Genomic DNA, 72,089 nt, shown 5'->3' with positions numbered 1-72,089 from the left:
TAGACCTATGGTGAAGTAGATAAATCCAGGAATATTGAGAAAAGTCATCCACAAATATGACAAAATATCTAGATCCCCCCTCAGTGGGAACCACTGTTGGACCCCAAATATCAGAATGTATAAGATCAAAAGGTGCAGAAGAAAAAGAGTTACTATTATTAAAAAAAAAAATTGTTTGTTTGCCGAAATGACAAGAAGTACAATCAAATTTTGAAAAATGAATTGAACCTAAATGACCTTGGGAAGCTAAAAATTGAAGGTGAGATAATGATGTATGACTAAGATGAGCATACCATAAATCAGGTGAGAGGGTGGCAGTGGTAATAGCAGTAGAAACAACTTGTGAAGGAATTTTCAAGTCGTGAACCTCAAACATACATCCAACCTTATGGCTTGTCCCAAGCACTTGACCCGTCCAAGGATCCTGCACATCCACACCATGATTAGTGAATAGAATATCTACTTCTAATTCATAAAGTTTACCAAGAGAAAGCAAATTGAGGAACAATTTTAGAATATGAAATGTGTCAGTAAAGGATAAATTGGGGAAGGAGATTATTCCTTTATGATGAACAGGCATAGGAGTTCCTTCAGCAGTGTAAATAGAGATGGGATGTACTAAAGGTGCCTTATCAGATAATTGTGATTCATTAGAGGTCATGTGGTTATAACATGTAGTGTCAAAGAGCCAAGAATGTATACATGAGGTGATAGAAAGGGCAGTGGAAGTTTAGCATAAAACTTGTTGAACTACTACCTCAATATCAGCTATAGTAAGCAAAGAGGTCGAAGATGAACCTGAAGAAACCAAAGGCTCTGAGGGACAAATAGCAGCTGCCCGAGGAAGGGAACCTTATTCTGCTCTTGCATGAAACTCTGTAGTTTGCAGAAAATAGAGATATCATGGCCTTTGGCACAACAACACTCGCAGTGAATACTTTTGGAAGATTAAGAGGTGGGACACCCAGAGTTTAAATGTGGAGTTGTAGTGAATGCAACAATGGGAGACTGTAGAGGAGGAGAGGGTGTAGCCAACACATGGTCAGAGAATGACATGTGATAAGTAGGCCAACGATTCTCCTTGGAGATGAGCTCCTTGACTTCAGCATCAACAGAAGAAGTAGGAGACCGACTAAGCAGAGAAGCCTGAGTAGGCTCAAAATATTCACATAAATCCATCATGAAATGTATAAATCGACAGCGATCCTGATATTCGACAAAGAGCTCAATGTCCTTAGGATGCATTAATGGAGGATCTGTAGTAGAGAGTTGTTCCCGCATAGAAGAAGTTTAAGAATAATAATTAGAAATAAACCGACCTATCTCTTGACGCATCTAATAAAGCTTTAATTCAATGTAGAACTCCAGACTTGAATCATTAATGCAATTGTAGCGATTGGATAGAAATAACCAAGCAACCACAGTAGTACCAAGATGAGGAAGAAGACTATGAATGGAAGGTATAGAGGTATTGATAAACCAAGATAGAATCTTACTCTGAATACTTTCCCATTCCTCTAGGCGTGCTTCATAATCATCCTCTGTTACAATAGTAGTCTTAGAGGCATTAGCGTTAGCTGGGGCTTTGGACTTAGGTAGTGGTACTAGCTTGGGAATCGAACCAACTACATAGCTCCATAGTTTGCAACCCTTGAGAAAGATAGTCATATTTTGGGACCATGCATAGTAGCTAGTAGGACCATCCAAGATAATGGTAGTAGGACGAATAATGTTTCGTTCATTGTTATTGAGCCATTATGAGGAAAATGACCAAAAAGAGGGAGTTAGAGACCTTATATGAAGAAACGGAGCCCAAAATCAAAATCTTTATGAAAAACTGAGCAAGATAGGCCTTATTAAAAAATTTTGACTTTGATCAATGACAACAACAGCAGTCAATGACAATGGTCAAAGTCAACGGATGCTAGCGTCACTAAGGTTGACATTACAATGATAGCATGTGATGATGCCCCTAGGGCTGACATGGCAAGTTTGAAGTGAATGGCACATTGGGACACGTGACGACAGCTCTAATGCGTGATAAAGAGCGGTAGTGAGTGTGAATGTGTGTTTCTGCGAGACTGAATCTTCAGGCGGTGTGTAAGGGCACGTGGAACATTGTATAGAGTTGATTTTGGTTGGGTTTTCCCTGGGATTTTCCAATATATCAATCGATGCCTTTGGTTTGGTAGTTTGATGAATAAAAGGACTGGATTCGAGAGTTGTAGTGACTGTTCTTCTAACAGTGCATACTAGGCAAAGGCAAGGGCAGCGGAAAGACACTAGAGAGACCACTGGTGCCAAAAAGTCAAAGCATTGGCTCTGATATCATGTTATGAATATAAAGTGAGAGAGAGAGAGAGAGAGAGAGAGAGAGAGAGAGAGAGAGAGACCAAATAGTTTGTATATTAATGTATATTCTGTGTGTGTAACATTGTACAATAGAGAGCCTTATATAGGCTAGGTATGTGTAAAGTACAAATAATATGAGTATATTACAAGTACAGTATACTAGGTCAAGTCCAATAAACTAGGCTAGACTAAACTATATACAAACAATGATGAAACAATGTAGGGTAAAATATTCAATGGTATATTTGGAATACTCTACTCTCTTCTCTTTTTATTTTTGGGCTGAATTACTACTCTCTTCTTGTATAAGTGTAGACTTCACCTGTGAACTTTGCATATAGAATCCACTTTTTTTCTAAAAGGAGGCCCAATGCATTGGATGTATGCATTAATTTCTCCAATGTGAGGAATCCTAAGTCTTGGTATTAAAGGAAAACCATGCTCATCTCGTTATTTTGATCTTATTTGATACACACTAGACTAGGGTAGATAATAAGCACATGCCAATTTCTACATTGGAAGAGATAGGACTTATATATGGATATCCATTTAAATGATTTGAATAACTTGTTCATGGGTTAATGTATATCGGTCATTATCAATTGATGCTTATGTACATGTGTACGCTAAAGAGAATAAAATTAGGGTAGATGAATTCGTTCAACCAAACTTGCCATAGGCGACGGTACTGGGATAGTGGATGATCAAAGTGAAAGAAGAAGACGACAGATTGTGTCCAAGTAGGACGAACTCTCCTTGATGGACGGATGAGAAAGTAGACGGATGCAAATTGGACAGGTGGCCAGGGGGCAGGAGCGCAACCTTAATGGAGTATCCACACGGACGGATTGTCCAACAGACAGGCATGCGAAGCTGGTATAATACTTTATTCCTCAGAAGGGGACGAGATCGAATGCATGATTCGACTCGACTTCCCTACGACCAATAACGAGGCGGAGTACGAAGCCTTGATAGCAAGTCTCAATCTAGCCAAAGCAGTAGGAACCGCAAATGTGGTCGTGTATTGCGACTCTCAAGTAGTCACAAGTCATGTAAACGATGACTATGAGTGCAAGGGCAAACGAATAAAGAAGTATCTGGAGCAAGTGAAGAATCAAGTGAACAACTTCCAAGTGAAGTTTGTTCAAATCCCAAGGGAAGAACGAGCAAAGGCTGCGTCAATAGAACACATGCTCATCCCCAATCAGGTACTGTCCTTTGTTCAAAATTTACCATTAATAGACGGCTTCAGTGTGCAGGAGATAGGTTCTGAAACTGGACCACACCAATAACCTCCTACTTAAAGGACAGCATGCTACTAGACGACAAGGAGGCCACTAGGAAGTTAAAGGTTCAGGCAGCACGGTTTGTGTAAATGAAAGGCATCTTGTACAAAAAGGGTTTCTCCCATCCGTACCTGAGGTGTCTTAACTCCAAAGAGGTAGATTATGTCATGAGAAAAATCCACGAAAGAATCTATGGGAACTATTCAGGATCACAGTCTTTAGTGCATAAACTGATTCGGGCAGGATACTATTAGCCCACCATGCAGAAGGATGCCCATGCGTACGTCAAAGCTTGCGACAAGTGTCAGAGGTTTGGCAACCTCATCAGACAACCAACAGAGGAGCTCACGCCAATGGCGGTCCTATGGCCTTTTGCTCAATGGGGGTTGGATATCATAGGCCCGTTCCCAACAGTAGTTAGATAGTTGAAATTCCTAGTTGTCGATATAGACTACTTTACCAAGTGGATAGAAGCCGAAGCCCTCGCCACCATCACAAAGAAGATTGTACAAAGCTTTGTATGGAGGAACATCATCTGCAGGTACGGTATACCTAGAGTATTGGTCTCAGACAATGGGAAGAAGTTCGACAACGATTCATTCAGGGATTTCTGCTCACAATTAGGAATCAAGAATCACTACTCATCACCCATACACCCTTAAGCCAACGGACAAGTCAAAGTCACGAACCGATCCTTGCTCAAAATCACCCAGACTCGGCTCAAGAGGGCAAAGGGAATATGGCCGGAAGAATTACCAAGTGTTTTATGGGCTTACAAGACAACGGCAAGGACGCTTATAGGAGAGACTCCGTTTCAACTAGCATACAGAAGCGAGGCAGTCATCCCAGCTGAGGTCAGACTCACAAGCTACAGATTTGGAAACCATGATGAGAGTAGGAATGATGAAACTATGCGACTTCAGCTTGATTTGGTGGACAAGGTCAGGGTGACAGCTAAGCAAAGGTTAGCATGGTATCAAGACCTCATGGCCAAGCACTACAACTCCAAAGTCAGACACAGGGACTTCCAAGTTGGTGATCTCATCTTAAGGAAGGTGATGGGCGCCACAAGAGATCCCACCCAGGGAAAGCTTGGACCTAATTGGAAAGGACCCTTCAGGATCGTGTCATGAAAAAGGAAAGGTACCTACCACCTAGAGACGCTAGACAGGCAAAAGTTACATCACCCATGGAACACAGAGCACTTGAAGAAATACTACCAGTAAACAAGAGCATGAACAACAACACTCCTCATTTCTAATTTTTTTTTCCTTTCAATTAATTTTTACTATCTGCAATACATTTTAAGCCCGAAGGGCAGTTTTTTCTTTCTTTCTTTCTTTGAGAACAATTTCTACATGCGTATTTATTAATAGAGGAGTTATTCAAATATGTCATGTGTATGTATATAGAAATATTTATTAAGTCCACAAGTGAATAGGTTCATCCTAAGGGATGATTTATATTTATTAAGTCCACAAATGGACGGGTTCATCCTAAGGGATGACTTATGTAAGGGCCAAAAATCACACTAGGAATTAAAGCCCACTTAGAACAGGAAGTGGATCCAATCACTCAAGGCCCAAAACAAAGAATTTTTAGAGAGGGAATAGAACAATAGAGGACAACTTTATCCCGAGGATTCCATTTAGAATAAAAAGAGGAGGAAACACTCTTCTATAGGCTTTCCTGAGGAGGAATCCATTACATTCAAATATTACTGTTCATTCAATTATCAGAGTCGTGTTCATCTCTTTCTCTCCCCCTTCCACTAGCCTCTTTCATCCCTATTTATACTCCTTTCTACTTGCATCTCAACCATCCATCTCTCACCTAACCACTTTCTTTCGTTGACACTTGTACGTATCCATTGCTTGTAGAAGGTGGTGGAAAGAAACTACCTAGCTGTGATTTGCACTGTTCAGGTCACCTCCACATCAATGCAGTTGATAAATCCGTTGCTCATCATTTAATACAACCATGAAACTAGGTATAGAGTATTCAATGCGGAGTCCACAGGCTGTCTACCCCTAAACCGAAGTCTTTCTTTCTTAGCCATACATCACTGGTCTACTTTCGTCCTCGAGTCTTCAGCCCTCAGCCCCATTAATACCCACTTTCAACCCTTGATCGTCATCCTCGGTCCTTGGCCCCCCACAACTTATATTTATTAAGTCCACAAGAGGATGAGTTCATCCTAAGGGATAACTTACATTTATTAAGTCCACAAGTGGACAGGTTCATCCTAAGGGATGACTTAGATTTATTAAGTCCACAAGTGGATGGGTTCATCCTGAGGAATGACTTATATTTATTAAGTCCACAAGTGGACGGGTTCATCCCAATGGATGACTTACATATATTAAGCCCACAAGTGGACGAGCTCATCCCAATGGATGATTTGAATCCATGAAGTCCATAAGTGGATGGGCTCATCCCAATGGATGATTTGAATCCATGAAGTCCAAAGTAGACGGATATATTGCAAACATATATTATCAAATATATGATCAAAATACAAGCAACAAATATCAAAATATTATAAAGCCCATAAAGGAAAAATGTCTACATGCAAAGCCTAGAAAGCAATAGGCAATGGTTAAATTAACATAAATATTGTTCTCCCAAAAGATCTTTACATTTGGAAAAGGAAAAATTAAATCAAAGTAAAAAAGAAAAACTACTCCTGATTACGGGGCTCTCTCCGTCCTTCCTGTCAGCCGTCTGATCCCCCTCAAGTGGACGAGCTTCCTCCCCAACGAATTTGGCTTGATCTTCACGAGGCACAGTCTCCTTGTCACCTTGAGGGTTAATGGTGGTCTCATCTACAAACAACTCGTCGGTGCTTTCGGAGTAGACGAGCTGGGTTGGAATCTGGGCTGGGCATCAATTGAAATATGGGACAAGTCTAGGTCTGGAAAAGAGATCTTGACTTGTTGGAAGCAATCATTAAAGCCGTCAGAAAAAGAGCCTCCGAGCTTCGTCAGGAGGGCGTCGGAGTCACAATACTCCTGTATCGCGTCTTCCTTAGCCTGACGGAGTTGATCCTTGGCATCTTTGATCTCTCCCTCCATGTTTTCAAGGACCTTCCTCTGCACCTTTGTCTACTTCTCCAGCTCTTCCCAGAGTTGCTCAGGCGTGGCAAGCTTCTTCTCCTAGACCATTTTCTAGGCCTTCAGCTCCCCCAGCTCCGCCTCCGTCACCTTCGCCTTCGCCTTCACACGGTCCAGCACCGTCTCTTGGGATAGGCAATGGTCCATCAAGCCATTCATCATAAGCATCCCCTACAAAAATAAAAAACAAGGGTTAGAAAAGTAAAGAGACAACTCGACGGGAGGAAGAAAGGAACGGATGTACCTGTGCAATGTTAAAAAGGTCTGTCTCCCTCATAGCCTCGATTGCGTGATTGCTTAAGTCCTCATAGTCGTCATCTTTGATGATGGATGAAAGCTACTTAAGCGCATATCTAGAATCCTCATAGAGGAGGACAAGGTGTTTTTCAGTGACGAGAACCTGATCCGCCATGAGGCCTTTACCCTTCCCTGGACTGGGTAGAGAAGGCTTCTTCGCGTCAGGAGTCACCCTGGCAATCGACCCTACTGTAACCTTGGGTTTCTTGAGGGAACGATCAGTCTTCTCTGACTTTTTCCTCTTCATTGATGAGTTGATCAGATCCGTTCCCTTGGGATGCAGGTTTCCCTCCTGTTTCTTCCTCGTAGTGGCATGTTGCTTGATGAAAGCCCTTCTCTTTCCTTCTTCCATTTCTGCATCAAATTAGATGGAAAGAAAGAGTTAGGTAAATCACAGTAAATAAAGAAAAAAAAATAAAGAGCGACGGACTTACATCTGCGTGCCTGACTGTCGTAGCGATGGGCAGTTGCAGTAGGTTCAAGACCGTCACTATACCAATGGATCATGTCCAAGGTAACAAGCCTTGCCCACGTCCTCTCTTCCAATTTGATCTTAAATATTTTTTTCTAGAAAGCTCCATTGCTCCAAGGTCACCTCTGGTTGGTCTTCAGCTGCAAAAAAGGGGACGGTTAGGCCAACAACGATAAATAATAAAAAACAAAATTTAGACCAGATGGACACCTATCAAACAGAGGCATTATACCCCATGTTTTTTCTACAGGCATGTACTCCTGATCGTCGAGGTGACACATCCAGTCATCACCCTGAATGAAGAAGTACTGGCTCTTCTAGTTTCTGTTGAAGTCAGGAGTATCACACACTAGCTTAAGTACAAGCTTCCTTGGTAGGAAACTGTACATACCCTTAGACTGTTTGATCTCTGATGGACAGTAGTAGTGGAAGAACTCCTCCACCGTCATCCTACGCTCCCCATCAGACAAGATCCCATACAGAACATCCACGCCAAGAAAGACTCTCCAGGCATTCGGAGAAATCTGGGTGATGGCCAACCCCAGGTATTGAAGTTGACGGAGATGAAGAGCACTTAAAGGGAATCTAAGTCCTGCCTTAAACATTTGCTTGTACACCCCGATGTCCTCGACACCTTGATAATAGCACTTTTTGGATTTAAAAGGCAGACAGATTAGGATGCCGACGGGAATCTGGTATCTTTCCCTAAGGGTCTAGAAGTGTTTCTTCTTGACGGTGGAGTTGAAGTCGTTTACCGTCCATAACAAAAGGATAAACTCCCTAATTTCGTTAGGGCTTGGCAAATAGAACCCTTTCATCATAAGAGGTGCCGGGGTCATCATAACCTGACGGATACACCTCATCGTAGCCTGCTCCTTCTCGGACACACGATTGATCACTCAACGCCTCACTAGACATCTATCACCTACACGTGATTGATAAACCCCTAAGACTCTACAGATCTACATATGTGACGGGCATGCAAAATTTAAAGTAAATAGCAAAAAGTTTAGGAGAAGGATACTTACAGTTGAACGTTGTAAAGGAAGGAAACGAAGAAAGTAGGGTAGACGGCCGCACCAAGCAACGAAGAAGACGCAGCTGAAAAGCAAGTAGACAGTAGCTCTCTGGCACTAGAAATTCGTTGTGGAAAGTAAAAATAAAAGGGAGAAGCAACATATATATAGAGGGAACGGCATGAAAGATAAAGGGACGCTTCGGTTCGAAAATGTGCCACATACCCCTACTGCATAAATGGCTCTAGTCTAGCTTATCAATCGCAATGCATTTTCCAAGGGTTGAGTTAGACTGTTACTACACGAGTCTGTTCGAAAAATAAGGCGACGGACCTATAGAGTAAGGGGGAACTGAAGAGAATAAAATTAGGGTAGACGGACTTGTTCAACCGAACTTGCCATGGGCAACGGTACTGGGATAGTGGATGATCAAAGTGAAAGAAGAAGACGACTGTTCATGTCCAAGTAGGATGGACTCTCCCTGATGGACGAATGAGAAAGTAGATGGATGCAAAGTGGACGGGTGGCAAAGCCAAGTGACATTCACATGGCTTAAGTGGTCTTCAAAAAACTTCACATGGAAATGTTTTGTGCCCCACGATTAACCATAGTCAACAAAATCTCTATATGGAAAAGATCCCGTAAAATACGTGTATTTATGAGGATTTTCCCTACAATAAAACATCTTCTCTGCCAAGGAACCAAAGTTAGTCCTACACTACTATAAAAACCCAAAACTCTCAAAAATCAAGGTACACATAATTTACCCCAACTCTGGTCAGGGTCGGCCCTTCCTTTAGGCAAGATAGGCAATTGCCTAAGGCCCCCAAGTGGAAGGGAGGCCCTAAATTTTAAAAAATAAGGGGTAGTAGTGAAAAAAAAATTTAGTATCAGATAAAAAAAAAATTAGTATCAAATTTAAACCAAAAAAAAAAAAAAATTTAGTATCAGACTTAAACCAAAAAAAAAAAAAAGTATTGGACACACTAAAAATCCGGTATTGTTATCCTCTGGACCTCTGGACAAACAAAAAATTATCCAGATAAACTACAAATCTAGTCTAAGAGATTAACCACAAAACAATCACAATACAAAACAAATAAAAACAATTCAAACAACCAAACCCTAAAAATTTTACTATTCTCTCTTGCTCTCTGCCTCTCTCTGTCTGACTGTCTCTCATTCTCTCTGATTCTCTAATCTCTCATTACCTTTCTCTCTTGGCTTTTGCAACTGAACCGATTCAACTGAAGCAATGAAGCAAGCCGCTTTCTGCAAGCGACGGCTGGACGGACCACTCAGTGTCGCCGCGTCGGCGCCTCCCTCTCTTTGCTCCCTCATCAGTCATGGAGTCCGAATCTGCTCTCCGCCGGACCGCCTCCCTTCCTCATCCCTCACGGACTCCAGCCGTTCACTTCATCTTCATTCTTCAGGTATAGTTTATAAAATTTTGGGGTCCAGTTGTTTGACTGATTCTGATTGAGTTTGAGTCTTTAAGATTGCTTAGTGTATTCTTGTAATTTAGTAATTAATAAGATTGAGTTTGGGCCTGGATCGCCTGATTGAGTTTGGGCTTCAAGTTTTTGTTTTTTGTTTTTTTTTAATGATTCAGCCCCTTTTATTTCAATGATTCAGCTTTTCTTTTCTTTTTTTTTTCTTTTTTTTCTTTTTTTTTTGTTATAGATAGGATTTGTTTTGTTTTGTGTTTTTTTTTTTTGGTGGGTATTATAAATTAATAAGCCTAGTGTTATAGTTTAATAGTTGTGCTTAAATTTTTGTTATGCTTGTACTTTTTTTTTTAAAATTTTAATCTTGTTTTATATATAAATATATATATATATATATATATATATATATATTAGTGGTAATATATTAAATAAGTCTTTATTTATGCAAGTTGAGATTGCTAAAAACTTGTTATTGTTCAGTGAAACTACAACAATAATTTCTATATAAATCGGGTTCTATTTCTCAATTGGTCTACACTTGAAAGTTAGTTTTTATTTTAGTCTTCATAAATATATTTTTTGATTAGAAATATCTACTAGAAAATATGCATCTGGATATGAAAAACTTAAAAAAAGAAAAAAAAAAAGAAGAAAAATTAATTGAGTCTCAAAAAGGATCAATGGATAAATTTGTTATTAGTAATAAACAAAATATAACACAAAATTTAAATAAAAATATCACAAATGAGCAAGAAATTCACCAAAAAGAGTTAGAAGATAATGAACTTCAAAATAATTTAGAAGAAAAAGAAAATAATCATGAAAATGTCACAAATGAACAAGTTCACCATAATGATGTTCAACTAGAAGAAAATGAAAATGTCACAAATGAACAAGTCACAAAGAAATTTTACAAACAAAAGATTATACTCCAATTGACATACTAAATTATATAAAAAGATTAGATTCATTTCCAAATACATGCATTGCTTATAGGATTTTCCTAACAATACATGTTACAGTAGCTATAGCAGAAAGAAGTTTTTCAAAATTAAAATTAATAAAATCTTATTTAAGATCGACAATGTCCCAAGAAAGATTAAGTGGATTAGCTATACTATCGATTGAAAATGAGATGTTAGAAGAACTTGAATACAAAAATTTAATTAGTCAATTTACATCTCAAAAGGCAAGAAAAATATATTTTTAAATGAAATATATTATAATATAAAAATATTAAATTAATATTTATTTAATTAATATATAAGTATAAAAAATGCCTCATTTTTAATTCTCGTCTTAAGCCCCAAAATGTCTAGGGCTGGCTCTAACTCTGGCACTCTAGAGTTATGAAAGTTCTCTAACTTAACATTCGAAGGGTGTTTGGCTGGTACCACACCGGTACTCTCTACAGGGTTTTCTTCTCTTTTGTTGTGCAAGTCTTGTCTAAGAGTGTGTAGGGACCGTGTAGCTTTCTGACGATTTTTGGCATTATCATACACATATAGATGTCTCTTTTGCTAAGGATATATTATTAATTTCATTGTAACAAAACGCCAAATCCGGGAAAAGAACATATATATTATTGGGGAAATTATAACCGGAAGAGAATCCAATTTAAAAAAAAAAAAGTGAATATAACATATAGATAATACCTCTTAATTCAAAATTTTAAGTCAATAAGTTTATCTAATAATATTATATTAATCACTCATTGTTGTTATTAGTATCCAATATGAGACTCACTATTTATCAAAATTATCAAAATATTATATTATCTCTGTATTAATTTGAATATGCCAATAATATTATCAAAATTTGTTTTTATATTATCTCTGTATTAATTTGGGTACATTATATTGATTTATGTAATGGAAGATTAAGTTTGGGTCCCAAAATGATGCACCAAGAATGATTCACATTTTCTGTGTAGTGGGCTACTCCTACCTATGTAGAAATTGGTTCATTATCATATCATGTTAATGAATATCATAGAGAGTAGGGTTTAACAAGGTATATATATGAATGTAAACAATATAGAATAAGGATTTTTTTTTTAAAAGGGGGAGAAGGTTCGATGTCAATTAACTAATATTGGAATGAAGTGAAGCCAATGATTAAACATAGGAACAAATCAATTGCAAGTGATAAAGTCCAGACCTATTAATTAATGACGGAAGTGAACTTCCACTATTTGCAAAGAATTGAACTAGTCCATAGCAATAAAACAATTATATCATGGTATTAAATCATATATTAACAATGCACACATAGAAATATCCTTTTTTTTTTTTTTTTTAATCTTCTCAACAAAAGAAATATCCTGTTTTTTTTTTTGTCTTATTTTTCTTTAGATTGAAAAATAAAATGGCATAAGAACCAATCGCCTTTTCCTAAAGGGGCTGATTTTGGATGACCAGAAATTGACCAAATCACTGAAAAGAGTCAATTGTATCTACCAATCTCGTTTGATGAAGTAGAGCTTCTGGTCAAACGAGATTTGACCAAACCATTATTCTCCAATCAAGACTGAACCGACATCCAAATCAAACCTTCTTTCATTCAATTTCCAAACCATTCATTTATTTAATTAAGTAAAACAAATCTTAAAATCACATATTAAACCCTTCTTTTTTATGATTTAATTTCATTTGAAACGAAAGTACTGGCCACAATTGATACCGAATTTGTAAGGAAGAGAAAAACCAAATTGATCCAATAAGGGGTGGGAGGATGGCTGGAATGTAATATGATATGATGAGATGAATCAAACACTTAATAAATAAAAGTGATAAATAGTTCACCACTCTATAGAATATAGAAACACCACCCAATGAGATATAGAACCAGAACTCGCCATCCAAGGAATCCACTAATGGAATAAAAGTATAAAAGAAGAAACCATCTTCTAAAGTACAAAGCTTTTTAATCTGAAAATGCACCCCGTTTTTATTTAATTCAGCCAAAAGGCTTATTTAGAGCTTAGAATAACCCTCTAAGCATAAGAGAAAGAAAATAGTAATTAAAACATTAACTTAGTAAGACCAAAGTCAGACATAACTCTTAGAAACTAGAAGCACAAAAAAAAAAAATTGTCTACCTAGGAGAAATAAACATAAAGTCTAATGCATCCCATGAGACACTAGTTAAAGACCATTTGACTTCTTTATTATTGATAAAAAATAATCAAAATGATGGGTTGCAGTTTCGATTTTCAAGGAAAACATTTGGGTCAAACTAGCATCAAATTAGGCTTGCTGGAACTTGGAACACTTTGGTGTCAACAATCGAGAAGAATTGAATATTATATAGTCTTCCTCTTCCCTAGTGCTGAGTAGAGAGTGATAGTATATTCAAAAGATGGATGTCGAGAAAGCGAATCATAGTAGAAACAAGACTTGTTGCTGTATAGGCACAACAATTAGTATCATCATCGCCATATTAATCCTTATACTCATATTAGCACTCACTGTCTTCAAGCCCAAGCGTCTTGTGATCTCCTACGACAACATGAGCATCAAAGACCTCGATTTCTCTTTCAACTTAACCAAATTCAAGGTGTACCTCAATGTCACTCTAGATGTCGATCTCTCTGTTAAGGATCCAAACAAGGCCTAGTTTCAAGTACTCCAACTCCATCGCTTTTTCTCAATTACTGAGGCTAGCTCGTCGGCAAAGCCCCCTTTCGTACCAATCAAATTGACCAAATCACTAAATAGAATCAATCGTATCTATCAATCTTGGTGTAGAAGTAGTGTCTATTAGCCTCACAAGATATCTCAGTCTCTAGGGATTCTAGCCTTTTACCCCTATTTTTAAAAATAATTGGCAATATGCCCCTGTTTCCAAACTATTTAGGTCCATGCCCCTGTTTTGAAACTCGATTTCCTCAAAATCGAGTTTCAATGAAGAACTCGATTGGTTTAGAATCGAGTTATGCCCGATCAAACTTTATTAAAAAAAAAAATGCATGGAACTCGAGTTCCATTGAAAACGCCGCTATAGGTATGGAACTCGAGCTCCTTGAACTCGAGTTCCATGCAAATTTTTATTTATTTATTTTTTTTAAGTTTGATCACCCCATACTTGATTTTCTACCAATCGAGTTTTTTTATTGAAACTCGATTTTAATAAAATCGAGTTTTGAAACAGGGGCATAAACCTTTATAGTTTGGAAACAGAGGCATATTGCCAAATATTTTAAAAAATAAGGGTAAAAGGCCAGAATCCCCATCAGTCTCCACCCAAGCTAGGGTTGAGCTACTCACCAAGAGACCATGCAATATACACAAAAGTGGACTCAAGTCATAGTCATACAAACAGAATGCAAGCTTTCCATATATGGTTTTACGTTTTACTTACATTTGCACTTAAGTCATATATTAAAATATTTTATAAAAAAATAAAAAGATACTAGTTTTTTTCACAAATTTTTCAATTTCTAATAACAAATTTCTAAAGATTAATAATTAATGTAGGCCTAAATCCATATTTTCATATATATATATATATGAGTCATGATAACAAGTGGTCTTAGGGCAATGATTAACAATCCATTTTAGAAAATTTTTTACACCACTTTTATGGTAAATGAAAAAATGTGTCAAAACATTAAATGTTTTTTTTTCTATAAAAATTTTCTTTAAATGGATTGTTAACCATTGTTTTAAAAGCATCTATTAACATTTTCTTATATATATATATAGGGATAAAGGGCTCAGAAATGGGTATTAAGCCGTGGGCTTTGTCTGAGAATATTAAATCGTCCGAGGATAGATAGATACTAATTGGGGCATACAAGTTAGTGGTCTGTGGAAGTAGTCTGATCATAAAGGATTGGGAGTGTAGTCTAAGGAGAAACCTATCCTTGGCTAAGCAGAATAGAGGTTAAAGGTTTGATCTTTCGTCAAGAACAAGGCACCAGACGATCATACTGGTAAGGATAAGCATTAGATGGGAATAAGATAAATGAAAGCTGAGAAATATCTAAGAAGAAAATTGCTACCACCACATTAAATGGTCTGCAGCTAACTCTCTAGCCGTATTAATGTGAAGGTGATATCTGAACAGTAACATTCAGCCTTACAACTATCCACAAAGATTTCAGGAATATGCTGATGGGACAAGTATTAAAGGCAGCAATCTGATTTACCCGTGGACAGCTGAGATAGAATAAAGAAGGCGAATATAAAGAAGAACGACCCCATTACAAGGGGATCATGAGATTATTTGCAAAAAAAAAGTATTGTACACTCAAGAACTGTAATTGTAATTAAGTTTGAAAGAAATATACAAGAACAACCTACCTCGAACTTCGCCGAGGAGGATTTTCCTTGCACTAATCTATCTATTTTTACATTCAAGTAACAATTAGCCTATTGTGATTGTTATCCAACTCATTGAAGTTTAGTTTCTAACACACTCTCTATAAATTCATTATTTTAGATTCTTTGCGCCTTTGTCCGCTTGGGAAGCAAAACTTGCCTTTACAATATATATATATATATACAAACACACACATACATACACATATCTTAGCATGGACAGGATGGCACATCTTTGTCCTCATGATGCTTTCATTGTCATGCATGCATGACATACATGCATGCATGCGTCAGCGGTAACAGTAGTAGTACTCTCTCATGGTTGATGAAAGAGAGAGAGAGACACTACTGTTTAAATGGCATTTAAAGGCAAAGTCATCATTGCACAAGTACGTCATCATTGTCATGCAATTGCAATGTTTTTCTTTCCTTGGACTATTTTGACTACGTCTTTGATTTTTGAAATCAGACTGTGATTGACATTTAAGATTTGAGATTTCATGCTATAGCTGATCATTAATTAATATCAACTAGTAAAAAGCACAATGGCATATATGCCTTTTCATTTCACTTCCATCTTTTCTGTGCACACTCCCTCCTCTCTTTTTACATTGGATTTTGAGTTTCTAAGCATTACAGTAAGAGCATTAAATGGCCTTGACATTTCCTCTGCAACGGCCTTTCATACTTTCTGGCAGAGAGAGAGAGAGAAAGAGAGAGCATATTTTTATAGAGAGACGGAAGGAAAAGGTGCCAAGTTAATTGCTCACCCACCTCTCAGTTTCTTTCTCTCTCACCCTATCTCTTTTGTCTTATTTCGTTGTCTTCAGTTTTGTTTTGGAAATGCCTTATGCGTAACAGTCTCCATGACATTCAAACTAATTCAGCTCAAGCATTTAATATCTATCAATGGCGTATATATCCCTTATGAATTATTCCTTTTGCTGCACCTGTCCAATCAAAGAGATAAGAGGGCTTTGATAATTACAACACATATATTCAACTCTTACAAAGCATGAACCGGAATGCATCAAATAATATATTATATTATTTATTAATAAGTATTATATGAAAAATACTAACAAATTAGTTAACAATCTATTTACAGAAAATTTTTATGAGAAAAGAAAAAAAAATAATTAGTATTTTGGTAATTTTTTTCATTTCTTATAAAAGTTGAGTCAAAATTTTTTAAAAATAGATTGTTAACTCTTGCCCTAAGACACTCGTTAGTATGACCTTTATTATATTATATCCATAAATAAATAAAGTACTAGAATTGTTGGATTTACCATGCCCATGTCTCATTTATCTGTTTTTCTTCTACTCTTACACGATTGTCACATTATAGAAATACTAGTTAAGGTAGCACGTGCAAGCATATGCTTGCCGTAGAAAAAGAGTAATGATTATTGTCAATTTTAGATTTTATTTATATAAAAAAACAAATATATAAATTATTTGATTTTTAAAGTACATAGAGATTTACATGAATCAAAAGAGAGATTAATTTTAAAAATTTTGATAATTATGTCATAAAAAGTTAATTTCATTCGTATAAATGATCACACACAAAGTTAGGGTAGCTATTCAACATAAATATCTATTTTACTATAATAGTTTTTTAGTACTTATATGCTAAAGGCAATATATCTACTCACTAAAAACTTCTAACAATAATAACGAATATCATCATCTTCCAACAATAAGCAATGAGCATGTGTCATCGAATTTTCCATTAGATAAATTATAAGTTTCAGAAATTTAAACCTAAAAAACCAATGTTCTTAGATAACAAATAAAACACCTTATATCATCATTCCAAATTTTCAAGAATTACTACAAACTAAAACTCAAAAACTCAAAATACGTGAAGAAAATTTTTGGGATGTTAAAATTTAGTAGGAGTATTTTAGACATTACATAGTAAAATATTTTAAGAATCATTAACTTTTATTAGCGTTTAACTGAGAGAATAACAATATGACATATTTTCTCTTTTCCAAAATATTAAGGAAAAATTGCTTGATTTTAAAGTTTAAGGAGTAATTGTAAACTACTCCAAACATAAAGGATAAAAAGTTTTTTTATCCTAAGTTTTTGTTTTTGTTTTTGTGTTTAAAACTATGTGTTTTTACTCAAAATGGCACGTAAAGAAAAAAAATAAAAAAAGTCAACTTACGAAAACTGTACATGAAATAGTGAATTTTGTCTCAACAAAGTTGACTAAATCAACAAAAAATTTCTAAAAACACAACAGAATAGTACAACATTTTCATAATACCTTTATAATTTTATTATGTTTTTTTTTTTTACTTGTAAAGAATTGATAGCTTAGTAATTTTTAAAATATTGTGACAATAACAAGATGTTTTAACATTTTCACAAAAGAAACGTTATGTCCACGATATTTTCACAACAAATCATATGTAGTAAGTTGTTACAGGTTGTTATTGGTGGGCAAAAAAGTAGTTTAATTGGTAAGTTTAAATTAGAACCAATAATAATTTACTGCCTATGATTTTTTATGGAAATGTTGTGAAAAATATTGTGGATGTAGCACTTCTTTTTTCACAATACCTTTATATTTAGTTGTGGCTAATTATGGTATGATATTTATTATTTTATTTTGACCTATAAAGAATTAACACCTCAAAAATTGTGAAAATATTGTGTCAATTTGTTGTGTTAATATTTTATTATAATTTGAAAAAGTGTGAATTGGACAAACCAAAAATAATGTAGCAAATCTATTATAGCTTTACACATTCACCAAAAAAAAAAAAAAAAATAGCGGCCAATGAAACAGTGCAAATTGAACAAACCAAAACTACTGTCGTGAAGCTATTTTCGTATTCACTATATAGAAATGTGCAATTTTACTTGGTCTCCTAAAAATATTATACTATGATAATAAATAAAATATCAGAATAAGTATAGCTTTTGCAGGATTGGATTTTTTTTTTTTTAATGTTGATTGGTGGCTATTATATAAGATTTTAACAATTATATATAGTTGTGAGTATTATATGATATGCAATACGTATCATATTGTGTGTATAAAATTTTGTATTGTAAGGGTGTATCATAAGTGTTCCAGAATCGTACAATATAGTGTGCGTATTATATGAATTGTATCGTAATGCAAAATCGTATATATTGTACAATACATAAACAAATGCCTTAAAATGAGTTTTTTTTTCTTTGGTTAAAATTTTATTTTTATTTGAGTTTAACAAGTTGTTACACTTGTTTTTAGCATAAAATTATTATGTTACATAGTTTAGCCTAATAAAATAACATGTCCATAAGTTTTTGTTTTTGTTTTTTTTTTTCTCTTTCTCCTACAAAATTTGGACTACAAACTTTCCTTTCACTTTCATGTTTACAAATTTTTTTTCCCTGTACTATGAATAAAGTATTAACTATAAATTAATTTTTTTGTCATTACTGTTATAAGTCTAAGAAACTAGAATGCCAAGAAGAAATATTTTTTAAAAAAATTATTAAAGTAAAAGAATAAGAAGAGATAGTAAATGTTGATGATGATGAAAAAAAAATTAATGAAGAAATAAGTTTGCAAAATGATGAAAATGATGGTAACATTGACTTAGATGGAGTTGATAAGTTAATATGATGAACATGATGATAACATTAACATAGATGGAGTTGATAAGGAAATATGATGAATATGATGAAAATAAATATTATTTGAGTCATTTGTAATTTATTATCATTTTTGAGTTTAATCAATATGAATGTGTAAACATGTGCTAGTTTGATTTCTTTATTTAGCTTGTTAAATATTATTACATAAGTGATGAATAAATTAGTCAATAGTTGAATATATTCAAAATTTATAATAAATATACCCTTTATATATATATATATATATAATTTTTTTTTTAAATTTTATTAAGTTTTTATGTATCTTATGATACATGATACGATACGATACATGATACAGATAAATCAAAAATAAATTTACAATACAATTCACATTTTGATAACTATGTCTACTATTATGATAAGTAGATCTATAGATGTATGTATTAGCTTCATTGATAAAATTTATTGATTGTTGTATTCAATTTTGGAATCAATATTGCTTTAAAGTAAAAGTAAGTGTCTGTGAATTGGAACGAGGGTTTTAAAAACTGGATAGTCTGGCTAGTTCAATGGGTAAATGACTTGACCTATATACAAGTCCAATTATCACTTAAAATTAGAGTAATGATCAAACCCGAGGAAAATAGAAAACTACATTGGTTCTAATGAGGAGAAAAATCACCCTCGTCCAAAAGAAGAGAAAGCCAGCTTCGTCCATCAAGCCAGCTTCATCCATCAAGCCAGCATCGTCCATGTGACGAACGACTATAACATACATTATATGAGTTCCTCATAAATGACATGAGTAATAGTTAACGCGCTAGACAGGAAAAAGCATAACTGATGGATGAATTAAATGATATTTAATGCAAGGCATAACATACGAAAATCAATGATGGATGAAGCCATAAAAGACATTCGACGCCTAAGATATCTAAGGAGTAATGTATGGTCACTAACGGACGAATAGCTGTTGGAAGACAATAAAAGCTAGCCATTGATACCAACAGCTTTGATGAGTTAGATATAACCTAGGGTCGTCATTCCCATTAATGACAACCAAAGCGAGCGTTACACATTTATTTCACTCATTGATAACAAAAAGTAAGGGACAAAGCAACTATAATAAGTGAGTTGTGCACTTCAGAGCTCCTATTGATAACATGCTAGCTGTTGCCCTTAAATGCTGAGATTCATTATCCATTAAGGCAGGAAACAACTATAAAAGAGAAGACCAATGAAATCCAAAGGTATACATAGACACACAACTCTCACCCTAAAAAATATTCACAAGTTGAATTCTTTTGCAATGTACTTCAATTGAAACTCATTCTAACTTAATTATCAGAGGGTGTTTGGCAAAACGCCACACCAGTGTACTTCTTTTTCTCCATCTTATATCTTATTGTAGGTTCATCTCTAGACGAATCTAATAGCTTCGTCCTTCTGCATTGACAGCCAGAGAAGAACAACACTAATAGGTTTGTTTCTAGATGAAGCCAACACCTTCGTCCATCTGTATCGATGAGGTGTTCATACTGATGATTTTTTGCATTATCAGTTTAGCGCTGTTTGTGGGAATATTTGCAAAGCCATTCATTTTCCCTTTTTCTTAACAAAAGAATTCCTCTCGATACTAGTTGGATTCCATGGCACAACAAATTTGGAGGATCTCATAGCTGCTGTGTTGAAATTGTCCATGTACATAGACGAAAAACTCAACTGAGGATTTTCTACAACATTAGTAGGGACCGAGTAATTAGCCATCACTTTATTCCTAAGATAGAAGTTCATATGGTCCAGACTCGATTGATGGCATCAGTTAATCCAGAAATTGGAAATCCCCCCACCGCCGTAAAGAAGCAGCTATAGACGCTTTCGGCTGCCATTGAATGACTTATCCAATAGAATAAAGCCCTAGTGCAACAAAATCAAGTGCTGGAAGTACGAATCGAACAACTGCAAAAGCCGAGGCCTGAAGCCAGCAACCACCAAAAGCACAGCAACCATCACCAGTCAGGGAATGATTGTCGTGAGGAAGATGAGGCTGAGAGCAATGCACCTAGTAGGCGGACTGGAAAAGGAAATGCACCACCTTGCGAACCAGAAGCTAGAACACACAATGAGAGGTTGAGATGAAGGCAATGAAGGACAGGATGGATCTTATGATGAATGCCATGAAAGGACAAACAACAACGCTTGACGACCTGGTACATCACATTGACTCTCCCTTCACAGCACAAGTCACATCTTGCCCTCTACCGCCTAAATTTCGGATGCTGTCCTTGGATACTTATGATGGGACAAAAGACCCTCTTGACCACCTTGAATCTTTCAAGACTCTCATGCACCTCCAAGGCATCCTTGATGAGATAATGTGTTGAGCCTTTCCTACCACCATGAAAGGGCCAGCACAAGTTTGGTTCAACAAGAAGAAGCCAAACTCTATGTCAACTTTCAAGGAGTTGAGCAATAGCTTTGTCACTCCCTTTTTTGGGGGGTAAAGTAATAAACGCTTAACACATGCTCTAATGCAAATCAGGCAATGGGATATATGAGAGCCTAAGATCATACATGGCCTGATTAAACAAGGAAGCCCTACTAATAGGCGAAGCAAATGAGATGGTCCTTGTAATAGCTTTCTCTATTGGGCTCAAAGAAGGAGAATTCCTCTTCTCTGTGCTAAAGAATGAGCCAAAGACCATGGCTAATATGTTTTTAAAGCCACTAAGTACATGAATGTGGAAGACACACTGATTGCTCGTAAGGACGAAAAAGGTAAAAGGAAGAGAGAAAGTGCAATAGACACCCAACTTGACACTAGAGAGAAGACCTCTCGTTACGATGGGAAGAGAGATGACAAAAAGGTGAGGCCTCCATCCAGGCGAATCATCACCTTCACTCCACTAAATACTTCACTGGATCAAGTATTGATGCAAATTAGTGACGACCCCGCACTCAATTGGCTAGAAAAGCTTAGAGGAGACCTAGAAAAGCGATCCAATGCAAAATATTGCCGCTTCCATCATGACCATGGACATAATACTTCCGAATGCTACAAGCTGAAAAGACAAGTCGAAGCCTTTATTAGAAAGGGGAATTTGCAGTGATTTATTAGAGGAGAACCTAGGATACAACCTCTACAAGGACCAAAGCAAGTAGGTAGAGCAAAAGAGCGGTCTAGAACACCCCTTGGAGAGATAAGAATGATCACAGGAAGCATTGCAAGATTGATGGCAAAGCGGAAGAGCGACTTAGAGCGCCCCTTGAAGACCAAAGATTGATGGTAGAACCAAAAGAAGAATTGGAAAGTCTCTTTGGATGACAACCACTCGACAAGAGACACTTGATGAGTAGAAGCTACCTCGTCCTTGGAACACCAAACACTTTACTACCAGTAGTTCACTCCTTCACTCCCTACAACCATGTTTGCATTTACCCTATTTGCATTTCCTTTACATGAATTGCTTATAAGTGTCATGTTATGACGCAACTTATAGTTTGATGTTATTTTATTATTTGAGACTTACCATTTGAATAATAAAAAATTCTCCACTTATGACACAATGGGTAGAAGGAACCAAATGACCAAAGTCGCCTATGGGTGGATGGCCTAAACATAAGTTGCATACGGGTGGACAAACAACCAAAGTCTCCTATAGGTGGACGGTCTAAACAGAGTCTCCTACGGGTGGAGGAACGACCAAAGTCTCCAATGGGTGGACAGTTTAAACAAGAGTTGCCTATGGGTGGACGATCTAAACAAAAGTTGCCTACGGGTGGATAAAGGAACAAAGTCGCCTACGGGTGAACGGTTTAACCAAAGTTGTCTACAGGTGGACGGATGACCAAAGTCGCCTACGGGTGGATGGTCTAAACAAAAGTCACCTACGGGTGGACGGATGACCAAAGTCGCCTATGGGTGGACAGTTTAAACAAAGTTGCCTACGGGGGGACGGTCTAAACAAAACTCACCTATAGGTGGACGGACGACCAAAGTCGCCTACAGGTGGACGATCTAAACACAAAGTCGCCTACGGGTGGACAGACGACCAAAGTCTCCTACAAGTGGACGGTCTAAACACAAAGTCCCCTATGGGTGGTCAGTCTAAACAAAGTCGTCTACGGGTAGATGGATGACCAAAGTTTTCTACGAGTGGATGGTTTAAACAAAAGTCACCTACGGGTGGACGGACGACCAAAGTCGCCTATGGGTGGATGGTCTAAAAAAAGCTGGCTACGGGGTGGATGGTCTAAATACAAAGTCATGTACGAGTGGACATACGACCAAAGTCTCCTACGGGCGGACGGTCTAAACACAAAGTCGCCTAAAGGTGGACAAACAACAAAAGTCATTTACAGGTGGACGGTCTAAACACCATTGTTATTCTCTTGTAGATCTCATACTCAATCACATCGGATTCAGCCTGGACGAACCTATTGACTAACAAAAGTGGCTTTATTACCTTTCATATTCCAATCGTGCCTGTACAAACAACAGTAGGAATAGGGGGCAATTGATGAGGGGAAAAATCACCCTCGTCCAAAAGAAGAGAAAGCTAGCTTCCTCCATCAAGCCAGCATCATCCATGTGATAAACGATTAAATCATATATTAAATGAGTTTTCCATAAATGACATGAGTAACGGTTAACACGCCAGACAGGAAAAAACGTAACTGACGGATGAATTAAATGCTATTCAATGCAAGGTGTAACATACATAAATCAATGATAGAAAAAGCTATAAAAGACATTCGACACCTAAGATAGCTAAGGAGTATCGTACGGGCACCAATGGACGAATAGTCGTTGGCAGACAATAAAAGTCAGCCATTAATACCAACGACTCTGATGAGCTAGAATATAACCTAGGGTTGTCATTCCCATTAATGATGACCAAAGCAAGCGTTACACATTTATTGCACGCATTGATGACGAAATGTAACGGACGGAGTAATGGTAACAAGTGAACTGTGCACTTCAGAGCTCCCATTGATAATGTACTAGCCGTTCCTCATAAATTCTGGGATTCATTTTCGATTAAGGCAGGAAGCAACTATAAAAGAGAAGAACAACAGAATCCAAAGGTACACATAGACACACAACTCTCACCCGAAAAACTATTCACAAGTTGATTTTTTTTGCAATATACTTCAATTGAATCTCATTCTAACTTAATTATCAGAGGGTGTTTGGCAAAACGCCACATCGGTGTACTTCTTTTTCTCCATCTCATATCTTATTGTAGGTTTGTCTCTAGATGAATCTAACAGCTTCGTCCTTCTGCATTGACAGCTAGAGAAGAACAGCACTAACAGGTTCGTCTTTAGATGAAGCCAACGCCTTTGTCCATCTATATTGACAAGGAGTTCATACTAACGATTTTTTGCATCGTCAAGTTTGATAGAGAAAACTGGGAATCAAAACGGTTGTGCCATTATCCAATATTTTTTTGGTTCAAGAGAGGCTTTTGACACCATCAATCACCAAAGCAAGATAAATTATTGTTAATTAACTTTTTGAGTTCATTGACGATGCGACATTGGGAAAACTCTTCCCACAACGAACAAATCAGCAAAGTGAAGCAACAAAAACCTAATTCGAAGGTGCAATGTTAGCGCTAAAAATTGTGAAAACAATGACAGTTGCATAAATATTTGATGCCACAATAGATAGCGTAATAAATATTTGAACAAATGTTATGAGTGTGTGATGCATCATTCAATCAAGAATCACATGTAAACTAAGAAACAATAATATTATTAAAATTGAAAAAAAAAACACTTAAATTTATGTGGAAAATACACATCGTGAAACCCAAAGTTTTTATCTAAAAAAAAAATCAAAGATTATAGTTGATAATTAAGTTTTAATTTAAGTATTATTTTAATATTTTAAAATCTTTACAATGAAGTTTCACTTAAAGGCTTTGTTTGAGAAGAAGTTTCACTTCAAGTTGATTACTTTAAATTTTAAGGGCTTATTTAGTAAGAGTATTTAAATATAGTTTTTTGTTTTACAATCCATAAAATAATATGTTTCACACTTGAATTCTTTGTTTGACTAATATTTTCTAAATACAGTTTTCAAAAAACTTTATCCTATTTTCACGACTATGGGAGTATTTTCATGATACAAAAAATGTTTTTAATGACATAGTTGTAAATAAATTGAAAACAGTAGATCCCACATATTTGTCCAAACTCTTTTATCTTTTAATTTAAAGAGCTTATTTTTATCACAAAAAAAATTTTCACACTTCAAATTTGAAACTTATCATTAAAAAAAAAAAAGGAAAGTGCATGCTAAGCTTTATTCCTTTATCATTATCCATACAAAAAAAGTAATCCACAAATTCTATATGTTACTTTTTGTAAATATATATTTTTTTAAATCTCAAAAATAGAAATGATCTTCCAAACAATTATTTTTTGTTTTTAGTATTTTGAAAATTGTTCTTAAAAGTGGAAGCCAAACATGTATAATATAAAAATTATTATCTGAAAACTAGTTTCAAGTTCAATTTTTTGAAAATTATTTTTATACTATTTAAAAAAAAAAAACAAAAATCCTTCTACCAATCAAACCCTTAGTGTTTTTATAATAAAATAAGTTACATAAAGAAATTATCTTGCATAACTAAAAATACTTTGCGTTGCGCAAACACAATATGGACGACCCACCTCTTATTACTAACAAAAATTATAGAGTATTAACACAAATAAAGTCGGAATTGACATATACTTCTATAAATATCTTTCCACGCATTCATCGTACTCAAAGTTAAAGTCACGGCCCAGGCTTATAGTCTGGTTTCTCAAAAAAAAAAAAAAGAGTTAAAGTCAAAGCTAGGGGACTCAGAAAAATAACGAGAATCAGTGTCTTGATGGTGCTACATGATGGCAACATATTGTTTAGAAGAATAAAACCGTAGGCTTGTTGATTGACCATAGATGGAAACCATTTACTGCTGAAACTTCACTTAAATTTCTAAAAACTCTTGTTAGTAGAATTTTAATATAACCAGTATTTTTAACTGTTTGAAACTTAGGCAATAGAGAGTAATTATATTAATTAGTTTATATACTTATAATGTGTCACATGATAAAAGAAGGAAAAATCGAAATATAAAAAGGAGATGTCATCCACTTAGCACAAGCATAACAAAATTTTATGATAGAGTATATGTTATTATATTATATGATTTGGACATATGTTCATAAAATATATTTTTTATTGTGAATGATTTGGTAACAATAACAAATAACAATTTGTAAAGAGTCTTATTTATTAGTTTGCATTTACTGGTGTTTCCAATGAAGATATTCGGTGTTCAAATTCCCTCACCCAAACTATAAAAAATTAAATGATAAATTGTTATTTTTTCCATAATTCTTATATAGTATACTAGAGATCTTCTAATTTCACATTGAATGGTTTTTTTAATTGTATTTAGATAGATTTTATTCACACCTTTTGTGAATTTTCGTTACTTTTTTAGATCATAGCTAGTCTCGTTAAGACATGAATTGAAATTATTTAAAAAATTCTTAGTTTATTAAAAAATTTAAAACTTAGGTTTTAATTTGAAACTACCCCAAACCATAAGAAAAATGCGTAATTTATCAATATCTTTTATTTATTTATTTGGAATTTATCAATATCTTTAGTAAAAGGTAACTGGTTCGTGTAAGAATATAATGCATTAAATTTTATTATATGGTATAACAGTTAAATTTTATTATGTAATATTAAATGATGATAGGATGTAATTTGATTCTATTGTGATATTGCTACAAGAATTATTATGTAGACAAATTCCACCCTTTAAGTTTGGTCAATTTTTATTTTAATCTTTCAACTATCAAATTTTTTTTTTTTTCCATTTTAGTCATGTAAATTTAGATTTGTTGCCACCGTCAGTTATTTCGTCCATATATCTCTTAAAAAAATTTATCTTAAAACTCCTTAAAATGACATAATTTTTGCATTTATTCCCAATTTTCATACTAAAAATCTACTTTAATCTTTTAATCGACATAATGCAAGATTTTTTATAATGACTCTCTCAAGTCTCATCTCTTATCTTTGTCTCCGGTCATGACTCTGAGCTGTAAAAGATCCGCCACCATAAGACTCATCGATTGTGTTTAGGTTAGGTCTGAAGTAGTAGAACGAATAAGTGGCCCAGATCCTCGTCCAGTACTATCATCGGCATGTCATGATGCTTCCATCATTGAAGCATACTAGCAGAATCCTTTTGATGTTGTGGAATCATGGAGATTGATACCGGATTTGTGAGGGAAAAACCAAACTAATCTGATAAGAGAGGTGAAGGATGGCTGGAACATACTATAGTACGATGGATTGTTCCAAACACTTAATAAATAATAGGGATAAATGACTCACCAATCTATGGGATACAAAAACACCACCCAAAGAGATACAAAACCAGAACTTGCCACCCAAGGAATCCACCAATGGGATAATTGTTTAAAAGAAGAAATCCATCTTCGAAACACAAAGCCTTTAATCTAAAAATATACTGTGGTTTTATTTAATTTAGCCAAAAGGCTTATATAGAACTTAAAACAACTCTCTAAGCAAAGAAGAATGAAAATAGTAATTAAAACTTAAACTTAGGCATGACCAAAGTTAGACATGACTCTTAGGAACTAGAAATTTACTTACTATTTTCTCAACAAAAAAAAAAAGAATTTGCCTGCCTAGAAGAAATAAATCATAAAGTATGATACATTCTAGGAGACACTAATTAAAGACTACTTGACTTCCTTTTATTAATGATAAAAAAAAATGTTCAAAATGCAGCCTGGTCTTCAAGGAGGACATTTGGGCTGGGTTTAGCATCAGATTGGACTTGTTGGAACTTGGAACACTCCAGTATTAGACTCCCCTGGTTGAAAAGGACTTGTCCCCAAGTCCACTCAATCTTCTTAATCTCAATAGTAAGGAGAAAGATAAAAAACATTGAACGTTGTTGAAACACCTTAATCTCCAAGCAGCTTAATCTTGTAAGCATTCTCACCAATCCGTTGTAGCATCTTAAAAGGTCTATTACCTCGAGGTTTCAACTAAGAAGATCTTTTGGAGGGAAATCTTTCCTTCCCTAGATGAATCCAAACTAAGTCACCTTCCTTGAAAGTTGCTGGTTTTTGAAGCCTAATTGCTTGCTTGCAATACTTCTCATTTTGCTTTCCAATCTGAAATTGGACATGTTCATGCAATTTCTTTATTTTCTTCGCCCTTTTTTTCAACATCACCATTGAAATTCTTAGTAACAGAAAGTTATGTCAAATCAAGTGGTCTAGTATGATTAAGGCCATAAAAAACTTCAAAAGGGCTATATGACTAGCAGTTGAGCTAGCGGATCAATTATAAGCAAACTCAAGTTGAGCCAAAAGAAGATCCCATTGTCTAACGTTCTTCCTCACAAATTTTCTCAAGAGATTTCCCAAACTTTTGATTCACAACTTTAGTTTGTCCACCTATTTGTGGATGGTACGAAGAGTTAAATTGGAGTGTAGTGCCAATCTTCCTCCAAAGAGTACGCCAAAAATGACTTACAAATTTTGAATCACATTTAGAAGTGATAGTTTTTGGAATACCATGAAGCTTGACTATCTTTCTGAAATACAAATCAGTAATAGAAGATGCATCTGCAATTTTGTTACAAGGAACAAAATGAACCATCTTTAAAAATCGATCAACCACCACCATAATGAAATCCTTATTTCTTTGAGTTCGAGGAAAACCCAAAATAAAGTCTAAATTGATATCTTCCCTTGGAGCCTTGGGAACTAGTACTGGTGTGTACAACCCAGTGTTATGACTGTGGCTTTTAGCAATTTGATAGGTTTTGCAACTTCTCACAAGAGACAAAACATCATGAGTCAACTTAGGTCAATAATAATTTTCTTGCACAAAAGCAAGAGTTTTGTCTCTTCCAAAGTGTCCAGCAAGATCTCCTCCATGAGTTTCTTGAATAATTGCTCTTTGCAGAGAACATTGAGGGATGCACAATCTGTTTTCTTTGAAAAGAAAATTTTCTTGTTTCAAGAAATGGCTAATAGAACCCTTAAAAAAATATTTTAATACATTACCAAAATCTAGATCATAATTATACAACTCCTTGAGAACTTCAAAATCTAACACCTGCACCTCCATAGTGGTTAACAAAGAATGTCTTCTACTCAATATAACTGACACTTGATTCAACTTACAAGACTTGTGTTTGATAGAAAAAGAATGGGATTGAAGAAATTCAACCCATTTGGCATGTCAGCTATTGAGTTTCTATTGGCTATTCAAATACTTCAAAACTTCATGATAAGAATTAAGTAGAAACTCATTTGGAAGGAGATAATGACTCCAATGATCCAAATCACGAATAATGGCATAAAACTCTTTGTCATAAGCAGAATATTTTTTCTTGCATTCATTTAGTTTCTCACTAAAGAAAGTAATAGATTTGCCCTCTTGGCTGAGCACAACACCAATTTCCACACTTGAAGTACCGCAATCAACTTCAAACAACTAATTGAATTTTGGGAGTATGAGTATTGGAGCTTCTGTCACCTTCTTCTTGAATAGCTCAAAGCTCTTTTGGGCTTTTTCATTTCACTAAAACCTTCCTCACTTTAAACATTCAATAATAGGGGCAATAAGGCTACTGAAGTTTTTGATAAAATGCTGACAAAAAGAAGCAAGCCCATGAAAACTTCTAACATCATGGAGAGAATTTGGCACAGGCCAACTGAGTATTGCGTCAATTTTGCTCGGATCTATCTTGATTCCATCACCTAAAACAAAATAGCCTAAGAACACAAGATTGTCAGTTAAGAAATGACACTTCTTCAAATTCATATAGAGCTTCCGCTCAAGGAGTTTATAACACCTAATGAAGATGCTCCATATGCTCTTGCTGAAACTTGCTATACACTAAGATGCCATCAAAATATGCAACAACAAAATGACCAATGAAGGGCTTAAAGACATGTTTCATTAATCGCATAAAAGTACTAGGAGCATTTGAGAGTCCGAAAGGCATCACCATCCATTCATACAACCCTCCTCTAGTTTTGAAAGTTGTTTTCCATTCATCACTTGGCCTTATTCAAATTTGATGATAACCACTGCCTGGAGTAGTGAACAAGTTTTTGATAGTAGACTAGTGAACATGATCACCATTCGATACCACTTCCCTATTCCATGGTTAGACGATCTTCTTGACCAACTTCAAAGAGCTATGGTTTTCTCCAAGAAAGATCATCTAACCACAAAATAGGAAAGCAATATCAAATGGTGATCTTGTTCAAAGCTCGACTATCAATACTCATACTCCATGAGCCATCCTTTTTGGGAACAAGAAGGGTTGGAACAGCACAAGGACTCATACTCTCTCTTACAAGCCCCTTTGCTATCAACTCTTCAATTTGCCTTTGCAACTCTTCATGCTCTTTTGGATTCATTCTATAAGCTAGTTTGTTAGACAAAACAGAACTTGACACAAAATCAATGTAGTGTTGCATATCTCTCATAGGTGGAAGGTCAAAAGGAATTTCATTTGGAATGACATCACTAAATTCCTCAAGAAAGGGTATTGATAAAGGAGGGATGTCCACTATGTCCTTCTCTTTTCTTGCCATAGAAGCAAACCCCTTACCACATTCTGTGCTCTTTCCACCTTAAATCTGGTAAGTAAATTGCTCTCCTCCATAAGCGAAGGTTTAGGAACGTGAATCATTCTTAAAGGAGCCAAAGTTATTTTAACCCCATCTTTTTCAAAAGAGTAAGTATTTTTGAAACCATCATGACCAGCCTTCCTATCATACTACAATGGCCTACCAAGTAATAAATGACATGCATCCATGGGCACAACATCACAAATTACTGAATCATTTTAATTCTTGTCATAGAAAACTGAATAAAGCATCTCTTATTTACCTTAACCTCATTGCCTTTGTGAAGCCAATTGGAGTTTGTATGGCTGCGAATGATTTTCAGTTTATAACTTCAACTTCTTCACCATGGTTGTTGCAACAACATTCTCACAACTTCCTCCATGAATGATAATGTCACAAATATTTCCTTGTGAAGTGCATCTGGTATGGAATATATTGTTTTGAAGCCATTCATCTTTGACAGAGGCTACCTTGAGACTTTTTTGAACAACAAGTGACTCTACTTGATTAGCATAGATCACCTCCTCATTGAAATCAGCATGTTCATGAATGACGATTACTAATTCATCTTTATCCTCTATTTCCACATCTTTCTCCACAAGAGAAACTATCTTGCGATTTGGACAATCATAAGCAATATGTTCAAGGCCTTGACATTTAAAACATCTACGGCCTGTACTAGAGGTGTTGGGACAATTAGAACCTGATGCAAATTCATTCTTTAGTGGTTCCTTGTCAATGGCTATCTTGGGTAGTGCAACGACCTTAGAAGTAGAACCACTCTCTTAGTTAGAAACCCCCTCTCAATTACAATATCAAAAGCTACTCTTATGCCTTTCCTTCAGTTGCTTCTCCACTTTATAGCAAGCTTGCAAACATCATTGTAAGTCCAATGGGGTTGTAGTTGGACTGCATCACTGAGTTCAGCATGTAACCCACCAAGATAGCGGGCTATCATTTGATCCTCTGGTTCTACAACATCACATCAAATCATAAGATGATTAAACTTTGCTGTACACTCCTCCACATAAAGCTCTTTTTGCTTGAAATTTTAGAAAAGCATCTTGCTTGAAGTGTTCAGGCAAGTATTTTCTCCTGAGCTCTCTTATAATCTTTTCCATGTCACAATATGATCTCTTTCTTCATGTTGTTGATGCATCTTAAGATGCTCCCATCAAATTGAAGCATGTTTCCTTAGCTTGATAGCAATAGTCTTTACTTTTCAATTTTCTGCAACATCTTTGAAAGCAAAGATTTGCTTAACAATAGTTAGCCAATCAATGAAATCATTAGGTTGGATCTTCCCTTCAAATTATGGGTTGTCCACCTTCATATCATAACCTCGTTTTAAGTTTTTGATATGATAAAGATGGGGTGGAGTGCTCCCATCGAAGGAATGACTATGAGTACAGTGAAATCGATTCTCCTCTTCATCATTGCTAATAGCTTCATATTTTGAATTATGATGTTTAGGACCTCGTCCTTGATTCTTGTAAAAATCCAAATGCCCTTGGAGTTACTGAAGTTGTCTCCTTAAATCATCCATTTCAAAATCTTAATGATCTCTCTCAGGTATCTCAACATTATTACCATGTTGATGATGTTCAACCATTGAACCAAAGCTCGGATACCAACTAATGCTAGATTTGTAAGGGAAAAACCAAATTGATTCGATAAATGGGGTGAAGGATAGCTAGAATGTAATATGGTATGATGGGTTGAACCAAACACTTAATAAATAAAAGGGATAAATGGCTCATCACTCTATAGGATACAAAAATACCACCCAAAGAGATACAGAACCAAAACTCGCCACCCAAGGAATCCACCAATGGCATAAGAGTTTAAAAGAAGAAATCCATCTTTTGAAGCATAAATCTTTTTAATATGAAAATACGCTTTGGTTTTATTTAATTCAGCCAAAAGGCTAACATAGAGCTTAGAACAAACCTTTAAGCATAGGAGAACGAAAATAGTAATTAAAACATAGGCATGACTAGAATTAGACATGACTCTTTGGAACTAAAAGCACAATAAAATACTTGTCTACTTAGGAGAAATAAAATATAAAGTTTGATATATCCTAGAAGACACTAATTAAAGACTATTTGACATTTTTATATTATTTTATTAATGATAAAAAAATTCAAAATGATGGTCTGCACTTCTTTTCTTTAAGGAGAATGTCTAGGTCGGGTTTAGTATCAGATTGGGCTAATTGAAACTTGGGACACTCCGATGTCAGAGATCGATCGAGTCATTTTGGAAGCAATGATAAGAACGAAGTGGATGATGTTGTTGGGGTTCTAATAGGGTTGTTTTCATTATGCGGCTGAGTAACTAAAGTTATTTGGCTTTGAATGCTAGTGTGTGGTGATGGATTATAGATGTGTTTATTCTATGTGGGTATTTCTTTGATTTTATTTATTTATAATTTTGTTAGATCATATTTTGGGTTAATGCTCCATTAATTGATGGTAATGATTTTTCTGCTTGATTCTCCATTAATGGAGCTTAAAGGAATTTTTAATATTATATTTTATATTGATTTAAAATAAAATTTTAATTATTTTTTCATATTAAATTTTTTTATTTTTTATGGTTAACATAAATTATAGATGAAATTATTAAAAATTATATATTTGATGGTTAACATAAATTATAGATGTAAGGATTAATGGTGGCAATAAAAGTGAAGTTACAAGTTTAAAAAAAAAAAAAAAAAAAACTTAAAGGACTAAATGACAATTCACAAATTTTTTTTTATAAGAACAATTTTGAAAAATAATAACTAATTTTCTTTAGCCCATATATTTAATATAGAAATGGAAAAAAATCTCTATACTAGTTTTTTTGAAAATTTTCATATATATAAAAAGTACTTTTGAAAATAAATTAAAAAGGTCTTAACAAATTTTAATATGGGTAAATTACAAAATTGGTCTCTATTCTTTACATCATATCTCAATTTGATCTATAACTTTTCAATTGTGTCAATTTAGTCCCAGAATTTTTAGTGTTGTATTAATTTAGATCCTACAGTTATTCCTTGAAGGGAAAAAATTGATGTGTCAAATGAAACAATAAAATATTATTTTTCATGCCATATTATTTACCAAATGTACAACCATGTCAATTCTTTTAATAAAAAGAAAATTAAAACTTAGACACATCAACACCAAAATCCCTAAAATCATTAACTCATCTCCATATCCATATCCATATCCATCTCTCTCTCTCTCTCTCTCTAGCCACCACCAACAAACATATTTCTCGCCACAATAAAGCAAACAGCCATAGCCCCCCCCCCCCTGCGTGGAAAGAACTCTATCTTGAACCCCCACCACAATACCACCATTGTCACTTAGATTGATCTCAATGTTGTCGCTTAGCTTTCTTGGAGTGTGAATTGAAGCTCTGGCCAACAAATGGATCTTCTTCAACCCGTGTGAATGAAATATGGGTTTTTGATGGGTTTGACATCCGATTTAGGTGACTGATATGGTTTTGTTTTGGTGTTTTCGGTGTGGTTGGGTTTAGGTTTTATCGTCTTTGGTGGTGTCATTGTGGTGGTTTAAGAGAAAGTGTTTTCTTTTAGGTCTTCGATGATGCAGTGCCATGATAGTGTTTGGTTTGACTGGATGGTGATTGGCTGGGACTTTGGTGGTGTCATCGTGTCGTGATGTGGGATTTTTGGTTGTTGGTAGTGCAACACGCACGCGCACGCGCGCGCGCACACACACACACACTCACACACAGAGTTTGAGAACTAAATAAGCTTATGAGAATTGGTTCTTCTTTGGTTCTATTGGTTCTTCTTTTGATATTCTTCTTGGATAATTTTCTATATGCTTATGAGAATTGACTAGTTTCTCCTAGTTAATTGGAGTCTCAATTCTGAGATTGAAGTGGATGTATGGAGTAGGTGCACTAGTGAATTCTCTAGCTATTGGATGTGTTGTGAATCCAGCACAAGTAGACTACACTCTTTTCTTAGAAATAGTGAAGGAAGAGTCTACTCTCAGCATGCAAGGTTCCTTGCCAGGGGGAAGATCTTCCCTGCACTATTCGGTTGGTGGTGGAGAGAGAGAGAGAGAGAGAGAGAGAGAGAGAGAGAGAGAGAGAGAGAGAGAGAGAGAGAGAGAGAGAGAGAGAGAGAGAGAGAGAGAGAGAGTTTAATATTTTTGGGTAACAAGTAAAATACTGTGTGCTTTTTCAAAGGGAGTTTACTTATAATCATTTTCAAAACTCAAAAGTCCCTAGTAGATTGCTTACAAAAGATCAAATAAAGCTCTTTTCTTATGCATACTTGAGAGTAAACTATTAGGTTGTTTTTGAATTTTGAGGGCCAGCTCTTTCCTTGTTTGATTTTGTCAATTATCTAAAACTCCCAAAAGTAGAAGAAAAAGCCTCATAATTTGTCCTATAAGCTTTCACTAAATGTTATGAGCTTGCAAACATATAGTGCATAATGGATTTTTTATTTTATTATCAAACATAATATTTATTTTCAAAATTGATGATTTAAAATTATTTTTAAAAACAATTTAAAATAAGTTTACAAATAAAAGAATATATATAGGGTTGGGTTCAAGTTATACCTGATGTAACTTTTTAATTAGACGTGAATTTTATCAAATCACCGTTAAATTACATTATTTTCGTACATTTTGCTTACTTACAAAATTTAAAATGATCAAAGATCAATAGTTATGTCATCAATCAATTATTTAAATTCAAGTTTTTGTAGTTTAAAATAATGCATAAAAGATGAGTTTAAGGATTGAATGGTAAATTTTATCTGATTTGCATGAAAATTGGTATGCATGTTAAGAATATATAGAATATATATATCAACGGTTGGATTTTCAAAATATGGATTCAATAGCAAGTTATTGCTATGGAATTCTAAATGCATGTTGCATTGTAGTATAGGATTTTATTTATAAAAATTGTCACATTTATTTCTTGATAAACCTACTTGATTCAACAAAGGAAAAAGCATGGGCGGCTCTAGGTACAGTTTAGGGGGTTCTAATCAACCCCCTGAGTTGAACTCCCTGAGCTGGGCCAAAAAGAAAATTTATATATAATTATTTATTTATTTTTTATTTGAGCCTCCTAAAATAAATTTTGAACCCCTTAGACCTAATTTTTTTTAAGCCTAGCTGAATTGAACTTGAATATGATCATGTTGACAACATCTTGGTCTTTTTAAACCCCCCCCCCCTCCCAAAAAAAACCCAACAACAAACCAATTTGATCTAAAATATGAGGGAAAAATAGTAAACCTAACAACAAAAGTATTAATTTGTTTATCTTAAACCTTAAAAAAATCGTTTAGATCTTAACAAATTTAAAATAAACTAATACATAAAATTTTATTGTATTCAGATCTCGCATGGAGTTCACTTAACAACAATAATTCATATGTTGATTATATTTACAAACAATAGATGATTTCTAAGATTTAATCTTAACAATAATAATTAGTATCTTCACCATATTAATAAACAATATGCAATGAACTTATAGTTTATCTTATATGAAAAATGTTATGTTCATAATACGTTTACGACACGTTCACAACAAAGTTTAAGTGACTGATTGTTACTAGCTGTTACTGATGAGGAAAAAAGTAGTTTCAGTAGTGAATTTAAATTAAAATTAATAAAAATGTATATCCTAAAATTTGTTGGAAAAGTGTTGTGAAATATTGTAGATGTAACAATTCTCATCTTCTATTCTCTTGCTAGTATGTACTATGAAAAATTTTGTAATAAAGAAATCACATAGACTGCAAGACTCACTTTTTTTTTAACCCAAAATGTATCTTCTAATTGACCCCCCTAAATATATGTCTTGGAGCCGCCACTGGGAAAAAGAGTCATATTATCAATTGGAAATTAATACTATTAATTCTTGATTACAAAACTAATAATTTTGCATTTCACAAGACCATAAAAATATAATTGAAATAAAAAATTATAATTTAGAAAATTGAATATATGATTGAGTGATAGTTAGATATAAGGGGTAACAAAACTTTAGATTATTATCAAATTGTATCAAGTCCCATGAAAGAAAATAAAATAAAAATAAAAATTGTATCAAGTCCACCCTGAGTTGTACAGTAACATATTAAAACTAGGAAATACATATTCTAACTTCGTATGAGAAAGAACATGATAATCTAGTTAATGTAGAGGTTGTTTGTCTAGTTTCTATCAAGAGGCATGATCATCATCAACTTGGCAACCATTACATCCAAGGTCATCATGTAAAAGCAAGTTCCTATCACATTCAGTGCTGCAATTTGCAAATAGTATAGCTGTCTGTGTGTTTGACTGTGCAGACAAGAAAAGTTCGAAGTGGTGGAAACAAAACCAGACCACCGTGCCTGCCTTGGCACTTTTTAAGAGGAAAACCCCACGAACTATTTGGAGTTACTGTGAAACTGGAAGAGCAAGTACAGTTTTGGCTAATAACAATAGGAGAAAATACTTTAATATTTAGATAATAAAAGTAAAGACTAAAGAGACATATAAGCTACATATGACAAAATTGTCTGTAAAAGGGTATCATCAATAATTAATTAAGATAAAATCCCAAACACTTTATCTCTCTCTCTTAAACTCTCTTTTAATGCTGAATCCTTCAGTTCAAAGTCCAAACCCTGCATTTGAATCCCAATGAAATAATAAGAATGTTAATAACAGCTGAAGTGGTTGTAGAGTTAATGAAGATACAAGTTAATTAATTAAGATCCTAATGAGAGCACAAAAGGGATGTCAAGTTTTTTGATTAAAAAAAAAAAAGGGGATGTCAAGTTTCAATTGCATGAGAGACACTGAAATGGCAGTGACTATGTCACGCAACCGTGCGCATTGTAGGCTGTATCATACGAAAAAAGTCTGTGTACTCTGAAGTAAGGACTCTGAACCACACAGTGTCAACTGTGGGCAATAAACTAGTCATGCGCGGATATATTATTTCACACCCATGTCCTTTCTGCAATTTTATTATTATACTTGGTTTTTAGGGTTTTTGGTCAACACATTCACAGTGAAGTTCTTTTTTTTTGGTAAGCACATTGAAGTTCTTTATCACAATTTTTGTGACAATTTAAAGATGTCAACAATTATAAACTATATAATCACTTTATATATATATATATATATATCCATAACGTTTCTCTACCGCTAATAATTGACTACTTTAGAAGACATTTGAATCTATTTTATTTTTATCAATAAGTCCGCGATAATTTCGGCATCATGTGATTGCATGATTTGATTGGTACAAGATAAAGCTAACCTCAATAATGAAATTAAGTAAAAGTGTTCTAATCTTCATAAATATATCAATAGTTGTGAAAAATATTATACCCTTATTATTATTATTATTATTATTCTTTTTGTCCCCCTTGAAAGGTTCAATATTATTATGATCACACAAGTCACAACATTTCTCTCTGGTACATCAAACTAATCAATCAGTTTTCTTTTTCTTGTAAAAACTCATTCATTTTAATGTATATGTGCTTCATGCTTTGCACGACCAAATAATTCATTAAAAACAAGAATTGATCTAAGGCATCCAATCATTAAGCTTCCCTCCTATCTTATAAATTATATATTAACATTCGTAATTGTAATAAGAGAATAAAAATAGACTATTGAAACCATAATGTCATCGCTTAACCCAACCCCTCAAATTTTCTGCCTCTCTCACAATCTTCATTAGCACGATCATAAAAAAGTCACCAAATAATTTAGTTATCATAGCTTTTCCAAACCGGTGAAATAATAATTATAATAATAACAAAAAATATTATTACTATTTTCACTATATTATGATAACTACAATTAACAGTCAAAATAAATTTAAAAACACAATCTAATATATAATTATAATAATAATAATTGTACTTTTAAGAGTTTGGGACATGTACCTATGAAGGGTTTGGACAAGTTTTTGATCCATGGAAGGAAAGAAACCCTAAGAGGGATCAATAGTGCGGCGGTCATCCCCAGCAGCAGCCCTAGGTTGCGGAAACTGACTGAGTTGTAGGTTTGCTGACACGTTCATCGCCAAAAGGCTTGCATCATAGTTGTTTCCGCCATCAAAGCTCCTTATCATCTGTTGTTGATCCCTTGGAAAGAACTGGTGATGGTAATGGTGATGGTGGTCCCTCACGCCGCCACCGCCACCAATCAGATTAATCCCCAAGTTCTGCTGATGGTTGTAATTGTTGGCAGCAGCGGCAATTAGGCCGTGACCGGTGATGCCTAAGTTTTGGTATTTAGAGAGTTCAGATTTGGCACAACTGATTTCCATTTGGAGTTGGCGGAGTTGGTGTTGGAGGACGGAAATGAGTCCGACGCAGCCATAGACAGGGTCACGGAGACGCATGTCTGCCTCAAAGGCGAGAGAATTGACGGCGTCTTCACGCTGGTGAGGGTGCAACTCGTTGAGAAGTTTCGTGACGTTGCTTGCACCAAACACTTTGTGGACGTTTGCAAATTTTTGTGGTTGGTCCGGTGGGAAATAGGGTGCAAAAACACACTCCGGCTGGCATTTTCGCCTCAGAAACTTGCAAGCTGCACATGGGGAATTTGATGAAGACGCCATGTTCCACCTTGCTCTCTGCAAAATCAAACAAGCAACAACGACTATCAAAGGTGACAATAATAATATAGTATTTGAATCAAAAATAGAATATATGATTGGTGGCTAGAGAAGAACTTTGATTAATACCATGATGGACACAAACAATAATTTCAAAACCCAACTAATTGATTGCTTCGAGTTTTTATCTTTTATTTTTTATGAAGTTCTTAGAAGTTTAATCTTTGGGACCAAGAAAGAGGGAAAATGTTAAGAAACGAAAAGATGAAGTAGAAGAAATTAAGCAAAGAATTTAATTTAATAAAGGATTTTTTTTTATATATATATATTAAAAAAAAATTCTAGTAGAGTGCAGAGGATAATAAATGGCGATGGGACTATAATTGTAAAGTCTAAAAGGGTAATCAAAGTCAGAATCTGTAAGATCTTAATTTAAAGAAGTGAAAAATAAATTAAAAAATAACCCAAAAATAGAATAGAAATGAAACTAAGCATAAGAGGGTTAATTAATTATACAAATGGGAAATATATTGCATGAATAAAAATAAATATGAATAGTTAGTTAAAATAGGAATGATTGATATATACTCTGTGTAGGATCTGGTGCAACAAGAGTGATTTTCTTTCCGGATTTTTTTTATTGAAGTAATCAAATTGAAATCATGTTGGTTTTGGGAAGAGTTATTAGAGATCCGGCTAGGCTGGCTGTAATAAAAAGAAGAAGAAAGGAATTCATATGGTCAAAGTGCATAAATAAAGCAACAAACATACAGGATTTTCTCTGATAACATCATACATAACAGGCTATATTTCCATTTCTCTCACTACTAAGAAACCCTAAAAAGAGCATAGCGGTGGAGATATAAGGTTTTTACTTCAGAAAGAGAAAGAGGGTTTGGTTTAGCCTTTAAACTTTACACTTTAGAGAGAGAGAGAGAGAGAGAGAGAGAGAGAGAGAGAAAGAGAGAGAGAGAGAGCAGAAAGCAATGGGAAAAAGGGACATAGAAAGGTAGATTTTTGAGTACCCGTGTATGTGGTGTGGTGTGGTGGGATTGAGGGATTGGATCTCGTGAAGAAGAAAGGTTATATATGTTTCACTCTTTCCAATGAAAAGTTTGGAAGCAGATCTTGCTTGAATTTCATACAACTATTCTTTTTTATATTTTACTCGACCATTTTTAGAGATATATTATATGAGACTTTTAAGACAAGCTTTGATTCAACACCTTGGGATGAACCAACCAACTCAGACTACTATGCCATACTTCATACCCAATTTTTTAAAAAAATGTAAAAAAAAAAAAAAAAAAAAAGGTTAGAAAACAAAATATATAGTTGAACCAAATGGTTATGAAAAAAAAAGTTTCTCAAAAAAAAAAAAAAGTTATGAAAAATAAAAAAGGAGAGAAAGATTTAATGAAAAGAAGAGATGGGATAGACAATAAGTGTTTTCTGACTCTGACTGAGGGGAGATCTTGGGATAATGAAGAGTATTCTTCTTCTTCGATCTCTTCCTTTAATTCTTATTCTTCTAGATGTTCTTGGGAGTTCAATAAATAACACTAAAAAAATGAAAATAAAGAAAGATAAAAAATAGAGGGAGAGTAGTACTTCTCGATTTCTTCAGTCAAACCTTTTTTTCTTTCTTCAAACTACACCTCCTTCTATACTATTATTGTTATTGATGATGATGATGATGGATGTGGCTGATAGAAAGCAAAATGGATGGATCTCCCAAAGCCCTTTGAAGCTTTTTTCACAGTAGTCAGCTCCTCTTTTTCCTTCCCTTCCTTGTTCTTTCTTGCTTGTACTTCCTTTCTTTCAACAGGACTCTCTGTCTCTCTCTTCGCTCCTTTTTGTCGGCTTTTCCTTGCTTTCTATTTGAGAGCCTTCCCTTTAAGCCATTGGATATGATAATAATAATAATAAAATGAAATATCTTAAAGCTTGGTGTTGTTCATGCAAAATCTCTCTTCATTTCGCCACTCTTTTAGCTTCTATTTATTCGCCGGAAAAACAAATGGCATGGAACATGCATAGAAAGAGAATGATCACAAGGTAATAGCTATAGGGAGTAATAGGTCTTGAGAAAGAGAGAAAAAGAGAGAGAGAGAGAGAGAGAGAGAGAGAATGTGTGTGTGTTTTAGAATATAGTAGAATCTTGGATAGAGAGAAAGAATGAGAGTGTCTTTTAGTAAGGAGTGGTGGGTGGGGGAAATTCCCCCAGAAGCAGAGGCTAAGGAGACGCGGATAAAGCAAACACAGCGTGAGTTAGAAAGAGTTAAGTCTTTGAGATAACAAAGTTTTAGTGTGTGTGTGTGTGTTTTTGAGAAGAAGTAGGGTGGGGCTTTTATTTGTGGTTGTTCTTATTATTTATTAAGAGGCTATCAGTGAATTTTGTTTGTAGCATGTTATGTTGTGTAGTGACATGACCCAACTTCCCATCCTCTGGACTGTACTATTAGCTAACTAGTATAGTATACTATGGACTATAGTATCAGTTTGTAATAGTATAGGGATAGCATCTTTTCTTTTCTGAGAGTGTTTTTAGGCTTTCAGGTTGTGCTTTCTGTCCCCTACCTTATGGCCTCTCTCTCTCTCTCTCTCTCAAATTTTCTTATTGAAATGAAGAATTCTTCTAATTATTTTGCTTTGAATTGCTTTAACCAAATTAATTAGTGGATCTTTCTCTCTTGACCATTTTTAATTAGGGTTTCAAATTTCAATGGGGGAAATTGGATAAAGTGATTGTCTCCAATGAGTTATAAGCCTTTAACTGCAATCCAAAATTCATCGTCACATAAAGACATTCTCATGTTTGAGTACCTATATTTATGCACAAGCTCAACCTATGTTAGAACATTTACATCTGAGAAACCAAAAAAATACATATTTAAAATTTAAAAACCTACTCTATCTATTTTAATATACCATTTTATAACTCATCCAACATCTTTGCTTTATTTTAACATCTAACTAATTAAAATAATACAAACTACCCTATCAAATAATATAAACAACTCACTTCTCTCTTTTCTCTCCCATCCCTCTCTTCCTTCATAGATCCATACCCACCATTCAGATTAGAGATCCACTCCATTTAACACATGCTCAACCAACACAAATGTAGAGAGAGAGAGAGAGAGAGAGAGAGAGAGAGAGAGAGAGAGAGAGAGAGAGAGAGAGAGAGAGAGAGAGAGAGAGGAGATATTTCATTATTATTAAAACTAGCATCTGAGCACGCGCCCATGCGCGTGCTCAGAGTCTCTTCTATTTTTTTTTTATGTAAATGTTAATAATTTGAATCCATTATAATTTGGAATTACTACATTTTTCAATAAAAAAAATACATAGGGGTGATAATGGAGAAATTTAAATTTATTGGGTAGAAGTTTGAAGTTGTTTGTGTGGCTAAAATGTGGGTGTACAACTGGTTTTTTTTTTCTTTCAATAATGGTAGATGTGTTTTTATTTTATTTTATCAATATGTGTTTTTATAAAGAGACGTGTGTTTGTTTTTAATTTTTTTTTTATAAATGGATAAAGCAATTTGAAAATCTTTAGGAGAGTAGTCTTGTTTTGTAGGCAACTTTTTAGTGGGAGTTAAAGATATATCTACTTATATATATATATATATATATAAAAGTGTATATGTCTATTTAGTTTAGTTTTTTTTAATAACTATTTAGTTTTTATTTTTTTATTTTTTATATTTAGATTTTTTTTTGGATAAACGTAAGGTGTTTTAACTTATTTTTCTATTAAAAAAAAATGTATAGAGGTGTTTGGTATATGCACTTAAACAACAGTTTTCGGTATTTAAAAAAACATTATATGTATTTCCAAGCACTTTTTCACCCATAGGTATTTTTGAAAAATATATACAACGTTACTAGAACAATATTACCAAACGGGTCCATAGTTGTTTTGAAGAAGTGAATTAGTGAAAGAGTGTTTCTATTTTGTAGGTAATGTTTTAGTGCAAGATAGACATGTATTTTTATCAGACTATCATTTAATTTTGTCTCTACTTAAACCTAAGGGTGTAGGGGTATTTTGGAACAAAAAAAATCCCACCCAAACAGGAGAAACCCCTTAAATAGTAAGTATAGATAATATATTTGGTTTTACCAATAATACTATAGTACCTGGGTAAAGCTCATTTTGGACATGTATGTTTGTAAAATAGAAATCTCCAATCCTAATGCTCTAACTAAATCAAAATGGAGCTTGATGTTTTTGTAATTTCAAGAAGAGACTATCTGGTTCAAATGAAATATTTATTGACTAATCAATTTCATTGCCTAGCTAGTATGGTAAACAGCAAACGAATGATTCCCTCTCTCTCTCTCTCTCTAAATCTCTTCTCCAATGGTATCCTGAATTCTTAGGGATTTCTTTGACGTGATGCTCGGTGGCCAACCCACTGAGTGGATCGTGATGGAGCTTTATGCTTACAACATTCCCCATATAGCCAAGAAATTTTGTTGTCTTCTCGGTTGTGAACTGCTTGAACTCACATTGGATTCGATACTGCACGACATAAGTCCATCAACGACAAAAATGACAACGAGTTGTAGGAATCCTCGTCGTTGTACTAGTTTACGAGATCTTTGTCGTCGATCTTGTTGTGGATCACTTGTATAATTTGGGTCCCCAAGAGCTTTGCATCGTGGAAAACTGTTCCAAGCTCCTTCGCTCGATCACTTTCTCATTGATTCCCTATGCTCTAAGCCATGGCAACCTTGGACTCCAATAACGTGCAAATGGTCCCATTTAGCGAGGCTTTGAGCAGTGCTAGGCCTTCCTCCTCAAAGAAGAACAAGTGACTTGAGATCAAGAAGTGGTCGCTCTCTGGGCTTGGGGTATTTATTCTTCTTCCCAAACACTAACGCTTTCTTTAATTCTTTAACATATTTGTTAGAATTTGTTTTTGTGTATATGTTTTATGTATATATCTAGCGTTTTTAATTTTTGTGAGCGGGGGATTTTGATGATTGAATCATTGGAGTAATGTTGATTTGTATGTTGCAGGTATTATGGTTGTTTGGTTAATGAGAAAGTCAAGGAAAATGAAATAAAATTTTGTTTAATTATTGTGGTTTTTCTATAAAAAAAAAAAATTTTTATTTAGTTATTTTAAATGGATATTTTTTTTAAAATTCATTGTAAAAATTATAATATCTTAGCAATGTTGCCTTGATATAATTAATGAACCAAAAATTGTAGTGTTATATTCCTTTAACGAGATTCTATGGATCTAAGATTCCAAGAATCTAACGTTACAATGCAATGTAATGTTACGAGAACCAAACATCCCCTAATAATAAAGTTTCAACTATTCATCTATATAAAAGAGTAATCATAACTTGTCTAGAATCAGGCTCTGACTCATCACTTTTATATGTATGGAACGTGCAACTAATCGGCTTATAAGCAAATTTAACATGTTCACTTCACATCTTTATGATTAAAGGATCTATTTAGTTGATAACATTTTTTATTTTTATTTTGAGATCTCTCATAAGCTGATTAAAATTCTTAGTTGTTTAATATATATATATCTCAGTTTTCGGTAGGTTCTAAGAAACCAGTTTATGAGTATAGAGAAATTAGTGTAACTTTAGTTGGGAGAAAATAACCTTTGTAATCATTATAGTAGGCATGATTTATTACAATTTAGTTATTTTTAACAAAGAAAAAAAAAAAATTGGTTAGGTGTGACATGTAGGAGATCAAAATTCTCAACCTTGCATAGTCATTGTTGTCAATATGATTTATTGCAATTTTGGTTATTTAAAAAAAAATAAAGAATAAAAATTTGTGGTCAAGTGAAAAATGCTGGAGACTAAAATTCCTAACTTATACATGAGAATTCAAAATCCCATAAATTATAGATATCAACATATCATGAAATTTTCAAACTCCTACATAGTCAACCAATAGAAATTAGAGAGTATTGGCTGTATTACTACAATAAAATTTCACAACATTTTCACAACAATTATTTTTAGAGAGTTACATGAGGTGGCTTTCAATGTAATCTATTATTTTTTTTTTAAAGTTTTATTTTGATCCATAATAGGTTATGCCTCATCTTGTTGTGAAAATACCATAAGATTTTATTAAAAACTTGTCAACCAAACACTTATATATTGAATAACTCTCATGAATTTTAAACCTGAAATTCCTACCAACAGAACACAATCTAAAGGATTTTTAAACTAATGAAGTATATTAGGTGGATTTATAAATTGAATAACTCTCATGATTTTTAAACCTGAAAATCCTACTAACATAACACAGTCTAAAACATTTATAAACTAATGAAGGATATTAGGTGGATGATCCATGTTAGCCACTTAGAGGATCGTATCACTTGTAATACTTTAGCATGCAATCTTTGCAATGTTACATAATTGGTGTGGGTTCTTTTTTTTTTTTTTTTTTGACAGCACACAAGCCCAGTTAGAAACAAGGATCCTAGTCTTGTGCTTAAGTTTAGTGGACTGAGCTTGGTTCACTGCAGCTACATTGGGTTGATTATGAACCAAGTTGTGCACAAAACATGGATCCTACAATACATACACACTAACACATAAAAAATATACACGTATTGCACAGTAAGGAACAATAAAGAGTGATATAAGTAAAGGGAAAGTGAATAAAAACGTTAGGGATCCTTCGGATAATAAAAATGCTTCATTATTTTCTTAAATTTTCAATACATTATGCTCTCATTGCACTAGGATATATTACAAGGTCCAAATAAGTTCAAAAATCACAGATTTGGATAGCTCTTTCAGGCTTCTAAGACTTGTGAGGTTTGAACCCTTTTGAATCCAAGTATATTCTCTAGTGTTTGTCTTAGGATCTTGGACGGTGCTTTCCCTTACTTCTCTATTTTTGAACTTTGAAGGAATTTTCTAAAGGATCTTTTCTCTTTGATTCACTATTGCTAAATGGTTTTTTACTGTTGGGTCCCCCTCCTTTTATAGTGCCCTCTTCGGGTTTTTAGTGTATTACTGATTCTCTCCATTTGCTGCCCTGGGTACTAGAACCAATGTTGTGTTAGTAACATTAGTAGTTGGTTCCTTCCTTATTTTCTCACTATTTTCCCCTTTTGATGTTCCCTCTCCAAAATTCCCTAGCTAACCTTCCTCTTTTGGGAGGTCCTAAGGGCTGACTTCTAATTCTTCTTTTCCCAAAGCTTCTAGATACTACTTTTCAGACCCACTTTTTGGCTACTTTACCTTTTGTCATTTTTTCTAAATGGGCAGATTCCTTTCTACCAGGCTGAAAGATCCCTAGCCACCTTCCTTCATGGTCCATCTTCCTAGGTTCCTCGAGGTACCAGACCTTTTTTCATGAAGTGCTGGTTCCCAAGTCCTCTACCTTTTCCTGCATCATTGGGTGGCTGATGAGACAAAGCTGCTCTCGTTCTTTGTGTCTCATGGGCATGCTCCCTTGAGCTATCTCAATCCCAACCCGGTCTCCTATTGCATATCCCGAGGATCCTAGGTTTTTGGGAATCCATAGGTATCCTGGTTCAGCTTTCTCTCTGGGTTCTCTAGCAATTTTCTCTCTTAAGGGCTGGGCTAAGCTTCTTTTTTCCTTTGTTTCATAAGGCCCAAAGCTTACCCGTTTCATGGGTTTGGGACCCTTCCTACTTATTTTAGTGAGTTTGGGCCTTACCCCTTCCTTGAAAGCCCAAATGGTTCTTAAATTTCAAATTTTGTATTGTTTTGGGCCTTGATACAATATTGTGATATTTTGAACCTCAACAATTGGTAGGGATGTAAATGAACCAAGTCATTCAAAAACAACTCGAGTTTGGTTTGATAAAATGCTCATTCATGCTTGTTTTTTTATAACAAGCCAAGTTTGAGTTTTCATTTTAAGTTTGTTTAATAAAGACCCGGGCCCAAGTAAAAAAAAAAAATCATAAATTGGATCGAGAGCAATAGGACTCAATAAAAAATAAGCTGAGCCTAAGCTCACTTATAGGCTCAGTAATAAGCTTGATATGAGAATAAAAAATAAACTCATATCTTACTAAGTCTTTAACTAATTAGAAGTTTGGATCATTATTATAAATCAAATGAGATTGATATATAATATGCTTAATATGGGCTTGGTAATGTGTTTTTGTTGGATCTTGAACTCAAGAGCTTGATATTAAGCTCGAACTCGACTTGACTAACGAATCAAACGGAACCAAGCCAAGTTTAAGCTTTTAGAGTTTCTGATGAGCTCGAACTTCAATATTTTACTTTAATTTTCAAGCTAGGGTCAAATATTCATTACTTAACAAAGCTCGGCTCGTTTACAACTCTAATAGTTAATCCAATTACACTCACCACAAAAATTAATAAAAAATGTTAACTAAGCCATTAAAAGTTAGGTCAACACTTCTTAAGTGGCACCTAGATCTCTCTTCTATTGCCCTTGAATTTAATAGCAACCAGCAACCACCTTCACATTGCCATCACCAATCTAAATATGAACATTTATAGACACCAATAATGACAATGTTCATATCTAGCCACTAGCAACTCACCGCCTGAAAATTTAGATACCAATCTAGGTATGAACATTGTCATACCGAAAATATTTAATGTCATAGATATTGGACTTTGAAAGGTAGGCTACAATGTATTCTAGCTAAAAGGCTACTTAAAAAAAATTATAATGATAATGAAATAAAGAAAGAAGAGCCCAAAGGTGATGAATACATTATAGACCCATATTTAAGACATGGAGTTGAAAATCTCTAAGTACATTCTAATGAAAACCCATGAGAGTAAGATGAGAGCATTATTGTGAATGGACTAAAGCCCAAATGAAACAAGAGGCAAGGTTCATGAGAGGAAAGGGAGTGATTTTGTAATTGGGCCTTCATTAAAATGGACTTAAAAGACTTTCTAAGAACATCTAAAGTTAAGAAGGATCTTTTAATTGGAACATGGACTTAATAAAGATGGCACTTCTTTTTAGGCACCAGTGCACCACCAAGATCAAGTAAACACGTCTCCACTCCTATTTGGATTTGAAAGAAGCATGGAAGACGCCTGATCAAGATTGAGGACACACATCAAGAAGAAGTATTTCAAGAAGGGGAATCATCTCAAGTAACAATGGCTGCTCTAATAGATGATGAGACTACACAAAGGATATTCAAGGCACTAATAGTGAAAAGCGACGTTCTCAAAAGATGGGGATTCGCCTCACCAAACTAGAAGAAGCCAAGTGGTAGAAGGCCACACATGTAGAGATTCCTGATGATGAGGAACGGGAAGGTTAGGATGAAAGAGATAAGACTGATTATGAAAGGAACAAACAATTTGAGAAGCTCACCATGGAGACCGTGGCTATGAAAGAAAAGATGGAGAAGATGCAATTAGCCTTTTGTAAGGCCCAAGGGATGGATGATTGCCTCTATAACATGGGAGGCATAAGTTCAAAGATTCCCATTGCATTGCCTCCAAAATTCAAGATTTCTAATGCAAAAAATTTAGACGGAACTAGAGATCCAAAGCAACATGTTAGGAGATATCTAAGCATTGCTAAAATGAAAGGGTTGGAAGAAAAGCAAACTTTGCATGCATTTCCTCTATCACTCACAAGAGGTGCGTTAGGATGGTACTATAGCTTAGATCCGAGCAAGACTAAAGTGTGGAATGAGCTAGTGGAATTGTTTATGGATCAATTTATATTCAATACTATGATTTATGTGACTTTAAGAGACTTGGAGACCACTAAACAAGGGATAGGGGAGACATTTTTTGAATATATGACTAGGTGGAAAGGAAAGGCATCAAGGATGGTTATTAGGCCAAATGAGAAAGACCAAATCAACATGATTATCAAGAATTTGCTTCCAACATATAATAGGAGGCTCTTGTCATCGCCTATTAGTTCTTTTGGAGAATTGTGTGATTGTGGAACTAGGATTGAAGATGCCATCAATAGTGGGCAATTGGAGAAAGGTGAGAGCAAACCTCCAATCAAGAAGACATATGGGGATTGAAGATGTTTAATGTGGAAAATAGAGTTTTAGGATGAAAATGTTGATTTGATATTAATTTTTTTTTTTTAAAAAGGTTTTGATGACAAAATGGGGATCTAGAGGAATTTTGGTGAGAAAAATTCATATCTTCAAGTCTAGAATCTCTACATAGACGAAATATTGATTGGATCTTCAAGTCTAGAATCTATGCATGGACAAGAAATATTGATTGAATCTTCAAGTCTAGAATCTCTGCATAGACAAGAAATATTGATTGGGTCACCGAGTCTAGAATCTTTGCATAGACGAGAAATATTGATTGGGTCTTCACGTCTAGAACCTCTGCATAGACAAGAAATATTGATTGATTCTTCAAGTCTAGAATCTCTACATAGACAAGAAATATTGATTGGGTCTTCAAGTCTAGAATCTCTACATAGACAAGAAATATTGATTTGAATTTTCAAGTCTAGAATCTCTTTATAGACGAGAAATATTGATTGGATCTTCAAGTCTAGAATCTCCACATAGACGAGAAAAATTGATTGGGTCTTCAAGTCTAAAATCTCTGTATGGATAAGAAATATTGATTGAATCTTCAAGTCTAGAATCTCTGCATAGACAAGAAATATTGATTGGGTCTTTGAGTCTAAAATCTCTACATAGACAAGAAAATTTCAAATTAGAATTTTGATAAATTGAAAGAAATGTAATTTTCATAAAAATGATTAACTTGAAATTTGAATTCTTCATTTTTTTCATTTTTTTGAAAATTTTTTCTCTCGTTTTTTTTTTTGAAAAAATAATTATAAATATTTCTATACCCATCTAGAACAGTGTGTGCTAGTCCAATAAGCCCAAAACAATAGATTTGTTAGATAGTGAATTTTACAAGCAAACTACAAAGCCACGTAAGTTCAGGCTCAAGAATGACTGGGCTCAAGTTAAAAGGACAAGAGACATAAATTCAACATAAAATCCCTCCTTGGGTAAGTTTGAGGACAAATTGTTCATATATTGATCAAGTATAATCTTTTTACAATGGGTTCTTTCATTTCCTTTTTCTCTTTTCGTGGTTCCTATATTGCCTGCCCATTTTTGTGGAGGTTACTTCCTTATATAGTTCCCTCCAATACATCCCAGCCTTCCATCTATTCAATTTCTAGGGAACCTTTTGGATGCTTGTCCCATCAACACCCTTCTGGAGATAGTAGGACGTGCTATGAGCTGTGAAGGCACTATTATGGTGTCATTCCTTCATAAATGCGGTTAGTTCAGTTGGTGCAGTGCATTAAATGTGGAGGTGGAAGTCACATTCCCAAATATTTCTTCTTTCCGTTGCTTGAACGGCTCTATTACCTTCCTCAGAGCTCCTTTTTCTAATATGGTTGACTACCTAAAGCATTCCCGAGATGCCTTTGCTCCTTGAGAACCTCAGTTTCCACATTGGTTACCCTTTTCTCCTCGATCTCCCTATTTTATGTGTACATGGATCTTTAATCATCCTCGGGCGTTTAATCATCCTTAGACAGGGCCAATAGCCCAAAAATGTGCTTGGATCACCTGTCCCTTCAATAGCCCCTCAAAACTCCACTCCTTTCCACTCCAATGAGGATGGGGTTTTGATTATATTCTCCAATTCTCACATGTTTTGGGAGTGTTCCCACGTGGTGGTGTCTTTTCGCCTACTCTGCGCACATCCCTGATAGTTCAGCATTCGCGAAGCTCCATTTATTGCTTAATACAGTGTTGTGTCCCCCACGTTCTGCGGCGCGATGAAGATCCAATAAAGGCAATCTTTTATGGGATTTTCAGTGGGAGTTTTTCCACTCATCTTTTCTCCCTATATAAGGGATGTGGGAGGACCATTTTTCCCATTTTCTAAACCTCCAATCTCTCAAAGGAGGGGTCCAAGGTGCCCCCTGTCTAATTCTTTGTAATTACCTTTTAGTTTGCACTTAATTTTTAGGGTCCTTCACTTCCTCGTCTTATAGCTTTCACTTTCACTTTCTCCTTTCCTAAAAATGGGTAGGTTTGCTAGTTTAGTTTATACACCAGAGGGTATAGGGCCTTTTTAGGCTAAGTATAACATACCACCCGGGTTGACAATAGAGCATTGTCTCTTAGGAGAGTGGCATGCCTTAAGGCCGGAGGGGGCCATGGTAATCCTTATGATTGCCTTTATAAAGGGCGGAATGCAAATTCCCATGGGTAGAGTGACTAGGGACTTTTTAATTTCCCGTAAAGCTCTGTCCGACCTAGTGTTTGCCTAACTTATTTAGGATACTAGGTAGCGTAGATGCCTTAAATCGTAAGATGGTAGTTAACCTCACCCATCTCGATGTTAATTGGGTGTACAATTCTTAATACCTCAAAGACACGGGATACTACTTTAAAACTAGGATTCCTTTAGTTAGGCTAATCTCGTGTCTTCTTGAATCCAGTAAGGGTCTGGACCAAGACTTTTTGATCATCTCAGGTGAATGGCACAATGGTTTACATTGTCCAACGTGAGATGGGCAGCCAGGTGGGGTGTTCATAGGTTTGAGTGAATCATCTTTCCCCACCGGATAGTGAAGTTCTATTTTTGATCTATTCTATTTTTTTTTTATACATAGGCAATTTTCTCTCTGGAAAGAACAATTCTTTAAACTAATTCATGGTCTTTTTACCATAATTTCTTTTTTTTGTTGCAAACAAATAGTTCACAGCCCCCAACTTTAACTTAGTTAACTGTGAGGATCTCAATAGGATACTACGACCTGAGATTTTTCTCCACAAAGATGGACAATTGTGTGTTGCCCACATCATCCTTGGGTGCAAGCCCATCTCTTCTAGCTTTCAATCTCCAAAGTACGTAATCAAGGCTAAGGATCCTCAGTTACCTCCAATCGACATTGTTGTTCCTAGGTTTATTACTGGCTCTCCCCCTGAAGGGACCCAACACATCTACCTAACTAACCAGCAGGCTACCGAGGAAGAATTGATCCCTCTAGACTTAGAGAAAGAAGACCAGGAAAAGCAAGAAGAGACTGTTTGAGTGCTTGAGGTAATGGACTTGGAAGAAGATTTCAATGTGTTTATCCTACCAGAGTTTGCAGAGTCCTCAATCGTTAGTTCGAGACATCTACCCTTTGCTCAAATAAGTAGTAATCAAGAAACAACCAATATCCCTGAGGTCATGGTGTTGCAACGGAAGAATACCAGTCTACTTGAGTTGTTGGAGTCCCATGCTGGGGGAACTATGCCTGAGGTGGCTGTTAATCCTCGTCCACCTACTCTTCTTCCTTCTCGAATCTCCCCTATTGAGGCCTTAGAGAAGAACAGGAAAAGGGACAAAAAAAGTAAGGAAGGAGATGTTTGAGGAGGGTGAAATTCAGCCCACTAAGGACTAGGAGCCTCCCAAGGGGGCAAAAGTTGCAAAAGGGCCGCAAAAGAGGAGTTCTGCTGAGGGTTCAGGTGCCGAGGTAGTGCTAGACTGACGTATTAAGGTTCCAACATGGAACTAATTGTTAGAGCTGGATGGAGCCCCTTTGCCCCTGGACTCTTTCATCAGGGAATTCCAACAGAGGAAGGTTGTCTATATGGCCAACGCTCTGGAACAACCTCTGCTCTTCCCTTAGGATATGGCTGACCTAAGGAGTCTGAAGAAACATGAGGTCTTCCCTACCTTAAAGAAAGATCTGGCTATGGTAAGAGTTTTGTATTGCCCTTCTCCTTCCTCTTATTTTTAACCTCCTTTTTAATTTTTTTTTAAAAACAATCTAACAGCTTTCCTTGTTTTGTTTACTCAAGTTGTTCAAATAGCCCACATGGCTGAAGAGTGGGTAGACCATGCTCACTCTAAGTTGAAGGATGAGGAGTCATGCCGAGTCTCAGCTATGAAGAACTTGGTCGTTACTGAAAATAAGAATAAAGACCTCACTGTTAAGCTGACCGAGGCTGACAGGGAGAGCAAGAGTGCTGAGGCTACTTTGGCTGGCATTGAGAAGGAGGTTGAGGACCAACGTCAGCACCTCCAAAAAGCTGAGGAGCAACTGGCTATTTCTGAAGAAAAAATTGAGGCCCAACAAAAAGAGTTGGAAAGTAAGGAGGAAGCTTTGGCCCAAGCTAAGCAGGTCGGGTATGTCATTGGTGTTAAAGAAACTAAAGAAACCTTAAGGGCCCAAGTAACTGAGGTCTACCGTAGTTACTGTCTCCGAGTTTGGACTGAGGCATTGAACTTTGCTGGGGTGGATGCTTCCTTGGAGCTGAGGAGACCCGAGAATGTTTTCTATCCTCCACCTTTGAGGATAGCTACTAGCAGTGCCACTGAGAGAGCTACTACCTTGGTATCTTTGCCCGCTGATTAGCCAGCTACTACCACTCTGCCAACCATAGCTCTCCCAGTCACTTCCTCCTCTGAGCTAGCCAAGGAGGGAGAAAATGAATTTGCTAATCCCAACCTTGAGGACATTTCTTAGGGGAGGGTGTTTCCCTTTCTTTATCTTTGTTCTGTTGTTGTCTTTTTTTTTTTAATATTTTTTTTTATTAATTTTATAAATGTATTTTGTACTTTACTAATATTAATGAAAAGTTTAGTTTTGGTTCAATTGTGCATGTACAGCTACTGAAGTACCTACGCCCTTTTATTTTTTATTTGTACATATTACTTTTCTTTCTTTTTGTTAAATCAACTGAGGTAGGAACCTTTATTTGTTCTTACAAAGGCAAACCTAAGCCCCTCTTTTGTCATGAGAGACTGTATAAGGCCAAGGGTACACCAAGCATTAATTTCACTATAAGCACAACATTCTCTTAACTCAATAGGGAACCTTTTAATTTAATCCTCGAATCCTAGGAGACTACCACAACGAGGGTTTTAACTTGTACCACATTGTTCTAAATGCTTAAATCTATTTGAGATGAATGATCTATGGAGCTAGACTTGGCCTAGTCTCCCTCTTAACACGTAATCAAACTATAAATTAATGCTTAGTTCCTCAACTTTTCCTTGGTATGTGGTTCGAGAAACTGAGTATGACCGAGTCTTGATCAACACTTAACTAAATTTTAAGCGTTAATTTACCCATGCTTTGTGGTTCAAAGAACCAAGCATGGCCGAGGTTCTGTTTAACACCTATAAAATAACAAGCATTAATTACCTAAGGCATGTGGTCCAACGAACTAAGCATGGCCGAGGTTCTGTTTAATACTTAACTGAATAGCAAGTATTAATTTACCTAAGGCATGTGGTTCGAGGAACCAAGCATGTTTGACGTTTTGTTTAGCACTTAATTGAATAACGAGTATTAATTTATCCAAGACATGTGGTCTAAGGAACCGAGCATGTTTGAGGTTCTATTTAACACTTAACTAAATTACAAGCATTAATTTACCCAAGGCATGTGGTCCGAGGAACCAAGCATGGCCGAGGTTCTGTTTAACTCCTAACTGAATAACAAACATTAATTTACCCAAGGCATGTGGTTCAAGGAACCAAGCATGACAGAACTTTTGTTTAACACTTAACTGAATTGCAAGCATTAATTTACTAAGGGTATGTGATCTGAGGAACCATGCATGACCGAAGTTCTATTTAATACTTAACTAAATAACAGGCATCTATTCACACATACATCAACTAATGGAAGAAACTTAATAACCACAAATAGATCAAAAGATGGCTTTAAAGCCTTTCATTAATAGTAATATCTTCGAAGATTATTTACATTCCACGATTGTGGCACAACATTTTCATCCAAATCCTCCAGGTAATAAGCCTTTATCACAGCTACTGAAGTGATGCGATAAGGTCCCTCCCAATTAGGTCCCAACTTTTCCCATGATGGATTTCTTGCAGTACCCACTACCTTTCTTAAGAATAAATCTCCAGGGGCTAATGGTCTTGCCTTTATACCCTTGTCATATCCCTGCTTAAGCTTTTGTTGATAGTATGCCAACTGGACCATGGCTACTTGTCTTCTTTCTTTAACCAAATCCAGACTTGCAAAGAGTAGTCGATTATTTTTATTAGTGTCAAATTGGCTTGTCCTTAATGTCGGGAACCTAATCTCAAGAGGGATGACCACCTCGGAGCCATATGTCATGGAGAATGGAGTTTCTCCAGTCAATCTCTGGGAGTCGTGCGATATGTCCATAACACGTGGAAGTTTGTCTACCCACCTTCCCTTTGCTTCGTCTAGCCTTTTTTTTTTTCAACCAATTAATTATGACTTTGTCTACAGCTTCAGCCTGCCCATTCCCTTATGTGTAGGTAGGTGTAGAATACCTGTTCCCAATGCCTAACTTGCAACAATATCTCCTAAAAGCCTTACTATTGAATTGGAGTCTGTTGTTTGAGATTAACGTGTGGGGGATTCCAAATTTGGTGACAATATTCTTCCAAATGAACTTCTTTGCATCCACGTCCCTAATGTTAGAGAGCGGTTTAGCTTTAACCCACTTTGTAAAATAATCGGTTCCGACAAGAAGCCATCTTCAGTTTCCTATTGCTTTTGGAAATGGCCCAATTATATCCAAGCCCCACTGCATAAATGGCCACGGATTAGAAAAGGGGGTTTAAGGTGCCTTTAGGTTGGTGAATGCTCGGGGCATATCTTTGACATTGGTCAAATTTCTTGACATAATCTTGGGCTATTTTTTGCATGCTCTACCACTAGCATCCCTGAGTAAGGGCTCTGTGCGATAAGGATCCGCCTTGTGTGATTGCCATAAATTCCTTCATTAAGCTCTTCTAATAATGATTCTAGAGCCTCAAAATGGACATAGAGTAGATATGCCCCTAAAAATGAATGCCTATATAACTTTAGCTCCTCAAAAAGCCAATACCGAGGCACCTTTCTTCATATCTTCTCAAACTCGCCCCTATCCTTGGGCAACGTTCCATCCTTCAAAAATGAGACCAATGGATCTATCTAGCTCGGGCCAACTTGCATGTGGTGCACTCTAACCATGGCTTGATTTTGAGAGTTAGACATCAGTAAATCTTCGACAGCTATGACCTGAGGAAGGCCTTGCCCTAAAGAGGTGGCCAAAGTCACCAAAGAGTCAACGTGAGTATTCTTGCTTCTTGAGACTTGCTTTATAGAGAAAGCATCAAAGATAGACTGCAATCGCCTAACTTTGTTAATGAACCCTTGCATCCGTTGGTCTTTGGCCTCAAAATCACCATTGATTTATTCGACCACCAACCTCGAGTCTAAGAAAATTTCTACAGCTCCACCTCCCAACTTCTTTACCATAATTATTCCAGCTAGGGGCATACAGCCAACCCGCCAACTAGCCAAAATCGACCCAACCCAACCTATAGGGTTGGGTCGGTTTTTAGGGCTTGGTGGGTTGGGTTGGGTTGGGTTATAAATTTTTTTTTAATAGCGGGTTGGGTTGGGTTTGGGTCATAAAATTCCAAACCCGCCAAACCCAACCCGACCCACCCATATATTTAAAATATATTATATAATTAATAATTTTTTTAAATAACCAACTCTTCCTTCCTATATAAAAACCAATTATTTCAAACAAACCCTAGTAAATTACTATTGTTGTTTAGACATTAGTGTTGTTTGCCTTTAAGGAATTACATTGATACAAATCTTTGGGTCTTTTTAATATATTTATATTTATATTTTTTATGCTCAATTTAATAACAATAGTAATAAATTTTTTTTCCAACCCATGGGTTCAACTTGACCCAACCTGACCGATGTGGGTTGGGTTGGGTTGGACTTATGTGATGGGTTGGGTTGGGTTGGGTTAAATTTTTTTTAACCCACCATGGTGGATTGGGTCAAAAAATCTCCTTAACCCGACCCATGCACATCCTATTTCCAGCCAATAAGGTTTCATACTCGGCCTCGTTGTTTGTGGCTGGAAAACCCAACCTCAAAGATTTCTCAATGGTTATTTTTTCAAGAGATATCAAGACGATTCCTACACCAAATCCCTTTTGATTAGCTACCCCATCTTCAAAGAGCTTCCAAACTGGTTGATGGGGGATGGTGACTGTCGTGACCCATTCCCTTGATGCTTTACTCTCCTTGGCCTAAGTATTCTTGGGGAATTCTATGAATTCTGCTACTAGATCTACCAATTCTTGCCCCTTTATGGTTGTATGGGGAAAATATTTGATGTCAAATGCACTTTAGATTGTTTCTCGCTTAGCTACTCTCTTCGTGTAATTGGATCACTAAAGTAATGCCTACAAGGGGAGTTGAGTAAGGACTACGATAGTATGTGCTTGGAAGTAATGGGGAGCTTCCTTGTGGCATGTACAATAGCTAGAATTTCATTCTCAAGAGGTAAATAATGGACCTTTGCATCCTGAAGGGACTTACTAACATAATAAACCAGCTTCTGCACCCCGGCCTCCATTCTAACCAATACTAGACTGACTGCATAACATGTAACTATTATGTAAGCAAATAGAACTTCCTCTTTCTTTGGCCTAGAGAGGATAGGAGGATGAGACAGATACTCCTTTAGTCCTTCAAAGGCAACATTACATTCTTAGGTCCATTCAAAGCCTTTCTAGTTGTGGAGAAGCTGAAAGAAGGGCTTGCACCTGTCTACTGATCGAGAAATAAACTTGTTCAAGGTGGCAGTCGTTCCAATTAACTTTTGAACTTCTTTAGGGTTCCGAGGAGGATGTAAGTCATTTATGGTCTTGATCTGATCGGGATTAACTTCAATTCCTCAATGAGTAATCATATACCCTAAGAATTTGCCCAAACTAATGCCAAAGGAACATTTCGAGGTGTTGAGGTGTAGCTTGTGTTTCCTAAGCACTGTAAACATGCTTCCTAGGTCATTCATGTGCTCAAAGACTTGTTTACTTTTTACGACCATATTGTCAATATATGCTTCCACATTCTTACTGAGCTGAGGCTTGAACATTCTTGTTACTATCCTTTGATAGGTTGATCCAACATTCTTTAGGCTGAAAGGCATCGCTTGATAATGATAATTTCCTATAGGAGTTAAGAAGGCTGTCTTTTCTTGGTTGACCAAGGCCAATTTTACAGGATAATATCCTTGAAAAGCATCCAAAAAGCTTATTCGAGGATGTTCGACCGTCGCATCTACCAACTGATCGATCCGAGGGACCAAAAAAGGGTCTTTGGGGCAAGCCTTATACAAGTCAGTGAAGTCTACACAAACTTTCCACTTTCCCGACTTCTTCTTCACCACAACTGTGTTGGTTAGCCATTCCGGATAAAATGCTTCTTTGATTGCTCTAGCACTCTTAAGCTTGTTTACCTCCTCTTTTACCACCTCGGCGTGCTCCTTAGCGGAGTGACGAAGTGGTTGCCTCTTAGGCATAGCCATTGGATTCACATTCAAATAGTGACATATAAATTCTAGATATACCCTAGGTGCCTCATATGCATTTCACGCAAAGATGTCTATGTTCTTCTTGAGAAATCCCAACAAGTCTTCTTTTTCCTCAAATGGTAACTGGGTCCCAACTTGAAAAATACTTATCTATATCTTATTCGATGATCACCTTCTTGAGCTCTTCACACAATAGACCCTTCTCCTCGATCTCGAGCAAATCTATAGTTTTTGTTAATTGCTATAGGACCTCTTCTTGGTCAATTGGGATCCCATCTTCTCGCTGGCCATTGCTTGAGTTCCTACTGACTCTCCAACTTGCCCCCTATGGGATACTTCACTTTCATATGCAGAGTTGAGGACATAGCTCCAATGGCTTGTAGCCACAATCTTGCCAAAATAGTTGTGTAAGGGGAATAGGCATTAACCATAATGAACTCCACCTCGACTACCTCAGCCCTCGTTTGCATAGGTAACCTAATCATTCCTTTGGGGATGACCATCTTTCCATTAAACCCTATTAGGGGGGAGTCATACTTGAGCAGGTCCTTAGGCTCTAAGTTCATACCCTTCTATACAGAGGATTACCACTAAGGAATCATTATGGGTTGGTAAGTCCAAATCTTATCCTTGTTTGAAAAACCCAGGGTTGGTCGAGCCTTTGTTCAACTTGCTTCGACTCAGGGACCTGTTCCTCAGTGTCTAACCTTGCCACTATGGACATGACTTCAGACGAATTTTTGGTTTGTTTTGGGGTTGCGAGAATAACATTGATAGTTCCTAAGGGTGGCCTTGAAACAACTTCTCTTTGGTAGCCCGACCTGTTTGACTTTACTGCCCGGAGGGCTGGTGCATAAGTTGCACGGAGGGTTTTGCAATCCTTGGCAGTATGCCCTCGATCCTGATGATATTGACAATAAAGTCTTTGATTGCATTTGGTGGGGTCGCCTCCCATTTTGTTTGTTCATTTAAACTAAGGTTCATTCTTTATCTTTTCAAGGATCTGATGCACTAGCTCCTTGAATATTGAGCTAACCATTTAAGCATTAGGACGCCCAAGGTCAGACACTGGTAAAGTCTCCCTAAGGTCGGTTATGGCCATATCCTTCAAGCTGAGAATCTCTTCTGTTGGGGGGGGGGGGGGAGAAATTTTGGCCTTCCCCTTTCCTTGTAGCTAGTCATCCTCGACCAGCTTGTGCTTATCAATTCAATCCATAAGTTGGTGCATGCTTTATGTGGGCTTCATCGTTAATGACTTTCTTAAGTTGTGATTTGTGGGAAGCCCCACCTTAAATGTTCTTATTGCTATATCCTCAAAATCTCCATCTATTTCATTGAACATCTTCTAATACCTATCAACAAAGAATCCAAAGGTAGAGGAACTCTACTGCATGTAACAAATTGGGCACCAAAAGTCCTAGTAAGATCTTCAAAAGAACTTATTGACCCCTCTTCCAACCCATCTCATGGCAACAGGTCCAAGATTGGAGGGAAAAACCTTGCACATTAGGGCTTCATTTCTAGAGTTTATAGCTATCCTTTGGTTGAAGTGACTCACATGCTCCACTAGTGAAAGCTGGCTAAGTAAAATGACGATGAAGTTTAGCCCTATCAATCCTACGCATAAATGGTGACTTGGAGATTTGGCATAAAGCCTAACTCACTGTGTCATTTCCCATGTTCATGGGGGGTGGACTTTTAGTTCTTTTCCTACAGTTTCGTTGCTCCCTATCCAAGTGCAAGGATACAAAAAAAAGATTTACTAGGGGGATTCTAGACCTTCGCCTATAACTATGATCTTTCGCCGAATCAATCTTTGAGCTAGGTGGAGATGCAACACGTTGCTTGCGACACATCTTCTTGCGTAAATGATCAATTTCTAGCTTGAGATTCCTTGTTTCTTCATCATGTGGGACGTGACTTCCAGGCCTTGAATGACTTCTACTAGTATGGTTTGTATAATCTGTTTCAACCTATACGCTAGGAGTCTGATTGGTCTCTTGGTCTTTCCTCTTCTCCAAACTAACAAAATGATCTACGCATTATGACCTCACAGATTCCTCTTTTTTTTTTTCCTTAAACCTACCATTTCTTCTCCCCGCTATGAGAAGGAAATCTTGACTAACAAAGATTGTAGGTGCCCTTTCCCATAGACGGCACCAATTGTAAGGACGAGAATTGTGGCTTAAGCCCACCTGGAATAGTGTGTGCTAGCCTAATAAGCCCAAAACAATAGATTTGTTAGAGAGTGGATTTTCCAAGAAAACTACAAAGCAATGTAAGTTCAGGCTCAGGAATGACTGAGCTCAAGTTAAAAGGGTAAAGGACATAAATTCAACATAAAATCCCTCATCGGGCAAGTCCGAGGACAAATTGTTCATATATTGATCAAGTATAATCTTTTTACAATGGGTTCTTGTATTTCCTTTTTCTCTTTTCCTTGTTCCCGTATTGCCTGCCCATTTTTGTGGAGGTTACATCCTTACATAGTTCCCTCCAATACATCCTAACCTTCCACCAATTCAATTTCTAGGGAACCTTTTGGATGCTTGTCCCATCAAGACCCTTCTGGAGGTAGCAGGAGGGGCTATGAGCTTTGAAGGCACTGTTTAGGTGTCATTTCTTCATAAATGTGGCTAGTTCAGTTAATGTACTGCATTAAATGTAGAGGTGGCAGTCACCTTCCTAGATATTTCTTCTTTCCATTGCTTACATGGCTTTGTTACCTTCTTTGGAGCTCCTCTTTCCAATATGGTTGACTACCTAAAGCATTCCCGAGATGCCTTTTCTCCTCAAGAACCTCAGTTTCTACCCCGGTCCCCTTTTTCTCCTTGGTCTTCTTGGCTGTGGGGAGTAAAAAGACCCTGATGGGAAGATGGGCCTTTGGGCCATGCTAAAGAAGGCCGACCTGCTCTTGGGTTTAGAATTTGTTAGTACTACGGGTCAGCCCATACGCCGAAGATCCGAGGATCCAGCCGAGGGTGAATTTCTCCTCGGACGGACACTGGAGAACCAGGGACTTCATGGTAAAGGTTAGGGAATGACACGGCCAAGACCAATGGTTAAAAGGAGTGAACCCTTGAATGTCCTGGAAGCACCGATGTTTGGGAAATACCAAAGATAAAGGCTGCCACCTCCACATTAAAGACCCTGCACCTACCACCCTGGCCGCATTAATGAGGAAGTGACACCTGAACAGTGGAAGGGAAACTTCTGGTTACTATTCAAGGGCACTGAGAAAAGAAATATCTAGGCTCAGGGGGAGTTAGGGAAACACGTGTACAAAGTATCAAAAAGAAGAGTATTTAAGGAGCAACCTAGAACAGAAAAGGGGGACTGACTTTTTTGTAATCAAAAAGAAAAAGAAAAAAGGGGAAAAGATAATATAAGAACAACTCTCGGCTTACGTCCAAGGAGGTTGATTTACAATATTCCTTGTTGTTTTCAAGTGTTAGCAATCTTTGACTTGTCATTTAATCCTTAGTCGCTTCTAACCTGGGTTTCAAGCCCACACTCTACAAATTCATATTGTTTAAGGCTCATTGGGCCTGAGCCCGTAACTGTTCTTGGGGCCAGGTGCAATTGTGCGCTTACATTGGCTATGTGCACATGGATCTTTAATCATCCTCAGTTAGGGCCAATAGCCCAAAAATGTGCTCGAATCACCTGTCCACACAATTATTTTTTTCTTCTTTTCTTTATTATTGATCAATTTCTGTCACATTTTTTCTTGTAAATGAAATTGAAGCCATTAATTTTGAAAAATTTTGGAAACAATTTTCCCTTCCTCCCTCCCCTTTTATATTCTTTTTTATTCTTTCATTTCATTTATTTGACAATTGAACCATTAATTTTTAAAATATTTTGAAAAATTTTGGAAATTTTTTTAGAAAAAAAAAAATTGTTTGTTTTTGTTTTTGTTTTTTTTTTTTGAAAACAAATTGTCTTTCGTCTTTTTTTTTTCTTGTTTTTTTTTTTGATATATTTCTTTTTCTTCTTTTCTTTTTTATGATCAATTTTTGTCATATTTTTCTTTGTCTATGAAATTGAAGCCATTAATTTTGAAAAAAAAAAATGAAAGATTTTGGAAAAAATTTTCCCTTCCCCTTTGTTTTACTTTTTTCTTTCTTTTCATTTTTTTTTGTTGGAAACGGAACCATTAATTTTGAAAATATTTTGAAAATTTTTGGAAAAAAATATATATTTTTTGAAAAAAATAATTTTTTTTTTGTTTTTTTTAAACAATTTTTTTTTTTTGTGAGTTAACTCAAGTTTGACTGAGTCAACTCAGTCAAACTTAAGTTGACTAAGTTACTTAAAGGGGGAGAGAGAGGGAAGGCAGAAATTTTGGCCTCCCTTTCTTCTTCTTCATCTTTTCTTCTTTTGTTTTCTCTCTTCTCTTTCCTCCATTGCCACAATTCACAACCTCCATCTTTCTTGCACTTCCTTTTTCTCCACACCATTTTTTGTTAGAAAATCATTTCTCTAGACTTCTAAACTTGATTTTTGTCATCTTCTTGAAAATTTCTTCAAATCTTTGAGTTCTTGGGTAGCTTTGAAAAACCCATCTTTGAAACCCATTTTATCTTCTTGAACTTCAATGGCTCTTCCTCTTGAGCCCCCTAAATTCCTCACATTTCATAGGAAAAGATATGAACCATAAATTGAATGGAATGATGATGAGGGATTTCTCTAAGACCCACTTAAGCATGCTCCAAACCCTTCCACCAAGGACCTCATGGTGAGCTCACTTTTTGTTCTTTGTTGATTAATTTGTTAACTATTGCTTGGATTTTGGGAAATTTGTGATAAATATTGCTATCTTGTGATGATTTGTTCATTTGAAAATTCTTGGACATTGTATGATTTGGGTGAAAATTGATATTGTATGGACATATTGATTTTTTTTTTACATCACTTTTGGATTGGTGATGATTGTCAAATTTGGACAATGTTGATGATTTATGGAACTTTGCATTTTATTTTGTTTTGGGCATTGTTGGATGAATTTGTGAATTTTGATCTTTCAATGGGTATGAAAATTTTTGGAGTCTAATGTGTAGACTTTGTTGAACAAAATTCATTTTTTCATGGGTATGGAAAATTTTTCTTTAATGTTTTAAACATTGCTTTTCATAGGTATTGTAAGGGTGGTTTTTGAATCCTAGGCCCCAAAAGTAATAGGACTAGGGCCCAAAGAGCCCAATACAATGAATTTGTAAAGAGTAGGCTTATAGGCTGGGCTTCAATGGAAGGACCAACGTGCACAATGGATTAAGGATAGTAGGAAAGTAAAAAAAATTAAGCTGTATGCGAAGAAAATCATTCCTCGGCCAAAATCCGAGAAGAGTAGTTCTTAAATATATTTCTTCAGACCCTGTTACAATTTATGCTCTAGGCTGCTACGGTGTCTTCTCTACAGGATTTTCGATCCCTTCTCCCTGGAGTGCCTCTCACATTATATAGCTCCCTTTAGATGATCTTGGCCCTCCATTTGTTGATCGTCTAGGCCACCACTTGAGTGCTTGTCCCATCAAACACTTTCCCATACGTCTAGTGAGTTGCGGTAGCCAAGGTAGAATTCTTCAGGGGTTTTATCCATATAAATGTAGCTAGGAGGTTTGGTGGGATGCATTAAATGTGGTGGCAGCCACCATCCTTTCAGTCATGTCAGGGCTAATCCCTTCCCCGAAACTCTTTCTCTACAGTATGACCTCCACTGGTAACATGCCACTGACGTGGCCTTACTGCTTGAAGGTGTGACCTCCTTGGCACGATAACGGCCCCCTTGGCCGTGGGTATGACATGTGGCATAGTTACCCTTTTCTAAATTCCTGTACCCCACAATAGCCCTAAAAACTCTGGTTTTCTTTCCTTTTATTCGAGGAGAAAAGTGGGGTTTTGACCTTGGATAATTAATTCCACACGTTTCTTTGACTTCCACACGTGAGAATGTCACTTCGCATGCCTCGCAACCATTTTGACGCTTTACAGTCCACAACATCTCCTTCAATGCTCCAGGCGACGCTTTGTTCCCCATGTCCTACAGTGAGATGGAGATCCTACGGCTGTCATTTCTTCTCAAATTTTGGGCGGGATAACTCCCACCCAATCCCATCTCCTATATAAGGTGCCTGGAGGATTCATTTCTCTCACTTTCCTAATCTTCGAACTCTCAAGACATCCTAAATCTTCAAACTTTCAGGAAGCTCTTGGAGAGACCCTTGTCCTTATTTTCGTAAGTTTTTTTTGTTCTTAGGCTATTTTCTCCTCAACCATTCTTCTTGGCCTTATAATTTTCACTTCTTCTTCAAAAATATTTCCTTCACTTCTCTTTAGTTTGCTATGATGGGTAGATTTGCTCACCTAGTAGATTCTCCCGCTGGTATGGAGAGGTTTAGGATTTTGTACCACATTCTCTAGGGCGTTTCCTTGCAATAGTGCCCTCTAGGTGGGTAGCTTACCCACTGAAGGGAAGAGGAGGTCGTCATTCCCATGATTGCCTTCATAGAAGGGGGATGAGGCTACCTATAGGGAGGGTGACTAGGGACTACTTGATAGCCCATAGGATCTTTCTTCACCATTGTGCACCCAACCTATTTAGAGTCTAGGTTAGCGTAGATGCTCTCAACGAGCATATGGAGTTAAACCTCACCTGGCACGATGTCATTTGGATGTACGAGTGCCATCTGCTCGCAAAGTCGGGGTATTACCTCAAGTCTAGGTCTTCTGTTGTGAGGCTCATCTCGTGTCTCCCCAAATCCAACAAGGGCATGAAAGATGATTTTCTAATTGTCTCGGGTGAGTGGCACAATAGTCTTCACTGCCCAGTCTGGGAGGGGGAGAGTCAGGTGGGGTACCTTAGGTTTAGGTCTTTTAACATGGGCATTAGTTTTGTAGTTTTGCTGCTTTCTCATTTCCTTTAGTATTTTGTTTTGTTTTGTTTTTTTTTTTTTTTTTCTTTTGATGGAGGGCTTCACTATTCTGACCGTGGTTTTGTTTCTCGGTTGTTTTTGTAGATAAACGATACGTAGCTCCCAACCTTAACTTCGTCAACATCGCGGACCTCAACAAGGTGCTGAGAGTCGAAGTGTTTATGAGTGAAGACAGATAACTGAGAGATGTCCACCTCATCCTCGACTTCAAGCCTTTCTCTAACAATTTTCAAGACGTGAGCCACTCGATCAGAGCTGGCGACCCTCGGCTAGCTGGAATAAACATCTCAATACCTGGATTTTTAAACTGAGAAGATATTGTGCCAGTTGAGTTGCCCTTTCGTCGCTCTCCCCACGAAGCAGTAGTCCTAAGAGAAGAGATAGCCTCCTCGCAGCTGTCACTTGAGACAGAGATAGACCAGTTCCATCTCGAGGAAGAGAGTGAGGAGCAAGGAGAACCGGTGATCCAAGTCTCAGACTCGGAGAATGAGCTTGACAGGTCTTTTGGCGTTTATGCCCTAGGTTAATAGTTGCTCGGGTGGACGATAGTTCAGAGGAAGAAGAATAAGAAGAAGAAGAAGAAGAAGAAGAAATGGCTCTGAGCAGGAAAAAGGGCTTGCGAGAGCTCTTCGCGGATAGGGTCAAGGGATCGGTGCCTAAGGACGCCTTGGGGTCTCAGCCTTATTTTGCTCTCCCCCCTCCTTCTTCTCCTCTTGTAGTTAACCCATTTGATGTTGCCAACCTGAAGAAGAAGAGGAAGGAGGAGTTAGCCAATAAGGAGGAGTTGGTCCCCTAAAAGGAGTCTAAGCAGCAGAAGACGGCCAAGGGCAGGGGGAGGGCTTCTTCAATCGAAAGCAAAGAGGACCATACTATGGAGGACGTGCACCCTCAGAACCCAATGTGGGAGCCTCGGCTGGAGCTGGAGGGGTAGCCATACCATGGAACTCCTCCATTAGGGAGTTCTAAAAAGTGCATGCCTACTACCTCGCCGAGGCCCTAGAGCAACCCTTTCTGCTGCCAAAGGATATGGTTGCCTTGAGGAAAATGAGGTAGCCAAACCTCTTTTTGTCCCTAAAAAGGGACATGGCCTTGGTAAGTTTCTAGACATGCCTTGTTGACACCAAGTTAGGTCACCTTCTTTTTATATTAATAATGTACTCATCTGTTGTTCTGTGTAGGCCATCCAGGAGGTCTTCACTGCCAAGGAGTGGGTGAACAACACCCGAAATGAGGCCAAAGCTGGGGCCAACCTTTATGCTAAGACCAGTAAGGCCTTGGGCGCTGCTGAGCAGAAGGTCAAGGATCTCACCACAAAATTAATGACGAAGAAGAGGGAGAGGAGGAGCACCGAGGTTGGTCTAAAAAAATGTTCAGGAGCAATCTGAGGATCAGCGCAAGAAGCTCCATTAAGCTGAAATTAAGCTAGCCATGGCCATGCTGCAGGTCATGGATCTGAAGGTGGAACTAAAGAGGGCCAAGGAGGCCAGTCGCGTGGCTAAGGAAGTTATGGAGGCTTCGGAGTAGGCATCCTACAACCTTCGGGTGTAAGAGACCGAGGTTCATCTAGCGAAGGAGCTGGTCGAGGTCTGTAGGGATTATTGCCAGAAGGTGTGGACAGAAGCACTTAACCTGGCAGGAGTCCCTAATGCTTCGGAGTGGAGGAAGCCTGAGAATGTCTACTGCCCTCCAGACATTTGTGAAGTTCCAGCTGCACTTCCTCCTCCTGCTACCCCTGCACCAACCTTTTCTGAGTAGCCCTCTATCAGCCAGGCCTCTCTTCCTCCTCCCGAGGTCCCTAAAGGGTCTGGCAAGGCTGGTGACCAAGGCTTGGGGGTTGAGGTGGCTAAGAGTAATGGACTGGCCAGGGTGGTTCTTGGCCAGAGGATAAGGGTAAAGGCAAGGAGGTCAAGCCCCTGCCAAAAGCCAAGGGTCCATAGGCTGCTCTCAAGCTCAAGGATGCCGCTTCTAAGGCTAAATATGCTGCTCCTAAGGCAAAAGAGGTTGATCCCAAATCCAAGGAAGCTAATCCTAAGGCAATTGACCTACTTTTCTCCCAGCCAGGCAGCAAAGAAGACCTTCCTCCAGCCAAGGCATAGTTTAGGATCTTTTTCTTTTACTCCTTTTCCCTTTCTTTTATTTTTTATTTTTTTTTCACATGTAATTTTCCTTGGTTAGGGTAGTTTGCCATGATTAAGATGTATCTCCTTTCTTAATTAATGAAAATACATGGATTTTTGTTCCATAGCAAGTGAACGTTTGTTTCTTTCCTCTTTACAATGATTATTTCTAATTGGCTATGTTAGCCGTTCTGACTTTGTTGAAAGGTCAAGCAAATGAAGCTACTGAGGGTGAAAACCCATGTCTTGACAAAAAGCTATCAGTAATGGGTTGTTATAAAATCAAGTAAACTAAGCCCATATGGGTAATGAGAAAAATAACTGAGTGTTGGCACTGAAATCTGTATGATAGAGCACTTAGCAGGGAAAGGGGTGTTTGAGATCTCCCACCTTAAGAGTATCTTAGGAACGTACCTTCAGGATTCTTTAGCCGAAGCCCAGGGAGAATCCTTGTGTCCCTATGACGATGAGCGTGTTGTGGTCCCATACATAACGAAATTGCAGGGTGTTAGTTTACCCAGAACGTTGGCCCGAGGGACAGGCAAGGCTATGGTTTTGTTTAGCCCTTGGAGGGTTTGACCAAGGTGTTAATTTACCTAAGACATGGCCAAGGTTCTGTTCAACATCCACATAAGTCCTTAGGAATATTAATTTACCTAAGGTATGCGGTTCGAGGAACCAGACATAATTGAGATTCTATTTAATATTCACACAAGTAAGTAGGAATATTAATTTACCCAAGGTATGTGATCCGATGAACCAGACATGACCAAGGTTCTATTTAACATTCACACCAGTAAATAGGAATATTAATTTACCCAAAGTATGTGGTCCAGGGACCAGACATGACTAAGGTTCTATTTAACATTCACACCAGTAATCAGGAATATTAATTTACCTAAAGTATATGGTCCGGGAAACTAGACATGACCAAGGTTCTGTTTAATATTCAGACTAGTGATTAGAAATATTAATTTACCCAAGGTAGGTTCGAGGAGCCAGACATGACCAAGGTTTTGTTTAATATTCCTACAAGTAGTAGGAATATTAATTTACCCAAGGTATGTGGTCTGAGGAGCCAGATATGACCAAGGTTCTATTTAATATTCACACAAGTAATTAGGAATATTAATTTACCCAAGGTATGTGACCCGAGGAACCAGACATGACCAAGATTCTGTTTAATATTCACATAAGTAATTAGGATGACACATAACGCTAACAAAAACATGGCAGATTTGACTTTCATCAATAATAATACCTTCGCAGGTTATTTACATTCTAGGGGCGAGGTACAACATTTTTGTCTAGATCTTCTAGAAAGTATGCACCTATTCCAACTACCGAAGTGATACGGTATGACCTTTCCCAATTGGGCCCTAACTTTCCCCATGCTGGGTTTTTTGCGGTACCCATAACCCTTCTTAATACCAAGTCCCCTGGGGCCAATGGTCTTAACTTCACGCTTGAGTCATACCCCTATTTGAGCTTTTGCTAATAATATGCTAATTGAAACATGACGTTTTCCCTCCGTACTTCAGTTAAATCTAGGCTCTTTTTTAGTAGGTTGTCATTGTTGTCCGGAGTGAATAAGCTTGTCCTCAGAGTTGGAAATCCAGTCTCCAAAGGAATCACAGTCTCGGCTCCATAGGTCATTAAAAAAGGGGGTTTCCTCTGTTGACCTTTGAGGGGTAGTCTGATACATCCAAAGAATGTGCGGCAATTTTTCCACCCATCTACCCTTTGCATCATCCAGCCTCTTCTTGAGTCCACTCACTATGATCTTATTGACGGCCTCAGCCTATCCATTCCCTTGCGAATAAGCTGGGGTGGAGTACCTATTCTTAATGCCCAAGTCACAATAGTACCTCTTGAAGGCTTTGCTATCAAATTGAAGACCATTGTCCGAGATGAGGGTGTGAGGGATCCCAAATCGAGTGACAATATTTCTCCACACAAATCTCTCGATGTCCACATTTTTAATATTTGACAAGGGCTCAGCTTCGACCCACTTGGTGAAGTAATTAGTGCCGACCAACAGCCACCTCCTGTTCCCTGCTGTTTTAGGGAAGGGCCCCACAATGTCCAAGCCCCATTGGGCAAAAGGCCATGGGCTAGAAAAAGGATTGAGGACACCGCCTAGCTGATGAATATTTGGAGCATACCTCTGACATTAGTCACACTTCATGTATTCCTGTGCCTCCTTTTGCATACTTGGCCACTAATACCCTTGGGTAAGGGCCCTGTGAGACAATGATCTGCCTTTGTATGACTTCCACAAATCCCTTCATGCAACTCATCTAAGAGTGGGTCCACTACCTCAGGATGAACGCATAGCAAATACGCCCTAGAAAAAAAGCACTTGTATAACTTTTGATCCTCGGACAACCAGAACCGAGGAGCTCTTCTTCGTACTTTGTCAACCTCTCCCTTTTCCTTGGGCAAAATGTCATCCTTAAGAAACAGCACAATAGGATCCATCCAACTAGGCCCTACCCTTATCTGATGAATGAGGGCGCTCTACTTTCTCGTCTCGGTAGACTTGTACAGATCTTCAACTAGGTTAACCCGAGGTAAACTCTACGTCGAGGAGGTTGCAATGGTGGTAAGAGAGTCAGCATGCGTGTTTTTGCTCATTGGGATTTGTTGTAAGGAGAAAGATTCGAACCCTGATTGCATATGTCCAGCTTGACTTAAATAATCCTGCATTCTCACGTCCCTAGCTTCCAATTCTCCCTTTACTTGGCCTATAACCAACCTCAAATCTGAAAATATCTCCACATTTCTTCCCCCCATTTTTTGAACCATAGTCATTCCTACCAGCTGAAGGAAAAATTCTGGTTTTGTATCTTATACAAAACACACAGCGGAAGCAACGAACTAGGATCTATTTCAATCATGGTTGATAACATGCACTATTTAAATTTCAGAATTTAAGAACAAGATAGCGTACCTTGGTGTGGAGAAATTCAAAACAAAGATTAGAAGCACTTGGGAACACTTTTAATCTTCACTCCAATTCCACTTTACGCCCAAGATGTGTGGTCTCTCAATTAGTTTTTCAAAGGGAGAATGAAAGTGTGTCTTACACTCTCTCACACACCGTTTCTTTTTCTTTTCTAATCTCTTACTTCTTATAAAAAATTCTGTATGTTTCTTTCTTTATAACTAACTGATTATCTAATTGGGCTGGCCTCTTAGGCCTTTCCAATTGGGCTTTAGTGTGTGGCTTGGAGTGGGACCAAAAGGGACCAATAAGACACTAGCTCCAATGGGCCTTGGGCTTTTCCGTCAACTCTTGACAAGTCCAAGGTTACCATTAATTATATTTAATACCACTATATAAATATAATTACACTCTGGGCCTTATTAATAAATTATATCCCAAGACTTTATTATACATGTAACCCCTTCATAAAATATTCGTAGTAACACAAAGTCATAAATGTAGACTGCCACTTTGTAAATTACTACATCTTATCATTGAGTACCCGGTTTAATTCTTTAAAGTTATTCATTATATATTTATGAAATCCAATTTCATAAATATATACTTTAGTAATTTCTTACTCAAGTGGTTAGGCCTAACTCTCTGAATAACTGAAACCATTAAACTTATCTCAAGAGAATATTTTATATCTCTATCAAGAGACTATGAATTCCATCTTGAGAATATATGTTCCATCAACACTAAATGTGGCAGCCCAACATACTGAGGTTTTGACCGTCACTTCAGATCTCACTCCTGATATATCAAAGCAACCTACACTTCATGATCAGGTCCATTATTCTCTCAGGATTAAGAGTTCATGCAAATAGAAGTCGTGAGATTTATTATTCATTTGACAGTCGTTAGAAGAATAATAAATCTCACAACGGTCCTGTTCAATATGTTTTAACTCTTAAAACATATCAACATATCAACTAGAAGTCTCCACTTCCATGATCAAGACAAATCAACTTAGTCGACACGTTATAGTCTTCGCAGATGAAATGCCCAGTTTCATCACTGAATACGAACTATAAATTCTGAGTTTACAAAGAACTTGTGATTTACATCTTCTGTGACTTTTCACATAAATCACATACAATGCATCTCATGGACTATATGATAATGTCCCATATTCATGTTACCATTATTTTAGATAATAATAAAATAACTTTATCAAACACAATATTAAGTCATACATCATGTCATACATAATGTCATACATAATATCATACATAGCATCATATAATAGGATTTAAGGGCACAAATCCTAACACCAGCAAAGCCTCGTACTCAGCCTCATTGTTTGTAGCCGAGAAGTCCAGCCTTAAGGAATTCTCAATGATGATCCTTTCAGGAGATACCAAAACTAGCCCCACTCCTGATCCCCTTTGATTTGCGGAGTCGTCAACATACACCTTCCAAGACAAAGGTTCCTGCAAGGAGATCATGCTA

The 72,089-nt window shown here is 36.5% G+C and overlaps 1 protein-coding gene across 4 annotated transcripts; it reads right to left on the bottom strand.

Moving 5' to 3' along the window:
* Positions 1-37,114: 37,114 nt before the first annotated feature.
* LOC142607202 (protein ASYMMETRIC LEAVES 2) lies at positions 37,115-41,594 on the bottom strand. 4 transcript variants are annotated; one of them, XM_075778626.1, is made up of 3 exons: positions 40,885-41,594; positions 38,575-39,269; positions 37,115-37,296 (listed from the first exon to the last, which is right to left on the bottom strand). In XM_075778626.1, exon 2 carries the CDS (start codon positions 39,252-39,254, stop codon positions 38,622-38,624), a length of 633 nt encoding a protein of 210 aa, XP_075634741.1. In that variant the 5' UTR covers positions 39,255-39,269; positions 40,885-41,594; the 3' UTR covers positions 37,115-37,296; positions 38,575-38,621. The 4 variants fall into 4 exon arrangements, with proteins under 4 accessions (XP_075634741.1, XP_075634740.1, XP_075634739.1 ...); XM_075778625.1 differs by having other exon boundaries at positions 40,863-41,530; XM_075778624.1 differs by lacking the exon at positions 40,885-41,594 and adding an exon at positions 40,023-40,049.
* Between the last annotated feature and the right edge of the window lie 30,495 nt (positions 41,595-72,089).

Source organism: Castanea sativa, chromosome 8, assembly GCF_040712315.1.
Source record: "Castanea sativa cultivar Marrone di Chiusa Pesio chromosome 8, ASM4071231v1".
NCBI classification, from domain to species: Eukaryota; Viridiplantae; Streptophyta; class Magnoliopsida; order Fagales; family Fagaceae; genus Castanea; species Castanea sativa.
This window is presented reverse-complemented; position numbering and strand designations above follow the sequence as displayed.

What these genes read in the sequence shown, in the direction of transcription:
- LOC142607202 (XM_075778624.1), bottom strand. Translation starts at nt 40,049, where the DNA reads ATGTATGATGTTATCAGAGAAAATCCT. An exon ending in ATGTTATCAGAGAAAATCCT is followed by an intron (nt 39,270 to 40,022) that starts GTATGTTTGTTG and finishes TTGATTTTGCAG; the next exon opens with AGAGCAAGGTGGAACATGGC.